The sequence below is a fragment of the Schistosoma mansoni genome, chromosome 2 (assembly GCF_000237925.1).
Source record: "Schistosoma mansoni strain Puerto Rico chromosome 2, complete genome".
Taxonomy (NCBI): Eukaryota; Metazoa; Platyhelminthes; class Trematoda; order Strigeidida; family Schistosomatidae; genus Schistosoma; species Schistosoma mansoni.
Window position 1 is genome coordinate 10537978 of NC_031496.1, and position 72089 is coordinate 10610066.

Consider the following 72089-nt stretch of genomic DNA (forward strand, 5'->3'; position numbering starts at 1 on the left):
TAAATAGTCCTCAAAGTTACGATTCATAAGTCTCCACGTGTTACAACATACAGACGTAATAAAAAATTGTCATACTATTCATGAGACGGTACGATCACAATCAGAACAAACTGTTTCTGGATGTGTAAAGGTTTCTAACTTTTATTAATAGATAGGATTTCATACGTCTTTTATAGTTGTAACAATCATATCTCATTGTAGCTCTAATCTTCACATTAAACGTTTAATCAGAACACCAGAAAACCAGATCAATGCTCTTAATCATTTTTACTTTATAGTTATAAATTCTGTGATATCAAATGTGAAGTTGTATTACCAAAACTCACCACAATTTATAAATCATAATAGATACATCAGTTAAACATTTCCAATACTAATATGACGAGATGTAAAATGCAAAATTATGTTCTTTTACTAATTGTGACTCCCTATTCAACATTAATTCCCCTTTTATTTCTATACGATGATTATTCAGTGAAGTGTTTGTTTTTGTTTTCCAGTGTGATATTTTATTTAGTATAAAATTAATTTATTTGGGTGTGATGTTATTTCAAGATACGATATTCTTGCATTATATTAACGTGAACTATGCACAACATGACACGCAGCAAATGGTTTGTTATAACTCTTGGTATTTTTCATAGACGTGATTTTATTTCAATTAATAGTCAAAACGAGTGTACAATCAATGCATAAATGAATGTATTGTCTACTAGAATCTTCGTCGTGTTTTTAGGGGTAAATAAATCTCTATTTGTACCAGTATTCCATGTTCTTACTTCGCGTCGAGGGAATTGTAGTGGTTCCTCGTTTCAAGTATAAGGAATAAGCAACACGGATAAAAACAGAAAAAAACTTGTATAATAAATTTATGATTGACTGTAATTTACGGATTGTAAAAGATATGACAAGAATTATTGAATCGAAGGATAGCTTTTAATAAAGACTATATGGAGATTACAAAAACAAGTATTTAATTAAAAAAATTTCTGAAAATATACGGGTTAATGTACTAAAGAATTCCTACCCAAATTTTACATTTCTCAAACCTGATCTTTTCCTGATAACCATTAAATTTATCAAATGATGGATAATACTACATTTGGCTTGTGGCTAACATTAGAATTCAAGATAAGCGTTTTGGCTTATTTCAAGCTCTTCAGCTGGGTATAAACTTATCACACTGTTCACGTTGAGACTCTAATTGAGTGCTTTTTGCTTCAAATGTCAAATGGGTTATCCACTGAACACAAATAGCTACTAACTTGATCAACAAGTGTGAAGGCTTGTATTCTCCCCTTGTCGATATTTAGGACTGTCTCCGTTCTCAGATCTGGATCATCAGTGGAATACCTTGATACAGCGTCACACGACATGTTTTTTTTGTTTCGTATCCCCCTAACAATGTAATTTAGGATAACAGTTTTTTCAGTTGGTGAAATGGCGTTTTGTTGTTATGTTGTAATTTAAAGTGTGAATCTATTTGTATAATTCTATTACATTTGTTATTATTATCATCAATCAGGCAACAGTTGACCAACAACTTGCTAATTCAAATAAAACAGTAGAATTTTCAACCAATTTACATAAAGAAAGTGAAATACAAAAGTCTAAACTGGAAGAACATATTAGTCAACTTCAACAAGAATTGTTAGAAGTTCAAAAAATGAATCGACAGTTACAATTAGATATTCGGGATTTAGAACGTAAGGTAGGTGAAGATTATCCAATTTTTTTTCATTTCATGTATTTAAACAATAAAACTTAAATATTTTCTTGTCCAGTCAGATTCCATAATTGATATATAATCTATTGATGGATTATACATGATAAGGTGTTTGCCAGATTTCCCCAAGTATAGGCTTCCATTAGACGGCAGAAAAAGAGGTTAGATTTTGATCACATCCCAATTTTAACTGCGATGATGTCTAACAATATAAATCCTACACATAGTCAACTGAAAAGAAAAGCTGTGACAAACGGTATTCACCTCACATATTACTCAATATATCATTCATAACTTTCAGTTATATTCTTGATTACTAATTTGCTTTTTCTTCTTGTTACTATTTCGTTTATTCAAATATATGATAAATTTTACGAATTTTGTCATGGAATACTCGAATTCGATGTTAAATAATGTTGATCAACTACTTGATATCGTTTCGCCAATTTCTTTATGGGTTTCATTGGGTAGAACTTTAATTGTGATCCTAGATTTAGAACAAACTACTTTCTAATAACAATGAACAAATGATTGTGTTATTTATTGGTATGAATTAACTGATGTAATACAATAATAAAAAATAGGTTTGTCACGATAACACAAGCTTCGACAACCAATATGATTGGTAACCGATAACCTTATATCTCGTTGAGTCATGGAATTGTGAAAAAAAAAACTAACTTGAAAGAAATCACACTTTTCATATACATTTTCAAGACACTTAGAACTGTAACAAATAAGTGATTAATTTCTTTAAAGTGTCTGGTTCAACAACACTGCAGGACTGTCCAATAAGTTTTTTCGGCCATTTAGCAGCTAAAATCAATTTCCAAAGTAAAATGATTTCTACTTCAGTGACCTAAAATAGTGGTTCCAAACTCGGAGTTCATGAAATCAGCTTTCACGTTACTTTTTTAAAGACTTTTCGCTAATTAACCTGCTTTAAGATGATAGATTTTTCCTTAAAGCTTAATAAAACATCAGTTAGTATGTATTTCAGAAGTTTTGACATTGTATAGACTGATTAAATTTGGAATTATTGCTTCAAATTTGTGGTTGTTTACGTTTGATTATATTGGTTTGTAGTTATTGGAACAAAATCATGATCATACGAATCAAATATCTGCGTATAATGAAATCAAATACCAATTAAAAGTGCTAACCGAGAAGCATAATACACAAACAAAACAGTTGGATGATACAAAATTAAATGTTGAAACATTAACTAAAGAGAATCAGTTACTTCTTGAACAAATTGAACAGGATAAACAAAAACGTAGACAAGTATGTTTGTAGGTAATATGTATTTCACCTCATGGAAGATTAAAAAAAGAATTGTATTTTTGTTGGTCATGCGTTCCTCACAAGAGCTAACGGTCTTGATTTGGACCCCCTGTTAAAGTTGTAGTAATTATGTAGTAATCACAAATCACTACATTGACCTCATCATATCAGTAGTTACTAGTAAAATATTATCCACCTGCTTTTAAAAATAAGGTTGTAGTATTCTTTACGGCAAACTTGATAGAAAACTTAGGAAACCCAGTAAGTTTATACGCTGTCTTTGTATCCTTGCATGTTTTCAAATGAGGAAGGTGACCTATTTTTACATAGGACACACAAAACAAGCTCTTTCAGAAAGCATCTCTGGACACTACTCCGCCAGACTTCCTAAAGGATTAAGGAACTCAATCAAAAGCTGAAGCTTGAAGCAATTAGTTAATTGTGGTCACTCTGCTTCACCAGAAGCCCCTCTCAAAATCATACATACATTCAAAAGAGTCATCTCAAGAGGACTGGGAACGAAAAACTTATATGCAGCAGAGGCTATTGCTGTCCACTGGTCTAAGCTTAAGCTTCACGTACAAATACAGTTTATTCATTCCATCATTCTTCCATAATCTTAACCTTTCTTGATATCTTCCATAATCTATCGTTTTTAACTATTATTTCTACTACTTTCCAATTATTTCCACAATTATTAATTTAGCTATTATGACAACTTTTAATTATTCTGTTCTTGATAGTTATCGAGTCGACAATTATCTTCACATTAGCACTTTCCATCAGCCGGTTATTATACAACTACCTTTCAGTATCTGATTTTCTTAAACAATTCATTATAAAAAACCACTGCAAGTTTTTTTAATTATTCGACATCATTATGTTTTACTGTAGACTAACAAATAAAATTAACTATAAATACGATTGTACAGCTTGTGTAAATGAAACCATCGGCACATTCAGCCGACAAGTCCCAAACGCACTTTCTAGGTTCCACTACTAGCTACCTCCCAGATTCACCAAAAGCCTGTGACTAAATGACTGTATTGAGGCAGACTGTTTACAATGCTCATATATTAAAAGAGAATGGTCAATGTTAATCTTAGTTTCAAATAACTGGGGAATACAAACCCTCATAAATAAGATTTATATTCATTGCAAAACCTGTATGAACTCAGTAGCTCATTTTATAACACTTTGAACATCTTAAGCGAAGCTTACTGGAACACCCAACAGATCAGTCTCAAGCGGGACAAATTTTCAACCTATATTCCACTGCTGGCATTATCTAACTTCACTAAAGACTTATGATAATTTTCTTTATTTATTTTTGGTTTGTGTTCATAAAACCTGTAATATGTATCATATCATCTTAACCATAGTATTGTTATCATCTAAATTTTAGTTAGAGCAACGAATTCAGAATGAATCGAAATCACATGAAGAATCAAAAACTATTCTTACTAATCAAATTTCAGATTTGAATACGAAGTTATACAACACTGAAAAACGACTACATGAAACCGAGAATCAATTTTATTTAGCTGAACAAAAAGCGGAATTAGCTTGTCAAAAAGCTAAACAATTAACTATTGAAGCAGCAGCTGTTAAAAATCTTCCTCATTTGACAAATTATTCTGTACATGCTGATGAACATAATGGTATTGTTGTAGATTCCCACTTACATCATAATAATGGTTTACACGTAGTTGATAATCAGAAAAATAGATCCAAATCAATTTCACATCAACTTCCCAGTCGTAATCCTTCTACTGTAAAATTGATATTGGAAGACAACACATTTCCAAATTCAGGTCTAAGTAACTACAAATTATCGACCTCAAATCGATCTTCTATGAATTTTGCGCCATCCTCTCTCATCGATAATTTAGGGAACGTAAGACGATCTATGGAGAATTCATCAGATCCTGGTAAGTTGGTATCAGTTGACTGAGATAATAAACCACCTCGACTCAACCTTTGAGAACCAAGACACCACTGAAGAGTCCCGTACGAGAACTAAAATGTGGTGTCAAAGGCTTTATAGTTTTCAATGATTATCTAACTTAGGTCGGTTCGTGAACACACTAACATTCAGCAATCCCCACAAACCTCTATACTAGTAGATATTAAGTTTGATGTTTTTGTAACGATAATTTTTGTTGTCATTTTCTATAGTTGTTCTGATTTAGGAACATTATGAAAAATTATACCAATTTTTAAATATTCTAATATTAGTTGACTTTTACTTTAGAATGATACATATAAGTAAACAATGCTGTTCGAAATTTTACCTTTATGAAGCTTTAATAATGTCTATTTTCATGCTAATATGAAACAGAGTGATTCAATCGAAACAATTTTTAAATCAGTATTAACAGTGAAGCAGGTTCACTGGTAGTAATAAGCACAGAAAAAGTCTAAATAAACATGTCAATATGGGAGTTCGGTCAAGGCCTGTGAAAATAAATTCATTAAAATGACAATAATTAAATTTGGCACAATAAAAGGGTATATGAAGAATCATTTTAAATATACAAAGACTGAAAAAGAGACACCGAAAAAATGAAGGACTAAAAAAACAACAATAACTAATAAGTGACTGAAAGGAATAAGTGAAATCTTTTATTAAGTCTTAAACGGCTAAGGGGAAGAAAGTGATATGTGTTATTGTTCACTAAATAGTGGCATTTTACTTTTGTATATCACCGGATGGATTAATGTAACCAAAAGAAATGAATTTCATTGAACAAGGTGGATTTTTTTTTAGCAAAATGCGATTCATCTCATAAGTTTTCTTTTGTCTCATCAAACAGTAGAAAAATTAAGAAATAACACAAGTTGGGTATCAAAAGAAAGATACTTCTATAGTTATTAGGGTCCGATCTTAAACCTTTATTTTTGTATATACATATCACATCTTCATCTAGCCAGTGGTCTGGCATAGTGCATGAATTTCTCCATATCTTATTCATTATATTTAGTAGTATGTCAGTTAGTTTATATCTCCCATGCTTTATCATTTCAGTTGTTTTACCATTATTACCGGGAGTAGTTTGATTTTTCATGTTTTTTAAACCGAGTTTTGTTTCATGTAGAGTGAGTTCAGGATCCTGGGTAGCTCTTATAGTCAGTTGATTATTATTTTGGTTTAATTCGGCATTATATGGGTTTTGATAGTGATATTGAAGATCACTATCTTTAACTTGATTTGTTCTTTTAGCCCTATACGGGTGACTCCATACAGTAGCCAGTATATCACCTAGCATTTTATATGTTAAGTGTAAGTCAGGTCATCCACAATACAATCTAACCAAAACTGGAGCTAAAACTAAAATAAATAAAAATAACTCTCAAAATGGCCAAAATAAATGTCCATACCCTGGTCGCAGTATGACACTTTCAACTAAAAAAGGTATAATTAATCATTGCTATGTAGTACATAGGTGGTCAGCAATCACCGGACAGGAAGTTAAACCAAAGATAAAAAATAATGCAAAAACAACTATTAAGTCCCGGTAGTTGTACCGTGCTTCAATGTAGCCTCTTTTCCTGAAGGGTCTACTAGGCTTTACCAACTTGTTTGGCTGGAAGGGGCAGTAAAGAATAAGTATACAAGTCATTATAAAAAACTTTCAATCAAATTAAATTTATAATTGCAAGTATACTGATTTCTCCGATAATACAACAAAACAGTGTATTAAAAGTAAACAAACCTATATGGTAGCATGAATCAAGATATGTAATATGGGAGACTGTTACCTCATTGTTCTTCAGTGTGAAATATTGAAGTCCAATCAAGATACGTCTCATTGTTTCTTTCAGATTATAAACGATTCATACTTTTTTATTGATTTCTATCTTAGTCAATGTTCTTTATTGTTTTATTCTACATGAATTCATCTAATTCATAATGTTACGTCTTGCCGATTGTGAACACTATATTTAGATCCTAAGCTAGTTCCGTACCCCCGAGTTAGAACTATACACCGACTTGAAGACCAGAGAAAAGACACAAAGTGTGGGGGAAGCACTTTACTACAGGGTTCATTCATGTACAGAAAATATAGGGATTTTATAGTAATTTAAGAGTCCTTGAGTTTTACTGAAAGTTCTATAATACTGCTAAACATAGTAGTAGTGTATCAATCAGCTAATCAGGATCTCCACATGTGACTTTTCCATTTTCGTTATTTTAGTAACATAACTTCACATAACTTCTAATTAAGTGCTGATTGGTTGAAATGCTCCTTGATGACCCCTGAGCTTGTCATGTCGCTTGCGAGAAAAATGCAGGGTCATCCCAACATGTAATATATTTAATTACAATCATATTGTACAATAAATAATTTCATTTTGTTTACAGTTTGAAAATCAAATAAATGTACTTTTTTGTAGTGGAATAAACTAACAGAAAAATATATAAATTAAATGTTAAATAAATATGTTAACATTTTGATTTTCATAGTTGCAATCATTAGTTAATTGAAGCTAGGTCACCATTGAAAACCTGGAAGCACTGGATGGCCGTTTTGTCCTATTATGGGACTCCTCAGCAGTGCGCATCCACGATCCCGCATCGCGAGTCTCACAATAGGACGAAACGGCTGTTAATTGCTTCCTGGTTTTCCATGGTGGTCTTAGCTTCAATTGACTAATGATTTCAACTATGAAAATACTGAAATCTCCATAAAACCCCTTCTGATTTTGATTATATTTTTCAGTTTAAGTTTAGATGGAATTATTTCTTCTTCTTCTTCTTCTTCAATGAATTATCTTGATCATCATTATTCATAGTAAACCATTGGAAATAAGTTGTACAGGATTTTTTAAATCCGAAATAGTTGTATTTCAAAACATTTTAGTTTCTCTTCTTTTCGTAGATTTAAGATCAAAATATTTATTACATTTTCTCTCTTTTGTTGGCTTTCTAGCTTAAATTTAATGGTTAAATGAAAATTCCAGTCTTGAATTAACACATTGGTTCATCGTCTAAATTTAAGCTGAATTTAACAATAATCTATGGAAACTGTTTTTTCTTTATTTTGCATCTTCGTGAAATACATTTATGAATAACCTTTTTATCTGTAGCTCATGATTTTCTATTCCATTGAAGATGGACTGAATTGTTTCCCATATCACGAAACAGTTAGTCTAAGAACTCTTTAAAAGTAGTGCATTATCAAATCTGCACAGTCGCATATATATATATATATATATATATATATATATATATATATATATATATTACAGTACGATAAAACGTAAGCTATAGTATTTCATGAGAACTAAATTTATTGGTTTATCTTTTTTATGATGAACATTTCATTGGCTAATAATTAGTTTATTATTGTTTTCTCAATATAGGGGATCAGTTTATGTATGTTTTAAAAAAGTTTGTTCATCTTGGAGATAAGTTTCAATTATAATGTACTTCAGTGACAGTAGGATTTATCATGTATCACAAATCGAAATGAATCCCAGTCATTAATCTGATTTAATATGCTTGGTTGGTTGTTATTTTCCATTCTAAGTAACCGATTGACTTGATAAAGGACTGATTTGCATTAAAACGTAAAAATCTCAATGTCATAGTTAGTCACTACTAAGTATGCTTTTAATATTTCATTAGATTCTGTGTGGAGATGTGTGTATAAACTGTTGATAAGTTCCAAGTTTAGATGAAGTTTATTTACTGATGCTATATCCCGTGCAGATTTATGAATGATAACCTTGAGAACTATTTACGGACCAATGCGATATATATATTTCCTATTGTATAATTGCTAAGTAACTAAACTATTCATATTCATGTCCCTCTTATTATAAGCTTTATTTTGACCCACGAACTATTATTATACGATTTACCATTCTTGAGTTATCCCCAGTCCATTAATTACTGTTCCCCCTATTCACAGCCACATTTGGCCAAATCTTTTACAAATGTTATTTTCTATTTTATGGTATGATGTGGTCTGTTTGATTGGTATATAAATCCAGTATGTTTGAGAATAATGATTCATATTGCAGAGGCTGTTATTGGTGTTCTGGACTTAACTGGCTGGTCTAAGCAAAAAGCAGGACTGATAAGTACTCAAGACTGCTCACACGGCTTTTGTGTATCATTGCTGTGATCGATAATTCACTGTTCTCTAATAGGCGAGTCAATCGATATAAAAACTGACTCTTAATTCCCAATGCTTATTCAATGAGTACCATTTTCTAATGGAATTTACCACACAAGTTGTTTTTAAATTATAATTTTATTTCATTTTAATTGTATTTATATAAATTAGAATTGATCCATTGAAATTATTCTTTTCTCTTTTTTTTCCAAATTTTTCATTCTTTTAAAGCTGGTGATTTAGAAACTTTAATCCGTCAGGTTACAAACAAATTAGATCAACAAGAGAGAATTTGATTTACATCTTAGTTTTTTTTATAGTTTAACTATACTTTCATTGATATGATTAAGTGTTATAATGAGTATAATTACTTTATGATGCTATTAGTTTACAAAATGATTTTGTTACTTTTCATAACAAAAACTAAACATTGAACTACAATACTATACATATTTCTTATGAATTGAAACAACATAAGCCGTTAATAAAACAAGATTGTTCTCTTGAACACTATGTTTTACTGGGCTGCAAAAATATCAGATAACAAAAGTGTTGTGACTTTATAAGAAAATAATATAAAGGACGTATGCTAATTCGTTATTGATTTTTATGTCCGGCTTTTATCACGTGAATTATCCACCAATCAAAATACGACTCGTCTAATCTTAACACTGTGACAAATCAATCACGTTCGACCAGTATGAGTAGTCTAACGTCCTTATTGGTCCCTTGTCTGCCTAGCCCTTCCAATTGAGTCCAGAACACCAATTACAGCTTCAACTATGCGAATCATTTATTTCAAGCATACTTGGTTTATATACCAGACAGACAGACCACATCACACCATAAAATAGAAAATAATATTTGTACAAGATCGAGCCAAATGTAGCTGTGGACATGGGGGTAGAGTAATCAATAAACTGAATATAATTTAGGGACAGTAATTTGGATAGTAATAATCCATTGGTCAAAATGAAGCTTATAATAAAATGAATATATATATATATATATACAATCTAGTTACTCAATAGTTAGACAATAAGAATATATATAGAATAATCGTCCATTAATAGGTCCCGGAAGTTACACATACTTGTTTTCTTACTAGGATATAACAAAAAGTGATTGTAATTTCCGTGTTTGTATGAAACAATTATATATCTGAGTGTAAATGGCTATCGAAAAATATATTAATAATGGATTCTAGACAAGTATGTCTTTATTCTATTTTGTCCTAATAATAATAATGTTAATAATAAGGGTCCAAAATATATACAATGTTTTGTTTTGATAAATAAACAATATATAATTACTGTTTTATTGACAACATAATGGTGAAGGGGCAGAAAAATATCCTTAGATTTGTATATATATTCTTGACATTTACTAAAGATGAGATTTTTAGTTTAGTTAGTAAGAGCCAGTAAATCAGTTTAATTGTACAATTCGTAACCCAATAAAAACACTTTGAAAGTAAGTTTTCTCACAAAATAATGTTTAGTGGAAAATTATCGAAAATCATAAAGCATATTACGGTTGTTTTGTGTTTGTTTCTAGATCCTTAGCAGTATTAACTTTTGACAGTGTATGTTTAAATGCAAACTTATATATCTCACGTCTGATATTTTCTATTTAGATCAATGAGTTGAAATTTTTAACTTCAGTTTGTTTGGGTTATAATAAGGTTTTTCATTCAATGGTCGCATAACTGAAATCAGGGTCGCTTTCAATCCGTTATACAGTGTGTGTTTTGAAATCATCTATCGGCTAAGGGTGTGAATGAAACATAAAAAACATCTTAGGAGCTATGAGTACTACTACTACTACTTCGTTCAGAGTAAGATAATATAACCCTCCCAATTGTTCTATTCCAACAATGGAGTTAGGTAAGATTGCCCAATCAATTCAAATTCGTCACTGATGATATCCTTGTAGCAGCAGTGGTGGTGTAGATCTGTTACTTGGAGAACGGGATTCGATCTTAAGTATGTCGTTAATGTTATCTCACCATTTGATGATAAACGTTTTACGGAAATGAAGTGGAAATCAGTATCAGCAAGTACGCTACGCACTGAGCGAATTGAAACATCGACTTTGGTATTGAGGATGTGTTTTGCGAATTTCATGTCATTCGTTTTCATATCACTACATTTTTCGATGACTGGGTGGGATTAGAATAGCAAGAATGTGGCCTACGCACGATTTTGGACCTTGATGAGAATGTCTCGATATGACTGATACATCGGATCATCAAGACACCGTCTTTGAGATATTAGAAACGATATAGATTTTAGTGTTGTCGAACATTTTTGAGAAAAGGAATTGATGAGGATCCTCGTTTAGTTTTCTACTAAGTTAGTTACAAAAGGAAGATAAATTTTACTGAAGCGCAATAAATATTTTCAGGCTGTATTTTTGAACAAATTGTACTTATTTTATGCAGTTTTCCTCCTGGTCCTCTTTAGTTCTCCGAAACATAGCTTCACTTGCGTTTTACATGACTTTAAACTTATTGTGAGCCAGAGTGTATTTACTTTAAAAATGTTGTAGTGGACGCCATTAAAAAAACCTATTCAAAATGTGGCAATACGCGACTTTGCTAATTATATGCAAAAAGAAAATTAACACAAAGACCGATGTGACTGTCTGGAAACAAAAAAACTGACAAATAGCACAAAATGAAATAGTATACTAAAAAACAAAAACAGTAACGACTTATGAGGTGTATGCTACTTGTAAACTTTTAGGATAACAACCACGAACGGATTTCACTCGGTTAACAAAGGCTCCTCTGCGCAGTTTTCTCCAGCGGTATAACGCGAAACATAAGCCTGAAAGCGATGTTAATTAGTAATCTATGCCTAAAAGGATTTTATAACACCAATTTAAATTTTATTTACAGGCTGTGACCAGTTAAAGTGGAAGAATAGACGACGGAGATTGGATTTATTTGGATGTCAACCCTAGCATGTGTACTAATCAGCTAATTAATAATGTCCGTCTTACAGATAAATAGTAAATATTGGATATAAATGTGGTTATACAAAAATTGTCGCAAATAATGAGGAGATTCGATTTTTACTTTGTCATTGCGAACGTTTCTGAATATAAATGTCACTGTTTATTCAGAGGAAATCTACTGAAAATGTACTCGGAATAACCATACATTCTGTTGAGCTCTCATGAAATCGCTTAGCTTGCAATCTGTGTGGCACAGAAGTAGTGAAATTTTGATCGAGGTGCATCTTTTTGCTCATGACTCTCCATCTGAATAGATCATAGGTATGTCTCTATAGTCACAATTGAGAGAGCATGCACTAAAGACGGAACATACAGAATTTACAAAAAATCCGTGTGGAAATTTTTTTCAGTGAAGGAAGTAATGCCATATGATGGGTGTAAGAAGTGGTCCCACAAGGAGTGTACCCATTTACGTCTCACCGCATAAAAAAGCTCGAAACCTAACTTCAATTGGCATCGTGTTTAATGTTGTTTGTGTAAAAGTTGCTGATCTTGGAGGCGATCAGACTTCTGGCTTCGGTCACCAAGACAGTTATTGATAGCTGCACTGGTAACATGAGAACTGACAACGAAGAATATCCCATCGTAGTACTTGCTGTTACGGGATATACCAAACGCTGGACTTAGAATCATGAGAAGGGAAAACCTCTTTTAAAACAAACGAAGAGTAAAATAACACTGGATAACAGTGGTCACTATCTTAAAGTAGTACTTTAAGATTTGGATTAAACCATCACCGTCTCAAGTTGTCCAAACATGACTGACCTGTGTGGCAGCAAATGAACGACCGTGCGGAGAAAATGAATGGAAGTAAAAAGTCATAAATAATACCTTTAGTGTACTCGGATAAATACAATTAGATTTATGTAACAGTATACAAAGTGAAACCAGGTATTAGTATAAACGTTTGTTCGGTTGATATGTCCATCTTATATATCCTTTCTGCATCACAGAATATACCGAAAAATTCCCGAAATAGGACTCAAATTACCCTAGTGTGTCTGATAAAAACTTGATTTCACCAAGTATTATTGTAATTCGCTAGAAACAAACGACAATGATCCGGAAATTAGACACACGCGTGATTTGGTAAAGGTTGAAGCAATTATTCGTAGCATCTCACCAGATTACTCTGCAGGATTACAGTGCATAAAGTTGACAAGAATAGGTCGGGGCATCGACGAGCATGTTAAACCTCAAACATACATAGCCAGTAGTATAAACATCCTTCCCTTCATTTTAAGTCCAATGAAAGAAGGACTTGTGGAGTCATTATCTGTGAACTCACTGTTGAATATTATACTTTTACACTCGGCGTCATCTATCGTGGATCCTCCTGTTTAGCTGATTACTTTATTTTGGAGCACATTGAGCTGTGGTGCAAAAGTAACTAATGTACGATATTAGGAGATTTTATGCACCTGATATTAGTTGGATAAAGATAGTCACTGTGGAATGTGAAGACCTTTTCAATGGTAAGCTCCTGATAACAGTAATGGAGAATGCTTAGGCGCTCAGTGTATTCGAACGCTTTCGTTTTGGTTCAAACCAAGGGACTCTTTGTTAGACTTCGAAATCACTCATGCTATCGAAGACATTGTCTAAATATCTTCCCAACGTTGGCGAATAGTGGAGTTTTGTCATTATTGTAAAGTGCTTGTAACATAACACACGATCAGGTCAAGCCTCACCCAAATGTATGGAAATTAAAATTATTGGCGATTCAGGGGTGTACTGAGACTACGGACTGGGCAGAAAATGCGATAAATAAATCCCAAAAATCAATAGCTCTGTTAATTTTCGACATTATATGCTGACTGTAAGATCCATTTAGAAGGTTTTGTGTAGGAAAGTTCCTCCATACATACTTTTGCAACTTATTTCTGTTGGTCTTCTTGAGTGTACATTTTGTTAGTCTTTATGATGCCATTTGAAATGGCAATATTCTAATTTATTATAGTTTTTCTCATTTTTCCTTCGCCTTCTTTGAGTTTCTATGTTTCTTCTTGAGCTGTATTTATATCGTTTTAGTTGATACTTAATCTTGGTTGCAGCCATATTGATTGTTTCCCCCCTTTGATTGTGTTGCTTGAGTTGACTGGGATTGTGCATTTTGATTGTGAATTGAAGCACTTTTCCGGAATTGGAAACACTTTGTGTTATAAAGCAAAAAACTATTATCTTTTGAACAGATTTTTACTTGATAGAATAACACATCTTCTGGCGCGCTCGGTAATTTTCTTGCATTCCTTATCAATCTGTCTATTTATTGTAATTTAGATCGATTATTGAGGGAACAATTATTGGTTGAATAACTGGGCGGTAATATTTGTTTAAGTATTAATGTACATTTGTATTTATAATGAAAGTAAGAACCGTTATTTTCTCAATCCCCCTGTTTTGATTTCAACTAGATGATAACGTGTGTTTAAACTGCCCAGACAATTGTTCTTTAGCCAAAACTTAATTTAGAACTTACACTGACCACATAAAGTTTAATGGACGCACCTAGCTGAAAGAGCTGGGTCGTGCATCCACACCAAATCACGAGTGGTTACGCCGTCCTCAACTTCTCCTGCGATCACCAGCCAGTTTCGATTAGTCACTCCTCGATATATTGATAACCTATCAAATATATATTCGAACCACCTCGCTCCTGACTTTTGATTTCACTGGGTGGGTACGATTAAATTAATGGTGTTGCTGGTTAAAGCATTGTCAAATCACAAACTCCTGTGTCATCATCAAGCTCATAAATTCAAGAAGCAGGGTGTAAATTAAAGAAGAATAAATAAAGAAGAATAAACATTCCCCGTTATGATACGATAACTAACATAAAGACGAGAAATCCGTCCATTATGGACAAATAAACAGGTAAAAAATATCATAGATGTAGCATAATTCAAAAGTGTTAGTCTCTACAAGCACTCAAGAAACGGATCCGTTCATTGTAAGACTACGAATGCTTGCAATGCTTTGATAGGAAAATCTAGACATTCATGTGTAAAACAATTGGTTAGGGGTTATGAAAATAGTCCGAAAAGGTTATTTTCGTATATAAAAAGACGAATTCGGAAGTGATGGAATCCCGCCACTTTTCCTACAACAAATTTTTTGATATTAGCAGGAAATGATGTTGCGAAGGCTGAAGCCTTATCAAAATATCTTAGAAGTGTTTTCTGCCGACGAATGCGAAAGTCCACTTCACCAGGATTTCTGACAAGCACGAATCTTTGCACGTTAATCCCATGATCTAACATCAACTTTTTGCACTGATATTCTTGAAGATTTATAGAACGTTTCCAAATCTTGTTGACAAGGCTACAACGAGAAAACACATTTCCTAGTTTATTCATACTACGCACAAGTGATGACCTTTAGTGCTCAAGATTTGTTGATTATGTAAACTATGGAATTTTAGCACAACATTTTGGCGTCAACAAAGATTACGAACAAACTCAATGTTGTCTGATACGGTCAAAATCTGCTTTCAAAAGATTCCGCCTTCAGGCAATCGACGGAGATATGCGCGCTTTCTCTGTTCACTTAAAAAGGCTATGATGTTTCATCAAGTGTGTAACACACTTCGCTGTGGGCTGGATACAAAGTTCAGTTAACTCAGCTAAATGAATGGTGCTTGCAATGCGCGCTAAGCTTCCTGTTGTCCAGACACACAACGACCTGGAAGTTATCGTTAGCCAAGAATTAAAGACTACTGCACACCGCCTTGCGATATTTGCCAGAGGTTTTACAACCCTATGGTCAATATTTAAGTCCTTTGGCAGTACAGACTCCAAAAACATTTTATTTTGGCACACAGTATTCGTTCGTCCAAAACTTATGATTTTTACCGGAATAGCGAATCTGCCGCATGGTGCTCGACTGTCTGAAGTAAACCTATTTCCATTGTGATGTAGAAGAATCAGAGGCGACTTGATCACAATTTTTAAACTACTTAGTAATAAATTTGAATCTGTTATTTCCATATTTTTCATGTCTTCCGAAGCGCAGTATTTAAACGGACACTCAAAAGTGTTCCTAGGCTCAGGTTTAATCACTTGTCAGCAGACTATCGACTTTCCCATCGAATCATCGACGAATGGAATTCATTCCTTAACAATCTGTCGACGTTTTCAAAAGAAGGTTGGATCGAATAAGAGAACATCACTGCCACGACTAACACAAGCTACTTAGTCTCTTTTTCTAGCTGAACTGGAACGGAAACCTACTCTCACTTTGGATGAACTTTAGTTGTGTAGGAGTCATAGTTTCGATAGCTGTCAATAGTCTCCTTACTGCTCTGTTTGGTTCAACATCCCTTACATATCCTAGATGTTGCATGCTGTATGTCAATCTTCACAGTAAATATATTTTCCCCCCGAAAATTGTATCGTAAAAGCTCAACCAGCGCAGTAAAATCAGAATTTAGATGTGAAGGTGTTTGAAGATATACTCCGAAGGCTATCGATGTGTTGAAAAGAGTTTGGTCTAGGATGGCTGACAATTTGAAGGGATGCGTGGTATGGAGTACCGACTTGATACCTCTTTCAGATGCGTGACCGGGAGCATTCATCTAGATGTGTCCCATAAAACTAACGAGGTCAGCAGCAATGTCGAAGTCTGACAAAACTATTTATTTTGAAGATATATTTGCCGCTACAACCTCAGTACGTGGTCGAAGCTCCATCTGTTGATGCTCTCCAAAAGGCTGGATCATCTGAGAGACTAATACTGTTAAGAATAACATGGGCTACCCAACCTCCTGTCTTCTCAAAAGTGAAACTCAGACTAAAGGATTAAATTTTGCCGAGACTCGAGAAAGTCAGAGGAAACACAAGCAGGACGAATCAAGTCGATGACTGTCGCATATGAAGATTGCGAAAGTGATAGTTTCAGTTTTCTTCTACTTGATCTTCAAGTAGACTGACGAAGTTACGAAAATGAGTTGAGCTTATTTCAAATCTTGAGCACTGAAGGTCATCACTTGTGCGTAGTATGAATAAACTAGGAAATGTGTTTTCTCGTTGTAGCCTTGTCAACAAGATTTGGAAACGTTCTATAAATCTTCAAGAATATCAGTGCAAAAAGTTGATGTTAGATCATGGGATTAACGTGCAAAGATTCGTGCTTGTCAGAAATCCTGGTGAAGTGGATACGACAAAACACAATTTCAGAGTAGACTGTTATATGTTGTAAATGACAAACTTACAGGTCAAAGAGTATGTTATAAAAGCTCAGATACCGGCAGGTGGTAGAGGAATGGGCGTTTTTCGTGATGGGTTTAAAGGTGGCGTCCATCTTACGAAGGATCCAGATGAAATGGCACTCATAGTGTCGAAGATGCTTGGAAACCACCTTATCACCAAGCAAACGACATCCTCGGGTATCCTTGTCAGTCAAGTAAGCTTACGCATTGGGTTTTATTCCGGAGTTTTGGGTCAGCTGTAGTTTTTACGGACAAAAAGATTGTCTAATAGACTGGATGTAATACAGGTGGCATGAGAATTGCTTTTATTAGTTTCTTGATAGCATTGGAGTTTAGAAATTCCTATCTACTTGTTCTGGCTCCGTAGGCTCAGCGTGTGTTGTCAACGCAAAAGTGTTCCAGCTCAAGAACCTGTAGTACTTTTACCCATTAAAGTTATTTCCAGTCTCCAGTAGTAAGGTTAAGAGTTCGACCGATCTATATTAATTATTGAAATTTACAGTACTGTAAATGTCCGATCTCACTTCCAATGTATTAACAACAGGTTCTGATACCATATGTTCTGGTACAGAATTTCGGAGGAACGCGACTTCAGACGTGGACGATTTGATCTTGGTTTTCGGGCTTTCTTAGAATGTCCTCAGTCTTAGTGATCATCGTTCAGTGTATGATAAACCAGTATTAGATCACCACATAACCTGAGTTAAGATAACGGGAACATGTTGAGGCGTCTCCGTGTGATACCTTTTGAGATACCTTTTGCCATTTTGGCCCCTGAATTTCGAAGTTGTTCTAGCATATCCGTCTCATACTTAGAGCAATAACTCGCTGCTTGAATCCCATATTTCCAATTCGCTCTGAAAAACGTCAGGTAAAATACCCTAAACATTTCTTCGTCCAAGTAGTGAGATGACTTATGTCAAGCCCGTAAGACCCTGAAGCTTTTGGCAACGGCAACCTTGTAGTTATTAGTAGTTTCGCGATTTTTACTTATTGTGACTCCTAGATCCATGTTGTTCAATCGGCAGATTAATCATGCATTATCGGGTTTTCCTAGAACCAGGTTGTTCTCTGGATGTTAGGTAATGCCCTTTCATATAGTTTTATATAGCTCCCGGTATAATCTTTTCCATTAGCTTGCCAACTACATTGGCTAAACTATCATTTCGATTATTGCTGACTAATTCTTTATTTATCGCTTTATAAAATGGACTGATTATTGCGTCTTTCCAGTCCCTTATGAAATTGGACTGCCGTTACATCAAGTCCAACAGTGCTGCCAGAGGCTCGACAGTCACACCCCTAAGCCTTCATAATCCTTGGATGAATACTATCAGTACCACTCAACGTGTCTCTTACTTTTTCTATGTTAATGATTGTTTTGCACTTTCTTCAGAATACGCGTTAACATTTCTTCATAGAGTTACGAAACTTTTATCCATCATGGAAGTTTCCGTTGAATATTTTGAATGAATATGCTTAGAAGGCTTCACGTCATGATTTGTTTAACCATGTGTTAGTTCTTGCTTGTAATGATTATCCAGAGTAAAGTTGTTTTTGAACTCTTGCTTTTGCGTGACCTTTGATATTTTCTGTCTGGTTGCTACTAATAGTTTTCTCATCTTCCTGTCTCAACGTTATGCTTGTTTACTATACATAGAGTTGTTAAACTTTAATTTCTTTTAGTTGATTGTCAATTTTTCTTCCGCACTACTGCCTTCATTTTGAATCCTGTCGTTGAATTTTATTGTTGAAGATTTGTTTGTGGCAGTTGTTGCATTCTCGGGTTCTAAATTGATTTCATTGTATTGAAACAATCTTGATTGTTTGTAATTAGGAATTACCGTAAGGAGAAGCTAAACCTAGTCGTAATCGTTGATCATGATACAACAAATTTCAACTTCGAGCGCATCAGTTGAAGGTATAAGTATTTCCACCCTTCTAATGGAGCTGACATTTAACAACTGATTCTCATCTTTAGTTACACTCTTATGGATGAAAGTTTCAGTTATTTTATAAATTAGGCAGTTGTTGGTAGATGATGCACAATGATACTCCTTGGTTAGCAGATCATGCTTGTGTAACCTAATTATTGCGACAAGGCTCCATATGAACTGATATCGGTGTCTGACACGATTGAACGAAATAAATTTCATTTTTAGTAAATGACATGAAATTTTAGTACAGAAATGATCTTGGTCAAATATCGTTTGAAATTAAGCGAGTATATGATGAGTTTTCTAGCTGACCTATCTGTTGGTAAAATTAAATGAATATCAGGCTTTGTTCTTGCTCACCGTGAATTTTTCGCAGTAATTCACTGGTGTCATACGTTTCCTTACAACGTTGATAAAATCCAAAACCCTTTGTTGATTGATTATTTTTCATCCATTTCAGCAGTCAATTTTTATTTCGGTCAGTATAAAAATTCCAGGTAGTTTGCTAATATATATAAGAACCATAAAAACTTAATTTGACTACAATTAACATGTCTGCCATTAAGTTCTTTATCTAAACTTAGAATCGTCCTTCTAGTATTTTTATTTAATTCAAATAATTTTATAAGCCTCAAATCATCTACGAACCTTCATTAACCACAATCAGTTTTTGTCACTTCAAAACATAAATGTCAAATTTCTTGATATATACAGACTGATTATGAAGTTTATTATAAATATGAGAAGAATCAGCATATTCACTTATTATTATTAAATCCCTTCGTATTTATAAGTTATCGTAGCAGTTATTTTTTCTCAAGTATATTATTGTGAATTTCTTCAGGTCATGGTAGCAGAGGCACTTGATATTCACCGCGAAACATATTTTGCTATTTTAATGGATCGAACATCTAACTCCCCAATCATGGTAGCATGTAGCAAAGGTGGAATGGATATTGAAGAACTAGCCAAACGTTGTCCATCTGAAATTATCAAAGAACCTATTGATGTAACTGTCGGGGTAACTGGTTAGTATATGAAAATTACTTTCCTTTCTATATATTCACTAAAGTATTCAGCTTATACTTGTCGAATACTCTTAAGTGACATTCAAACATTTTCAACTCAATGGTATGAAACTGAAACTCACTGATGAGGCGATTAGCTTTTTTTAAATGCTAGTTTATTGAAATTACCACTAATATATATATATATATATATATATATATATATATATATATATATATATATAACACTTGATAACTCAATAATACACATCAATATTAGTAGAAATCTGTTCATTCGTTTGAAATAATGCTTCTGTGATAATATGAAATTTTACTGGAATAGTGAAGTAGACGAACTGTGAAGTTTGACTAGTAAACGAGCTAAAATTAGATGCTTTTTAATGTTATGAAGTGTGTGGTCAACATGTTTGCTGCAGGTAAGTACAGATATCGAGAAAATGTGTTTCCTATCAGTCACATGAGATGCCTATTTTGAGTACTGTAAGATGTACCCAGCAGAAATTTTAGGAAACACTATATATACTATCATTGTCCACTTTTTCACTGATCAAATAATTTTCCTATTTTGTAGAAGACCAGGCATCAAGGTTCGCCACAGCTCTGGGGTTCAATCCACATACTCAATTGTATGAACAAACCTGCAAACAAATTCAAAAACTGTACAAAATGTTCACAGCTTTAGATTGCGTTCAGGTTAGTCATATGGAGATAAACGCTTGATATACCGATAGACTGAAAACTGGCTAACCAATCTTTTAGTATACACTCAAACTAGATAATCCTATTCAGTCTTTTGACAACTAGCCAGAATTCCTGATAGGTGTTTGTAATTAGATTTGTTTTCTAAAAACCACTGATGCCTACTAATATATTGCTTATGGTTACATCATGAATTTTGTGTCACGATTTATAGTTCTAACTAAAATGAAAATGTTCAGCGATCACATTAGATGTTATTCTCGATATTCTATATCAGCTGAGATAATAGAATGTATATCTATTGACTAGAAAGTAGGTATGCTCATCATAAGACGTTAAGACCGTGGATCCAGTTCTCTGTTCATGCTCTAGGTGTTCATAACTAGGACAAGGTAACTCTTAATCTCACTCTTGTTTTTATTGGATAAAGACTCATTCAAAACAAAGTAAAATAAACCAAGCTACCTTTTATCATTACAATAATGATCTAATTATATAATCCTTATACTATAAACGTTTGTAAAAGCACCCATCAGTTTGAGAGTTAGATCATTTGTTTAATTTAGTTTTGAACGACTTGCGGTGCTATGACCTTGCATCCCAACTTTTCACCATACAATTTTGTTATTACATATTCTGAGAAGTATTTTTTAAGAAACTCGAATTTGCAGGCAATTTTAGTGGTGAGTGACAACTAACTTAATTCCTTAGTGATCTACACTGTTTACGTTTTATAAACCAAAGAATGCGATCTTAACAGCAATCCAGTTGACATTCAACTGTTCATCTTTAGTTGCTTTGAGCTAATGAGTAAGTTTTCAAACCGTTACTCATCGTTTCAACTGTTCTAGATTGTTTAAAATTCATTTCATGAAGAATTGTTTTCAAATTAGTTAGGAACTGTTAAACTAGTCAAAATGAAACTTTTTGTTTTACAAATTCTCTGTTTTTGACAGGTTGAAGTTAATCCTTTTGGTGAAACAAAGGATGGTCAGATTGTATGTTTTGATGCTAAATTAGCTTTCGATCAGAATGCAATATACCGCCAACCAGAAGTTCATAAAATGGCCTTGGAAGTTGAAGCTGTTGAAGTGGCTGCTTCTGGTCCGAAGAGTGCAGCAGCCTTAGAAGCAGATGCTACACACAATGGCTTAAACTATATCGGTCTAGATGATGGGAATATCGGTTGTATTGTAAATGGAGCTGGATTGGCTATGGCTACTATGGATTTGATTCATTATCATCATGGTAAACCTGCTAATTTTCTTGATCTGGGGGGAAGTGTCACTACGTCTCAAGTTGAAAAAGCATTCCACATACTTGCCAGTAAGTAAATTACAGGTACCTCACTCTGTTCTTTTTATTAAGCCCATTTATGGACTATTGTCACTCTGGTCCTCAAATTTTCAAGCAATTACTATCAATTAAGTAATGCAATTTAGATGCCTCAGTAAGAGTTCTGCGACTGTAATGGACCATAACACAAGTTTTATTTATTTGCTCTCTTCAATCTTATAGTTTAAACGTACTATCAACCTTTATTTTCGTGACGTATGCATACCAACCATTGATTTAGGACTTATTAAGCGTTTAGTTTCAAAACTTAGAAAGTATATCTCCCTCAGTCTAAATAAATTATCATGAAAATCCCTATAACAGATAGTAAACTGTTTTACAAGCTCATGACTTCCATTGGCATATCTTAGTTGGTGAGAATTTATGTTGGAATGTGGTTCGAACTTATTACTGTTAAAATCTCGTTGATGTCCTTTGTTTTTATTTTTGGAAATAGATGATAGGTTGTGCCAATCTGTAAGAAAGGACAAAAGTCCTTCTGTGACAATCACAGAGGGGTCAGTTTGACTAATATAGTGTCTAAAATATTAGCTTCAATTATACATCGACGCCTAACCAAAGCTCGTGAAAAGCAGACTAGATAAAACCAGACTGGTTTTCGACCTAGACGTGGTTGTATAGACCAGATATTCACTCCACGTCAGGTCTTAGAACATAGACACACATTCAGACGCCACACAATCATAGCATTTCTCGACCTTAAGGCGGCATTTGACTCCGTTGATCGTGAGGTCCTGTGGCGGTGTTTGTCACTGAAAGGAGTGCCAAAGAAGTACATTAACCTTATACAGGTTCTCTACTCGAACACAATTGGTCGAGTTAGAGCTTATGGCAAACTGTCATCAGAATTGCTTACCTCAAGTGGTATTCGTCAAGGCTGTCCACTCTCTCCATTCTTGTTTAACTTTATGGTAGACGTGCTTTTAGGAATAACACTTTCCTCATCCAGATTTAGAGGTGTTGAACTTCTGCCAGGAGACTCACTTGTTGACTTAAAATATGCCGGTGACAGTTCTATTTGGTGAAGAAGCTGACAAAATGCAGAGTCTTCTGACCACTATGAGCAACAATGCAGGCATGTTTGGGATGCTATTTTCCCCTTCAAAACACAAAATCTCACTTCAGGATTGGGATGCGTGGACACCCGAACTAATGATAGGGAGTGAAGTATTTGAGCGCGTTGACCTCTTCACTTATCTTGGGAGTGTCATCAGCCCTTGTGGTCTGGTGTGTGACGAAATCTCAGCACGGATGCAGAAGGTTCGTCTGGCTTTTGCCAACTAGTGTAATTTATGGCGTAGGCGATATATCCGTCTAGCCGCCAAGTGATGGGTTTACTGCGCAGCAGTTTGTTCCATCCTACTATGGGATTTGCATCGACAACTGTATCTTTGTGCTAATGTGGTATGGCGACTCGAACTGATGTACGTATGTATGAAGTTCTACGTTGTGACTGACTGACTGTGTGATAGTTGATATATAGGTCATAAAAATATTTCGTCTCGTACAAGTATTTTAGGACAAGAAAAAAATCTAAATTATGTGAGTGAAAATTATACTCTCAAATACTTTGAAGAATAACTGATTTCTGTTTTAAATGGAAAGATCATTGATTTGTTATTCTTCTAAGATATACACCTTTAATTTTTTTGTAAAGTTTTCATTATCCCCCTGAAAAAGTCCAGACAAGTTTGCTAAACGAAACGTCTGGATTATTTAAATTTCAATCTCTGAGATTATTTCAAATATAATTTTCACATATAATGAATTCTTTATACTCGGCGCCCAGATTTTATCAGACTATTCGTTCTAATATTAACGAATATTCGTATAAAGTTATAATACTTACTATTCGTGAGTAGTATCATTTTATATTTCTTCGATTTATACTATGCAACAAATTTTACCGATATGTTGTAACCATTATCTTATCTTTTTATTTTAACATTCTATTTCATTATCTGACTTCCTTCTCTTCTGTTGATGATTGTGCTTTCTCACTACTTGTTTAGTTTTACACGTTATTTAGTAAACACCAACTATCGGTGCTAGCCACATTTTTTGCTTGCATTATTTATGACACTTCATTCATATAAATTCTTCAGATCACACCGTTTACTTATGTTTTCCTTTATATGCATAATCACTATCTGGATACTTTGCAACTCGAAGCACATAGATTTCTTTGAGTTTCTTGTATCTAGTGCTGCCTTATATTTATACAAATGTTCCTCTTTGAATTATATTTAAATCCTTCATTCTAAATTTACATGCGTAATATTTGGCCAATAAAATTCTGTTATTTACTTAACATCATCATCAAGTTTAGGGTTTGTTCAGTATATCTAATGTACTTCTCAAAAAACATGTCGAGTTTAAATTTTATGTCAAGTTGTTTTCTACTCTACTGAATTTTTTATCCGATTTCCTCCTCTGTAGGAGACTCACGAATTGATTGCATTCTGGTGAATATATTTGGTGGGATTGTTAACTGCAAAACAATTGCTGAAGGTCTTATATCAGCCTTAAAGAATGGCATCGTTAATATACCGGTTGTTGTTAGACTTCAGGGTAATAATGCTATCGAAGCCCAGTCCCTTATTTCTGACAGCGGTTTAGAGTTAATCGCCGTCAACAGCTTGGAAGAAGCAGCGTCACTTGCTGTCTGGAAAGCAGCATGTATACGTCATGACTCCTTGGCCTGTGATTCAGTTGCTTAATTTTATGTATATATGTATGTCTAATATGCAACTCAGTTTCCTCTGTGCTTCTATCTAATCATTCAAAGTTGTATCTATTTGGCGACGTCGTTGAGTGCTTTTCATTCTAACATTACTTGTTACTTTAGGAAGGAAATCAATCCAATGTATTTGCATAGACAACCAAAAGTTTCAAATTGATATACCATCTTCCAACGCTTTTACTTTTTTCACTATGAATCTTATCTCCAAAATAAAGGCTTAGCCATATGTCGTGAAGTTAACGTTTTCAATATGATTGCAAACGATTTTTCTTTTCATGTTTTTGTCACGCGACATAGTTGAGTTCGTTTTACTTTTCCGTTTATCATGCTTTCTGCATGTCAACAGTTTGGAAAACATTTTTTCAATATGACTGACTGGATTGTTTGATAAGAACTAATCTTTTAACCTCATGCATAATTTAACCTTTTCGAAATTCCCCCCTTTTTAATTAGTTGAGCGAATGTTATTAGGTATTACGAAACATCACAACAAGAAGTATTTTAAAATGTACTGTGAAACAAAGTTTTAGGACTGCTTGATGCTTTATTATAGAAATGTGACTACGTACTACTCAAGGTCTTTACGTTGAAGGCTTTTCCAAACCACCTGGGGAATTCTTAGTTTTTCCACTTAGAATATAGGGTTTTGTTCTAACGAGATAATTTTCACGCTTGTGGTTAAGTTATCAGTTATGTTTGGCAGGGCTACACCTTTTCAATCGGTAAAACTCGGTTTCGTGAACGACTTTCGATACGATGAGCGGTGTGAAGGTTCTTCAGTCAAACACTGTCAATTAAGTCCATTTATGGCTAACTACTATCAGTACAGTCCTTTCTCGATTTCTATGATCGCACGTGTCCTGGAAAGGTCTTACTGATTCGTCATCCTGGAAACTCACCCCACTATCTGATGGGAAATCCTGTTGGAAGCACATTCTCTTGGACGCATTCATTAATGATGGAAAATGTCTTTGGTCCGACTCTCTTTTTTTGAATCCAAAATGTTGCCTCGTAACTTTTCTATGTAGAAGTCTAAAGTGGTCATAAGAAATGATGCCATTGCGGGCGGTGGTCGCTTATACTAGCTTATAACATCCGTCAGGCCTGAAGAGACCTCGATACCGATGAAAAAGTCTTCTTTGGGTTCTCCCAGTTTTACCCTGGACAGGATATCAACACACTGAAAGCCGAATTCGCAAAGCGGCAATCGGCTCTTCGCTACTCCATAGTTGTATAATAAGGTCTGCATAAGTAGGGGCGTGGGTAGACTGCATGCTTTTGATCACAAGCATTGTGAGGTAAGAAAGAATACAGATTGCCACGTGAAGCGTTCAGTCAATTTTGAAACTTCACAACTAAAGTAGTCAGAAGGAGGTTAGGGGCAGTCATACCGAGGAATGTTATCCGTCCATGAAATCAGCTACCGAAATCGATATTATAGGTGGCACTGTTTACCTTCATCTTTGTCAGCGTGATTGACAGTATGGTTTAGAACGCTAAATATACCGGCCTAACGTCAGTCTGAGATAAATTCACTGCATTTGCTCCTGAACATTGATCTCTAAAATCATTTCACTACTTACGGTACGGATTCTCTCTCCAAAATTCATATTTTCCATCTACACTATTCTACTATCACTGATTCCATCCTACGTAACTCAACATTAATCTGCATGGTTCTATATCATTACCCGGTCGGACGTCGATGAACATCTGTTCATGGTGTTTGAGTTGTTTGTTACTATCTGACAACTAACTAGAAATCTATGGTGTTTATATCTTGTCACGTTATCCGCAGTCCATGAGGATTATAATGAATTTCAGATGTGATGGTCTCATTGTACTTCAGTTTTCCAATGACATTTTATCATAAGCCTTTCATTTTTTGAGGAAATTGATCCAAACTGTCAGATAGATCAGAATGTTCAAGTCAAGTCGTATCAGCGTGATAATTAAATTCTCAAAACTGGTAGTCCTCTATGACTTTAACAACGACCCTACACTCAGTAGTTTTACTGGACACACCTCAGCTGGAGGCTCTCGGTCAAAAATCTACAGTGGGTCACCAATAGGTTTGCTGTTCTAGCCATACTTACGTCTATAACCCGTCATGAAGGAGCATAGACCGCTCACCAACATTCTCCATCCAGCTGTGTCCTGGGCAATCCGTTCCAGTTGCTACTCATCCTTTTCATGTCTGCCTGCAATTATCGATGCAGTGTGTTCTTCGGTTATCCGCTTTTCCATCTCCTTTTAATACTCCAAGTTAGCACTTGGCTCGTGATGCAGTCTGACGATTTCCTCAATGTGAGTCCAGTCCACCCCTAACGTCTTTTCCTAATTTTCACTTCAGCTGGAAGCCGATTTGTTCTCTTCCACGGTAGGCCGATGCTGATGGTATCGGGTCAACGGACATTGAGTATCGTGCTCAAACAACCGTTTTTTAATATTGATGCCCTTACGATGATGGTTGTCATAGTACAGCTCCGTACAGTTGGACTTTCTTGACGTTCTTGTTGAAGATTTTGACCTTTATGTCAGTTGATAGTTGTCTGGAGTTCCATATGTTCTTCAACTGTAGAAAGGCTGTTTTTTCCTTTGTCTATCCCCGTATTTGCGTCTGCATCAGATCCTCAACGTTCACCGATGATGCCGCTCATGTATGTAAAAGATTCCACCTCTTTTAGAGCTTCTCCATTAAGTGTAATTGGGTTGGTGTTCTCTGTGTTGTGTCTGAGGATCCTACTTTTTCCTTTGTATGTGTTGAGGCCTATTGTTGCAGAGGCTGCTGCTACACTGGTCATCTTTATAGGTACTTGTGCGTATGTATGAGATAGAAGTTCAAGGTTATCTACGAAGTCCAGGCTGTCTAATCGATTCTGAGATGTCCGTTGTATTCTGTGCTCCTCATCAGTTGTCGAGGGAGAGTGGCAGCCTTGTTTGACTCCCATCCTCCATCAACCACTCTGTAGTGTAGTATGTCGCATGAATTCCGGATGATGTTGAAGATTTTCTCAGGTAAACGAAGATGGTTATATGATCTGTCCATTTTATCAAACGCGTTCTCTTAATCAAGGAATTTGATGTATAAAGATGAGTTTCATTCAACTGATTATTCAACGATGATCCATAGTGTTGAAATTTGGTCGGGGCGCGACTGATCCTTACAGAATCCGACCCGCTGATCTCGAAGCTGGGCGTCTACTGAAGCTTTCATCATGTTCCGGGGATATTGGGAACAAAAGCATTGTCAAGCTGTGAATAGTCACTGAGTCTTAGTATATGAACTTGTTGCTTGCAGAAGAGATTCGTTTCTAAAAAATTGTCACATTCGATAAAAGTCTTCCACAAGATTCGAACATCGGTTATTGTAGCTTTCAGAGAAACACTGTATTTAGCCCGACTACATCCTAACCTCTTACTGTGAGGTACCAAGTTAATTATCTCTTTAACGTGAAATCACATAACTGTGAGATGAACTAATCCGAAGAGAGTTTATGCGTCAAGAGTGCCGGACTAGTGTATAAACGCTTAATATCGAATATTCCTCAAAACGTCTTTACTGCCAGTGCACATACTCAACATAAAACATAGTAGGAAGTTAGTGACTGATCATTTTAATTTATCTAACTCCAAAATACTGGTATTCATGATTCCTCGTTCATTGCTTACAGACTAAGACACTGTCGGTCTAATATTCATCGGAAAGTGGAAACTCATGAGTTCATTACGAAGATTTCTAGGACAGAACATGTGAAGTCTGTGACTGATAAGATTGATGTGGTTGGTGACGAAAGGTTGAGAATGTACATTGTAATTGCTTACTCAGGAAAATTCGAAGTAGATCCGAGTGGATTTCTACGTCAATCAAAATGTATTAGTCTAAAAATACAACCTGATTGCATGAAATATACCAAAGTCTTTCTAATTAGCACTATTGAACATTTAAAGTCCACAAAAATTCTGTACAGAAGTTTCAGATTAAGTTTAAAATATGTTTTTGAGGTGATATGGTTATTCAGGCTTGACAACGCTTTTGTCCTAACCAACTTTATATTCGAAAGATCCCAAACACAGTCAAATCAGAAGTCAGGAATGAAAGTGTTGAAGTGTGTCTAATAAAATAATGAGGTCCGCATCGATGTCAAAGACTCAAGAAAATAAATGACTTTCCCATATACAAACAGTGACTGCTGTAAGAGTAGAACTAGATAAAATCAGACATAAGATCTTCAGCAGCATAATTGCGGAGCGAAACTAGAAAACACAACTCTTAGGACTTCGGAAACAAACATGACCAATCAACAGGTGGAAAGTCTAAAACGTTTCAAACAGATTAGCGCTTGAAGAAACACACTCCATAAGATTTTCAAGGTACGTTTCTCAGAGTGTCTAATCTTCTCTTTAGTCATTCACATGACGGCATAAATTTCCCAGTAGCTGAATGAAACCATACGACTCTGTCCTGCGGGATGTATAAAGGATTCAGAATTATTTCTAAAATAATTTTTCTTGTGGTTTATGGTAATGGCCTTTGTATTGTCAGTTCCACGGAAACTTTGTTATTGTGTCATAATTAATTTACTAAAATAATGTTATATATGTTGATGACGAAACTCATGATCTTTTCAAGAAACCTAAATAACACCATTTGTTTGGATAATTACGTCTCACAAGACATTGTGTTATTTCGCATAAAATAATACATCAGCTTTCACTATCAAGTCTACAGTAATGTAATTGTCCAAGCTGGCTGACTGTAAAATACCATGTCCTGAGCTGACCTCATGTTGATAGCTGAAAAGATGAAGTACTTCAGTCGCAAAGTTACTACACGTAAAAATAATTAAACACGGCATTCATATGGCTTCGTAGCACGAGGCGGATTCAGAACATTTTTGAAGTGACCAATATGTGATTTACAGTTATTTGTTCATTTATTATTCAATCGCTTCAACCGTTGGATGATTTTGTTGACTCGTCTCCTGATTATTTCCAAGCCTTAAGACTACCAAATGAACGACGTTGTGTATAAGCTGCATAACACGACACTATAGCATCTTGATTGTTTAACTACTTAACCTTATTTCACTTTGTGCGCAGTAAGTCGCCTAATGCTGTATGGAGCGGTTTTCAAAGTTGGTACTCCTGAATAGTCAGCCTTCCAGTTTGTTTCAAGACAATAACTTACTTGATCTACTGCACGATGTGCAAATTTCGGAAAATTTAGAATACTTTGAAGCAAGGGATGTAATTATATGTGTGGGAAATGCAATCAGCAGCTGTCCGGATAATGCACTTCAGCAAAAAGATTTATTACTTTCTATTTCCGGTATGTTGGTCCCGATTTGTTCATTGTACCAGAACTTCTCTTTAAAAGATCATGTGATTTTAAAGAAAGTTCGTCAGAAACTCTTCTAAAGAGGGTTTTGGATGGAATCTTTGTGGTATTTTTCTTATACTTAAAATATTTAATCATCGTACTTTTCTAGCCACTTGCCAAACTGTCTAATTCAAGTAGGCTTTCGTATTATTTTCAAATTGTGTAGCCGCTTGCGACGTTTTGCAAAAGTTTTTGGTTCGTATGCTGGGAATAGTTCTGAATAATAGTTCTGATTTGGTTGGACGTTTCGATGTAAGTTTCGTAACAAGTGATGAAACTAAGTAATGGTGTTCAGTGAACACGTGATTCCTAGCATGTACGTGTTACTTATCGTTTTAGGATCTTGAACCTGACGCTTCAGTCATCGTCGTCCATTGTTACTTCTGATTATTGTGATCATAAATACACCTACATTAATGTTACTATAATTGATTTAGTCTTTCAATATTTTGTGGATTGTATTAAGCAACATTTTTATTTACGAATTCCCGTCACTGGGTGAAACTATAACAAACCAGTTCTATTGTCTTTTTGCTTACCATAGCCATTTTTTAGCTTGAAAACTACTGTCTTAATAAATATGTTAAAAGTTTATGTATATTCTGCCTAAATAAACTTACTGGGTAATTATAGGTGTGAAGATGCTAAAAGTATTTGTAATTTGACAATGCTTTATTCAGAAACACCTTTAATTGAATCGTACCCACCCAGTGAAATCAAAAGTCAGAAGCGAGGAGGTTCGAATATATATTTGATAGGTTATCAATATATCGAGGGGTGACTGATCTAAACTGGCTAGTGATCACAGGAGAAGTTGAGGACGGCGTTTTCACTCGTGATTCGGTGTGAATGTATGACCGAGCACCTTAGGCTAGGTGAGTCCATTAAAACTAATGTGGTCAGCATCCAATATCGAAGACTTACAGAGCTATTGCTTCTGCAGATTTATTTACCTCTACAGGTGCGTTACTTCTGATAATATGGGTTGTAACCACTAAAGGTATTGACTTATCACTGAGCCCATGTTTCCTAGTTGAAATCTTTTAAATTTCAAACACTTAATTCGTAACTTATATAGACATATAATATTTTGCGTAGGATCACATTCTATCTCACCATCTGTGATCTACTTCTGGTTTTCTTGAATGGTATGAGAATGAGTTCTCATCAACATTTTGTTGATATACGAAGTCAATAATATTTCATAAGGTATCTAAATAAATAACCGTAGTTTTGATATTTTTCTTTGTAAGACGTTTGTATTCAGTTATCTGTTGACGGATTATTCATTCATGAAATCTATTCATCTCAATTATCGCTCAAAAATATGTTAGTTTGTATGACCCGAAATCAATGTTTGTCTGTCTAAATATGTGATTTGTGAATTATAATAAATGGTGCTTATTGGTGTGAGTATGAGTTCATGTATTCGGTTGAAATCTATCAATTATTGTGCCGTTATAGTGAATACTGAGTCATCAAACCCTACATAAGCATAACTTCTGCCCATTACTGTGAAGTTTTCTTTAGAAAGTGACATTTTAAAAACTATTTTCAGGTCCTTACTTCATTGAATTCTATGCTTTCGGGTATTCCAAGTACTAAAAGGAACTGCCTTTGGAACGATCGCAGTCTAAGAACAGCTATGTAAGTTTCGTCTCTTTTGTTCAGTGAATCAAAATAAACTTTACATCAATTATTCGTACTAATAGCTCCAATTTCGGAGCTGGTTTGCGCGATTTAGGTGATTTCGATCTCCAGGCCCATTCTTCAGCTCTCCTGCTCAGACTTGTTCCTCGAGAAATCCAGAGACAATTCGCATCGACTTATATCATTCGAGAGTTTCCAACAATTGCACAAGAGTTCTCAAATATTGGAGGCGTAAATTTTGAATTTGTAAGTGTAAACGCATGTGATTGCTTAGTTACTATTGGTTTACAAGCTAAAGGTTTTTCGAATATTTTTCGTCCCAATTTTTAGTGATTAGTTGTAGTGTTTGAAAAAACTATAGATGTCAGCTAAGTTACGTAGTCATTTAGAGAATTGAGACATTTCAAGGACTGGTTTTCATGATTCTAAATAACTTCCAAATGCTAAATTGAGAAGCGGTTTTTTAAAATTTGTTTTTAAAATGTTGCTACCAGAGTGCTATTATGGCGCTATTATTTATCATACAACCGCTCTCTCGCTCTTAAACGTGTATCACGTTTGCTTCCTTAAGAGTTATATGTGGCTTGGTAACAATCACACTGAATTTCCAGTTGTTTTTGTAACTTTTATGCCCATATAATGAACCTGATTACTTGGTTGCTTGGATTTTGGTACCGATTAAACGCCTTGAGAAATAAAACGAATCATGTCTGTATATATGTATATGGTTGAGAAACTTTCTAGGTTAAGATTTACGAAAGTGACTACTTTCTTAGTGCAAAGTTTTCTTTGAGTCAGTCACGACGTGGAACTTTGTACATACGTACATCAGTTCGAGTTGCCATACCACATTAGCACAGAGATGCAGTTGTCAATTCAAATCCCATAGTGATAGAAGTGGTAAGAGTATAAGCAGTATTCGGAAAGATTAGAATTTGAAGATGTTGTTTAAGGAATATAATCCAGTGAAATAAATTTGGAAAGAGAAAAACGATAGGAACATGAAGAATTCAGAAGATTAGAATTTGGGGGAACAAAAAGAGTGGATGCACCTTAAAGTTTTCTTTAATGATGATCAGCTTAAAATAAATTGACCTGAATCCTTGTTTCCTAAGGTCTCATAGCGTCGCAAAATGTTGATTGAATTGCAGTAAGTAGCCTTAGTCTCTGGTGTAATTCAATAAGTCACAATAGCTTTTTATTTAAAGTATGAGGCCGTTATATTGACTGCATAGGTGTCTAGGAATAGTAATATGCTTGTATACTGAAATATTCGTACTGCGAACTGTTACTACCGTACTACATGTCAACTATCCAGACGTACAAAACAATAAGCTTTGGCTTTCTAAGCTTTTTCTTTAGCTTACTTTTGAAGTTTTTAATCATTTGGGGATAAGAAGCAATTATAATCAACCGAAGATCCGTGGTCTTAAGTTTTGAATGTACGTTATATTTTTGAACAGTCTGAGAAATTCAGAGGTTTGATTTTTCATCCGACTACTCTTTTTCATATTTCAGGACTTTAGGATTCAGATTGTACGAAGGAATCGATTTCTTTTTTTCTGTGAAATTTTAGCTATGGTACGAGTGTAAATTATGAACGGCCATTAGCAGTTGGGAACACTGTGTTTTATTAGATAGCTTGATAAAAATCAAAAGATGGCAATATATATTTGTAGCCCCTAGTGCATATCAGTCGAATGTATTTTATAAAAGTAAAACACGAACTATGAAAGTCTATTTTGTCTCTCTCTAAAGATGGAACATGCAGGTCGTGTTGTAGATATTCGTGAATATTTGTACGCATTTATTTAAATCATTGATAACTGTTAACAAGTTAAATTAAGTGACATTATAAAGTTATTCATGATTGTTATTTGTGCCGTTTTACAAGCTTGTGAATAAGTTTCTGTCCTAACTTACATACTTTTTATCTTTCAAGGAAGTTCGGTCGTTCCTAAACACAGTAAATGGTGTAAAAAATGTTGATCCAAAGTTTGAATGTTTCCTATTTGATTATAATCTCCAACACTTCTAGAATCGTCTCTTTGCCGTGTGAGGCTTTGAAGCTATGTGATTTATCGGTAAGTTCTTAATCACTGACATTATAGTAATGTTACGAGGAAAAAATTATGGGATTTCACCTGGTATTTATAACATATACACCTACTAAGAAAAATGTCCTATTTACAAGAGCACAAATTCTTCACATGGTTGTAGACAAGAAGTGAATGAATTCACCGATCTCGTTATTGTACATCGGAACTGAGGAAAGATTAACATCCTCATTTTATCTTTTAAGTTTGTTTCATTGTACAAACTATATTGCCGATCCCAACCATTCCAATCTTCATAAAATTTACTGTTGTTAACTATATGTCATGTATGTCCGGAAACCTTAAATACGGTGATGTGTTAGTGATCTCAGTGGAACTTATGTATTCATTATATTCGTCTAGATGTTGGGTTTTGTTATTTTCTCATACCAGTACCTCGTTTCCTATTTCCAAATTATATTTCTTAATCTCAGTTTTCTTAAATTTTTGTTGTGGTGATGTGGAGCATGACAATATAGCTCAATGGACGCTTATATCAGGTTCCGCGCTGTATAAGACTGCGTGTTTGTATTTGACTCTCCACTCGATATTTTCTCCACAATATTGATTAATTGACCGCTACTTTCAGAAAAGGATTGAAGTAGTTTTGTAGATTTTGTCTTATGCTTGTTGACCTTACAGCGTCAAGTGGGACAAGAGGAGCTTTTGAAAACTGTACTTAACCTAGAGACCTGAACGATATTCTAGTTTGTTTACTTGTATGTTTTTTTTACTGTTAGTATGATAAATATTAGTCCAAATAAAATTTGTTAATGATTCCGGTCATATACAGACGTCTTTTTCTCCTAAGGTAACTAAATACTCAATTATAGCTAACAGTCTCGTCTAATTCAAGTAAATCTCCAATTTTTTTATTATTACGATTTGCAAATATTTATGCAGTTTTACAGCTAAAATAACTAATCTGCTAGTCGTCTGTCGTACTTTGTTTATTTTAAGCTGAGGTATCCCGAAACCCCTAATGTCAAAGGGGATGTTTTCTGGTTAGACTTCAATTTGGGTACCAACCGAATCACATCATATTGTTTGGCGCCTCTTAACCAAGCTTCACAAATTTCGGTATGTTTTGCCCTTAGCTTTATTGCTCCCACGAAATGTGTACTCTTTTTATACTGCACCTGTTAATACTAGTCAGTTTTCTATGTGTTTCTGGAAAGTCTAATTTTCATATAGTTGATTTATTAAATATAGTTTTCATTAATATCATTGTTCTATGTTGTGTTATAGTATAGTTGAAGGTGAATAGTCTCTTCTGTTTTCATTTCTTTTTTCAACCAATGATGGTGCTATGTATTATTTATACCAATATGGAAGAGAAATAACTATTCAAAACCCAATTTATTTTATCTTTTGTTAATTGGATAGTGTAATTTTCAGTAAAATCTCCATCAATAAGTATATTGTTCCCTCTTCTTTCATTTCTAATGAATTGTTAGTGATTTATGCATACTAATGTTATATACAAAGATTTGCTTTATTGTTCTGTTTGGTGTATATCATTTTGCAGGACTGCACATCTCAAAGTTCATATACATGGGAAATCTTGACAATCTATCCAGAACTACTTGATTGTTTGGATATTAAGCGTAAGTTAATGGATAGTCACTTTTGCTGTTATAATTTCTAAGAGTTACTTTCTCACTGATCTGTTTGTATTTTTTCAAACATGAGTGAGGAAATAAGTCTATTTGTGTATTTGGATTATTTCTTGACATTTATCGAAATTGCATCCTTTTTGTACTCGGTTTATTTGCAAAACCTTTAGATTCTTCATTATTCTACACTTAACTCCACATAATATTTAGTCGAATTTTTCCTATAGAGATACTTGATTGCGAATAGCGACAAATAAACTAATGGAAAGGTGTCTGTTGAAAAAAATATCTAACAGTTAGTGTGTTAAAAATAAGTGAACGAATTAGTCACTGTATTTTTGGGACTTGAAAGCATATTTGCATCTATGTATACTTTTTTAATCTTAACAGTACATATTTTGCATACGTTGTAAATACCTCGCAAATGCAGTGTCTACGATTTGATACATTGTGTGTAAATAAAAGACCTTTTGTTTAAGTTTACAAATAAAAAGGCAACCTCTTAGTGGAAATCAGAAAGTTACGCTTTATGAATATTTCTATGACTTTTAGAAGAATAAATCTAATATGGAAGTGTATCAACTCAAATGACCTGTATACATTAGTCTACTTCACTGCAAAAATCTAGAGTTCTTTAAATGATTCAAGTTTTACTCATATGAGTACGTATATTTTCTAACCGCTCTCAATATTTATTTGCTGTTCTAGCCAGCGCTTTTTCCAGATGCAAATTACTAACCTGATTACCTACCTGTATTGAAATATACCTATTGATAAAAACTATATTTCCTATAACAGTTTAAACAGTTGTTTACACTTGTAAGATTTCATAAATAGGTAATTGACAACAACATAATAGCATACGGTGTTTCTGCTTATAATTTTATTTTCTCAATGAAGCAACCACACTAGAACTTAGTTTTTCTAGCTAGAACCTGGCAATTTAATAAAATAGAACTTTTACAAATTTAGGTCCTTGGTCATAACTAGGTGTCTGTTAAATTCTGACTTACATTTCCCAGATGTGTCGATGGTGATGCATAAATAGGCGATATGGACAGGTTAAACAGATAACCAACATTCCTACAAAATCTGCTCAGACGGCTTAGATGCACAAAAATAAGTTTGAGAAGGGGAAAATTTTACCATATAAACTAATCTTATGAAGCGTAAATTACTACCTTGAACACATTCCACTAATTACTTTGAAACACAATTATTTCCTCACTTTTACTGTCATAATACTCCCATTTGTTGTTAGCAGGTTTAACTGTTTGCATGTATTTTGATTTCAATCATTCACAATATTTTGCATGGTTAATTTGAAAATTCCATGGAGTTATATTTATTAGTGTGGTACAATACCTCTAAAGTCTTGAATTTTCTTAATGGAACTGAGATTATAGCAGTGAAAATAAACAACATTGTTGTTAGTTTCCTTTATTATTTGAAATTAGGTATAAAGAGACATAAAAAATAGTGTGTTCTGCACAACTAGTATTCGTATACGAGCCTGTTTTTACCCGTGGGTACAAATTGAAGCATATTGTTTTCAAAAGGGACCGCTCCCTCAACTTTCGAAGTATGGGTTTGATCTATAAGGCAGTAGTGAGATGTTAGGAGGTCGTATCTCGTTTTAGCCTGCGGCCATAATAAGTTTATACGTTCTTCAATCGCTTAGGATCCTGAGGCCTTTGCATACCATTGATTTGGGGTCAGGGTTTTCCAAATACACTAGGTGGTATCCTCTTCACACACTAACACTTCGGATATTCTCTTTTCTTACTCTCATTTTCGTAAGCAATACTACTAGTGCATGAAAGCAGTAAATGAGATATCCCTGTGATAGGCTCCTAAATCGCTGCCCTATGAGAACATTCTGAGAGAGCGAGCAGATTCTCCCAGCTTGCTGGCTTACCAGTGGATTCAATGGCGGAATACATGGTCGATCAGATTGTCAAACATAAATGCATCAAATTTTTGGCTATATGCTTCTATTCTTGAGACTGATGCCGCGTTTTTAGTTTGCTTGAGAGAGCGTCTTTCTTTTAATAAAGTTGGTTTGTTGATTAAGACTTGATATCGGTTGACCAGAAAGTGAATCTGCCAACTGTAGCAGTCCCAAGTCACTTAAATATTACTATTTGAAAGTTGTGACCTTTATTTATATGCAAATCCAGTGATAGCTTTCTAAACAACTTCCGTTCAAATTAGGAACTGATCATAATACGTTCAATGTGCTGCAGTGATTGATCAAACTATTAATTCCAGGTACTTTTATTCTTATTGATAGTGTAACAAAAAGTACAAGCTTACTGTACTAAACGTGCACAGATTCACGGTAATGCTTAATTACATATTTAATTAAATTCGATAGGACAAATAGGTCTGTCGTCAGGTGGCTTTATATGCATAATCTTTTAGGGCGATATTTTTACTAAATATTTTCTCTTCTATAAATGTTTTTTGGCTGAGTTTTATTCTTACTTTTGCGGTCAAGTAACGTTTTTGGATATTCTTCATAAAGTGTATATGTTTCATCTTCATTAAAACTACTTAAAACCGATTCCTAGTTGAAACGGGCGTTATTGTTGTACGTTTCACAATGACTGAGCCGATCAAAGATGTATGTGAGTGGGCAAAATCAATTTCTGGATATGTCATTGAAGCAAGAATCATAGTGAGTGCTTTGAGTAAGGATTTCTTCCAGCTAAAGTTCACATCATCAACTGTTGTTGACGACAGTGAAGAGGCCAATTTAGTTTGTATTTTGAGGCGTTTACAGTCTTTGTGTCAGGTACGTTAACATTTTTGTGTTAGTATTACCTCGTTTGATGACGCTTCAGTATCATTATTCATTTTGGAAAGTATTTTTAAGGCCTACGGTGTTAGAGTCAATTTGATAGTTTTTCGAGGTTGCAGAATTTTATGTTTTTGTTAAGACACTATGTCTAGTATTTGTAGTTATTTGTTATACCTGAAGATGTGCATTATTAAAAGAAGATTTATATCGAAATACTTTGCAAGAAATTTCTGTTCATATTTAGTTTTGAAGACTGTAACTCAGTGTTTATTGTTTAGCTTAATATGGCCTTCTCCGAATTCGAAGACTTATAGGAACATAATTAAACTTTGACGGGTTGCATATATTATATTATGTAGTATATGCTGTTTTGTAGTACATGCGCTGTACTATGTACGGGAGGTCACAAAATAAGGTCAACTGGAGCAGACATTGATTTTATGTATGGAAGTTTGATTATGGTTGATTCTCAGGTCTTCTATGTCTGGCAAACAAATTCTTCATATATGTGTACTCTTTTCTGTTTCACTATTGGGAATAAGTACATAATTTTCTAATAAATCCTACTTAAGCATGTGCTTGATAAAGCTATTTTAATAATTTTTGTTTAGAAAATAAGTGCAGTAGAGAAACGTTGATGATATCAATGACCAATCGATTTTGCCAGTAACTGTAGTAGAGGACAGTAGACCGATGGTGTTTGTTAGGATATAAATGCATAATTGCATTAATACCATACTTGATCACAAAAAGAACAATATTTGGTAGAAACTGTACAAAAATCGCTTCTGGTTAGGTTCACTCAGGGATTTATTGTAAACATTCGATTTTCAACAACCTTGAGCTAACTCTAACTTCGCTTTATGAGATTTATCAACATTGGGTCAGTGTTGTTTGATAAAAGATATATGAAATAAATTAACTACCTTATTTGATCGTGTCTTTCATTTGAAAGCTGTGTAGCGAGTATATGTGAATCAACTAATTTTTTTTAAGCATTCATGTTAGGGGTTACGTTTATTGATCTCTCAAAGTCATCAAAAGTTGAAGTATGAATTTATTTAGAAGTTACGGGTAGTGTAAAACTAATTAGAATACTGTATTTGTAACGAAGGCATGTCGGAATCCGTTTCCATTTAACTAGTTATTATTAGTAGTATTTCCTAGTGTCCTTCAATATAGTTATTTATAAGGTACCTTTTATTTTATTGTTGAGTATTCGCAAATTTTACATAAAAAACCATAGTCCATAATTACCATACTAGTTCAATGATAAAAACGTAACATGCTCCTGATGTTTTAATTCTAAATAACGTTGTTTAACAATTCACCAGAGTTACAAGGTTTTTCGTGTTAAGTAAATAAGTCAGAGAGAGCTCAATTACCCTTCAGTTTGAAGTTAAAATAAGTTCAATTCTTAATAATGGTATCCAACATGAATAACTGATCGCTAATCTTAATGAAAGATGCCTGAAAAAAAGTCAAGCAAGGAGTTATTTTTTCCTTTGAGATTCGCCTTTATAGCTTTATGCTAATATGTAGACAATAAAATCAATACGGTTCAAAAGTTAATGATATTTATAAGTTTACAGTTTTACATGAAAATGGTAATGAATAATTGACTACAAAGTTCAAAGGTTTGTTGATTTAAAAATAAAAAGTTGTCAAAAGATTACGTAATAGCCAATAAAAGAGAGTTTTAATGTTTAGTAATCAAAGAAATTAATTAAGTATATACAACTTAATTACGAACTATGGAATATATTTCCAAAATTTTTGATTTGTTTCCTTAATGTATTATTGCCGTTTGATTAGTATTGATTTTATCATCAGTTGTGAAACGTTAATGCATTATTATAATGTTATAATAAGGAGCAAATTGAGAAGAAATTTCGACAAGTTTAATTTTTTTAATGTCGAAATTGGAGTATAAAATACATTTGTGAGTTATATTATTCTATTCGTGGATTGGTTGAAGTTAGACATTAACACCGTTGGATGCCGGATCAATGGTCTAGGAGTTAAGCGTTCACGAGCGAGACCGATAGGTCCTGGTTTCGAATCTCTAAGGGCGGGATCGTGGATGCGCACTGCTGAGGAGTCCCACACTAGGACGAAACGGCCGTCCAGTGCTTCCAGGTTTTCCATGGTGGTTTAGCTTCAATTGATTCATGAATTCAACTACAAAATTACTAAAATCTCCACAAAATCCCTTCTGATTACATTATTCTCTTCATTCAAAAGTTTCAGAAATATAGACAATACTTCTCTCATTCCATCATTCTGTTCCGTGGTCATTCCCATGCTCATTATTAAAAAGGCCTTACCTATTTTTTATTGACATATATCTTAAATGCACCTTGTGTTTAAAATATTTTTTGTTAATATATCACATAGATCATGCAAAATCATGATCAAGTTATTAGTTACCTTTCAACTAGAACTTGAATTCACCACTTTTTTCAGTCAGTCAAATTTAAAGTAAGATCTATTACAAATATTGAAGTTGCCTAAAAACTAACAGTATGAAGTACTTCAATACTGCAACATTTGTCTGAGTTGAATTTATGGTCACTAAGACAACCTTCTTTTGACCAGATAAAATTGTGCTTCAAAGTTGTTTGTAGTGTATTTTAAGTGTTTGTTTATTTCTCGTTCGCTTTTTAAACATATTTCTTTCGTTCACTGCCAAAACATCTCTTTTTGTTACGAACTAGAAGAAATCTTTACCTTCACTACTTATTGATGTTTAATCAGCAAAATTCATAAAAAACTTTCTTCGGGGGGATTCTTGTGAGTTTATGTGGAATTCAGTCTATAAAATTAGTTTTATTATCCTTTAAACGATAGACTTTAAATGATTGCTTTTATATGAATTTATATTACAGTTCCTAAAATATATCTGTAATTATGCATTGTGTATTTCCAGTTTTTTGATTTTGAAACTTCTGAGACAACCACTCATTTGAAATCTCAACCACTTGTTAGCAATCAGTCTTTTGGTTCAATTGCTAACTCACCTGTAAATGTCGATTTCATTAAACGAGAAAGTTTGACTCGAAGTAAACCGTTGCCGATACTGATGGAGGTAATTTTTGAAAATATTTATATTATGAGGTAAATGCTTATCTTGTGCTGTAGATGCGAACACCAAAACTGCTAAACAAATCAAGTACATCATACCAGTCATCTATTGCGTGTTCTCCTATTGTATACAATAGTAAATTTTACCCTGTGGTTACAAATGATGGAGATTCACAAACACGTTTGTGTAATAAAAAAGACAAAGCAATACCAGGAGTTGGTGTTTCTTGTGATCCTATGGAAGGTACTCTCACAGCAGTTACTTCAGTGCACAAATCTGACATTTCAACTGAAAATTCTGAGACAGGTGAACCTTATTTCCAAAATGTTTCGGATGAGGAAATTCACGAAAAATCATTTCATGCTAACTTTACTGTTAATAATAGGGCATTAGATGTTGATCTGGATAAATCTACACCAGAAATACCTCGTAAAGTGTAAGTTCTTACCTAATTTATTTCACTAATTTCAGTCTTTTGTAAGCTAAGATAATCGTCCTTTTTCATTCTATATGCTAGAGTACTTTATATTAATTGTTTAATTCTTTTACTTCGTCATAGTTACTGGAATTTATTAAGCTTGATGTTTAGTGATTTTTAATCCTTATGGATTATTATCAAGTTTTACATAAGGCCACTTGTCAATTCAATTTTCATTCATAACATTAAAAATAGTTTTCTCTAATTTAAATTTCAGATTTTCGGAAACTTCACCAGTAGTTTGTTTAAACGTGTTAGAACCTCAAATCAAAACCGATCTTAATGAGTTTGATGTAAAAACACCTGAGGATATCAGATTAAATTATGTTGAAGGTAAATGATAACTTTTTTGTTTGGAATGAATTATATTCTAGTTGTTGTATAAGTTATACTACCTACCATATCCAGTACTTTTGATAAACCAGGAAAGAAGCTCGCTTGAAATAATTCATCTATTGGTTTTTGAATTTTCCCGTTGTTGATATTAAGGGTTAGAACTAACCAGCCTTTTTTGGTATACGTATATCCTGAGCTGATCGTCTCGATATATCCAATAAGTCACAATCATTTTGAGCAAAGTTTGTTTGTGGCTTGGAGTGGAATTGAAGATGCTCGTTTTGTCCTATGCGCGACTCGTCAGCTGGATGTTCGTGCACCCGCGTCATTGTTCACACTGGGACTCCACTCCAGTACTTTTCGCTTATAGCGTCAAATGCGCACATATGCCATAAGAGACCAGTCAATCACAGTTCCTAAAATCAACAAAGAGAATATTGAAGTTCTTAATAAGTTAAAATTCGTCGCTGTTGCGCACACCGGTAACTATCTTAATTCAGTAGCTAACGCGTTAGGCGTTCAAAAAAAAAGAACTGGGTTCGAGTTTCAGTATAAACATTAACACTGGAGCTTAAGTTTAGTTGACGAGCCCCAAATAAAATGGAATTCATTTCCTGAATTTAAATTCTACCTGCTGCTAAACTTTTGTTAAAATAAGTTAGTATCACACTGTTGGGTACCAGAAATGATAAAGTTTGAACTTCTTGTTACAAACTATTTCTAATTTACAGGACACAGCAATTTAATGTCTACCGCTTCAGTTTCTTCTTTTTAAAAGGCACCAATATATTGCTGTTCATAATAATTCATATACTCTATAATTTCACCCATATCTTGTCTGTTTCTCTTGTCTTTCCGAACTGAATATAATTGTTTCTACGTCCATTGTCAATAATATATTAACCCGCAAATTGCTACTTTCTACCTTTCTCATTTTATTCGCTGTAAAATTATATCACATTCTTTTTGTGCATAACCGCCACAAGATCAACCTTTAGTCGCTTTTTAAGAATAACTCCAAATGTAAAACATCTCATTTAAAGGTTGTTCATTACATCATGAACCTGCGAACAAATTGCATTTGTTTAGTCCTTTCTGTAAACTGAAAACACCTTGAAGCATAGGTCTGCCACTGGTATAGGAATCGAAGTAAAATCTGCTTAATTTGCTAGGGTTTATTTAAAGTTAAGCTGTGTAAAGTAACTGAAAAGTTACTCTTTGCGTAGCTCACTTGGTGTGAGTTAGCAGACAAGTTGTTTCCTTATTTTTGGTAAGACGGTGTAACCTTTGTCTGTATTAACCAAATATAGTATCACTAAGACCTTATTTTCGTCATAAAACTTTAGGTTTACAGCAGTGTGGTGTGAATCGTTTTACTTCATGCGGGTGAACACTGGTTCCTTCAATTCGATTATGTTTGGCGTCTCTCTGTATTCACTCGTAGTGTTAATAATGCTGAGGTGCTGCAGCGTTTGCTTGGGCATAATAAAGTCCTTAGCTTGATGTCTGTTTCTTCTTTGAAATACTGACTTCACAAACTTGGACACGTCTTATGGCCACCGTTTCTCTGGTTTACATACGTTCATTGTTCACTAACATTAGTATTAATTAGTGAGTGGATAAACTTTCATTTTCGAACTTGATATCTTAGATATCATACTACTCTCATTGGTTTCGTTGTATAATCTTGATGTTCTGAATAAATCACATAAGACAACAAATTCTTACCTCTTGCCTGTCTAAATATTTATCTTTTACTTTAGAAAATCAAATACCGATCCAAATATATATAACTTTAATTATTCTAGACTTGCTTTTGTTTTATGAATAAAATATAAAATAACGTTCATCATAGTATCAGTAATCTGATGTACGCTTTATTCTTCAATTTTTGTAGCTAATGTTAGCACAAATGTTCGCGAAGAATTTGTGGACAACTTGTCGTCAGTGTCATCTTCTAAAGTTGTATACAAATTAACAGAAGTTGACAAGAGTGTGAAACAGCTTGCTAAGATTACTAAAGAACCACAAGTTCTTAAAGAAAACTTTGACTCCAATATTTTGAAAATTCCTAGCTTAGCTAAATCACCTAAATCTAATTCTGATCCAATAATAGTAGTAAGTGTTATTTTATTCAGATCGTTGACCACTTTGTGTATTTTTTTGTAATTATCCAGTGTTTTTCAATAACCCAAACGGACATTATTTTGGTTTCTTTCACTTCATCTATTTTATTTATAATCGCCGTATATGCATTTTAATTTCACGTCAATGAGTTGATCTTTGTTAATATGGGGTTGTGGGGATTGTTGAATTTCATTAAAATCATAAACTGATCAACGTCAGACAAACACTGAAAACCTTGAAGCACTGGACGGCCATTTCTTCCTAGTATAAGACTCTTCGGCAGTGCGCATCCACTAACCCACGACCTTCAGTCTCGCTCCCAAAACCCTATATTAAAGACCACTGAGCCAGCCTTCAACACCGTTAATGACTAACTTCAATCAATCCATGACATTTGGCGACCATCTTTCATTTCCTTTGACGGATAAATGCCTCACACCTGACATCCATTACATCCACTAGTCACGGTTTCTCAATGGAAGTACGAAAACTTTCTCTCGAAGCTAGTCACTATTATCCACATGATGGCTTTTTTCATGATAATTAAAATATTTATCACTTATACAGTTACTGAATATCTTCAGCCGTTAAATATCATTCGCTATCATATTTAAGCAAATGAGCTGTTCAAATTTACTCCTGCTAAATGATCGCAATAGTATTATTGTTCGAATTTCTCATAGGGACGTAATGAGTACTACACTCATATAGAAAACAACAACTTAGCATAGAAATATGTCAAGTGTTATGCGTTATGTGGTAGAAACACCATCTTAAGTTATGAAAGCGTGTTTTTTAATCTTTTTAAATGGAATACAATGGGATGCCAACAATAAATAAGTAGACTGAAGTCAGAATCCTAATATACATTGAATGTGGTCGCTACCTCCTGATTTCAAAAACTACTCATGCTTTTCTCCATCTGTTGCTACTTTTACAATACAAATATGAGAAAGCTTTCTAAAAAATAGGTCTGTACAGAAGGTTTTTCAATAAGCACAATGGAGAGTTTCATTTAGGTGTAACGTAAGGTTGTATTTGGTAAAGACTGTTTTTTCACTTTTGGGACCAATCAAGAAAAAATTTTTTCAGCTAGATGGTCGCGTTCCCATTATAACACAAATCTGGAACATTCAATATAAACATGTAATCATTGTCTGCTGGGTTTTTTGTGACTTCGATGATAATCTCCTGTTCAAGTTGTACCCAACTTTTTGGGTATTATAGTTCACTTTGTTGTTTAGGTAGATTTTATAGTTGGTTTCTGTTTTATGCTGTTATCTCTTCCAGTATGTTTAGCTACAAAGAAGCTGAAGAATTTAATATTTTTTTCTTATTGAGTATGATTTAATCAACATATTTTTTAAGCTGGATTCTTAACAAAAGTCAACAAATTGTAAAAACATTTCTAAAACATTTTCTTTTTTAACAGATTTCTGGAAAACAAGATGATTCAAACTTATGCACTCGAGAGCCTGAGGTCCCAGAACCTGATACCTCTCTATCACTATCATCATTGGTGGGAGATGACTCTCCAATTCATAATGTTCTTCCTACCTCTTCCTACTTAAAACATATCACCTCTAAAACCAAATGCAAAGGTTCACTATCAACTGGTGGAAGCTTCTGTGCACCTGCAAACCAGTCTTTATCCATTTCGACGAAAAAGCTTTGTAACATATCAGCTTCTTATCTTCTGGATATTTCACCTGAGGGAGTTCGTTGTCCACTTACTCCTGAGGAATATACAGGTAATATTAATGGCATTTTATTGTTCTAAAATCTTTGAAAAATAGAAATGTTCTGTCAGTCAGTCTTTTATTCACTGTACAGGATACTTTGATCCCATTACTCTGTGGCTTCAGACTGTAGCTAATAACTATAAGTGAAGTTATTAGAGTAAGACAGTTTACTTTATTATGTAGCTCAGGTTATATGTTCATCTTTTCAAGCTACGTGTTCTAGTAATATGTAGCGACCAATCATTTTTGAAGTGATATAATGCTTGACTTAATAAAGTGGCATGCTTGCTTAGATTGTTAATTGTCATTGAAATGGATTATTTCTGATTAACAGAACTTGGAGTTAGTTTTTAATTTGCCTCCTACTCCTTGAAGTAGACTCTGATGATATCGAGAAGTTTAAAGAAGGCTTTATTAATAAAATGACTAGCTCTGAGAACACAACGCTATAAAATGCGTTCACCTAGGCTACAAATTCCAGTAAATTCGGAAGTATTTTATGTATTTATACCGTACTATTTATTTAGACAATAATTAGGCTAGTGTTCTTTGGAACCATTAACTAAACTTTTCATACCATTTATCTGATCATATTCTAAAATGGTGGTTTTAGAAATGCTTCGAGTCTTGAAAAATAAGTACAACATACTCACCTCTGTCTGAGCCTATCTGATTTAGTTATAAGTTTCATAAATTATTATTCTTAGAAACTCTGTGCAGCTTCTGCCTATGTCCTATATTTACTTTATTTTAGTTAATAAGATTTTGTTTAGAATAATAAAGCTATTTTCTTCAGTTTTAGACAAAAAAATCGCTTTTTTATCTCATAAAAACATAATTTTGTCAATTTTGAAGACTGATTTACTACATTGATTGCTTTCGATTATTCTTATAGTTGTATCATTACCCAAACTATCTACACAAGTTACATTGAAAGGAAAAACACGAAGAGGTTCCAAACAATTAACTACTAAGCGGAAGATCGGTAAGCCTTAGTCAGTTATACCTAACTGTGTAAGCTATTGTATATAGATTTACATAATCATGAATTATGTTCATAATCAGTGTTTTTTAAATTTAATTAACTCTCATGCTTTATTTGGTACGTTATTTAACTGCAAATATTTGTGCAAAAAATAAGTAAAAAGTGAGTAATCTATAAAAAAATGAAATTAGTGTATATATTTGACAAATACGTTTTTGCTCATTTATTTCTCAACTGTATGAGTTCCCCGTCTTCTACTTCTTCACAATATGATTATTATTCTTCCAGTTTTAATACTACAAAGATAAGTATAAATTTTCAATGAAATACTACTGAAATCTGATGCCCAATCCCTGGCAGAAACCAAGAGGATAAGATACAGTTTTATGAGCTGTTTAGAGTCTACAAATATCCTTCGAAAAAGTTTCTAAAAAACTAGAAAGGGATGAAAATGTTTTATTTAATCAGCATTGAATAAAGGCTTCTCAGAAACATCTAGAAAATGAAGGATTATGTGTCACTTCAGACGTTATCATTATTATGTCTCTAGAAGTTTCTAGGACATCAAAATCATCCGAAAACTTATTAATAGATTAACCATGAAGTAAAATTGCTACTTTTATTTTACACTTTGCCTCTGTTGTTCGAGTTCACGTTTGGAAGTGGTCTGGAGATGTAAAAAATGGATAGAAAGTCAGAATATTTATGACATATATGCTAAATAGTTGCTGAACTAAAATCTAATTCTTTTTCATTTCCGAATCATTAGTGACAATTGTATTACATTTAAAATGTAACTTATGTAACATTTAATGTATTTTTCTGAGATTTTCATGATATATCAATGAATGTTATTGTCTATAACTTCAAATCATTTAATTATATTCAGTCTTCGTTTGTAATTGCTTATCACTAATTGCTTTGATTTTTAATTAAAATTTATTAAACGTATATTGTCTCCAGGTAAGTAAAATCTTTTCATAATAATTCATTCTAATGACCAGTTTAGTAGTTACCTGTGAATGTTACAAACTTAAAAAATTCTGTTTATTTTTTTTTACAGATAATCAAATAAAAAAGCAGGTATTGCATGAACTTGATAAATCTTCATCATCGACAAAAACTATACTCACATCCTCCTTGGAATCAAATAATTCTTCAGATGTAGATTATCAACCACTTCGCGTTCGACTTAATTCATTTAATTCAACTGAAAGAAGAAGAAGTGCACGGTTGTTGAATAAAAGTCAAAATAATTTGGAAACTATTACTCAATTGGATATAAACTCTTCACAATTAAAAAGTGATATCGTATCCCCGAATCTTTCACAAACACGATTATCATCTATATCTGATACATTGACAGTAACACCTATAAATATTCATAAAATAATAAAACCAGTGTCTACATTTAAAAAGAAAAAATTCTTTTCTACTACTCGTTCAGAAAGATTTGATAAAGAAACACAACGATTTCAAAAAGCATGTGAAATTTCGAATGTGAACAAAAAAACATTGAAATCAAAGAAAAAGTCTTCAAAAGATGAAAATCAGAAAAAGTTGAAAGTAACAGATAATCATCAAAGAAATCAACAATGTTGGTTTTCTCAAACATACATTTTTATGTGTCATTTACACTTTTTATGCTGTTTATGATCATGTGAATTGTGTTTTTGATTTTGAAAACTTGATAGTTACATAGATATTAATGCTTTTAATCAATAAATGCATTAATCTTCAATAATATCCGTGCCCGGTACACTTCCATAGGTAGCATTTATAAATATTAGAAGATTATCGTGAAGATTATCATGAATTAACTGGAGCGGAAAATAAGGACCGATAATACTGACTTTAAATGATGCATTAACAAAGAGTCTCAAACTGAAATAAAGTAACTGTATGGTTTTCAAAAGTTCAACCAACTTTAAATTAAAAAATCTCCACAAAGTTTCTATCGAATAACTTTAATGTTTAGATTTTGTTTATTTGGAAAGTTATTTAAATTTAATAATTAGTTTTAAAATCTTGCCATTAATTTTAGTGTATCATAGAACTGGTTAAAGCTAACATTTGCTTCTAGAATTTTTCTTTCATCTTGGTTGATCTCCATGTGTGAAAATGTCCTGTAATTTAAATACGACTTACTAATCGAAAACCTTTATTTTAATGTTCAGCAATCTAGAGAACTAATGTTTTAAGTTGGGATGTGAATCTGTATTTTTTATGACACGTTAATCCCATAAGTCCGTCAATCAACCGCAACGTGGAATCTGGCATGTGCGTATATCGGTTCAAGTTGCCAAACCTCATTGGCACAGCGGATTCGATCCCTTGTCACTCGGTTTCATGATTTTAGATGTTTCCATTACGTTTTTTGGGCAGCGACTGACTTTCTGTAGGACTGATGTATATTATCAGCTGGTTAACCATGGAGTAATGACCAATGCCATGTTTGTCTAGTCATCATAGTGCAAAATTCTTGATAACGTTCTATCAACACTAAAAGAACCAGCCAAACTTCATATCGATCACTAGTCGGTATTTAATCAGTTGTGAGGTAAATTGCGTGTGATGTAGATAACGATGATTTAATAATGGTCTTGATGTGTTAAATAAGATATAATTGTTTATTAAGTGAAGTTAGACATCCAGGTATGCTAAATGTGTCAAATACTATATGATATTGTAAACGCTTTGCCTCTGGTGACTAATTGGAGATTTTTACTAACACAAAACTATGCTTGACGTCTTGTACTTTAAATGAATAGACTATTCTGTACCTTTATTTCTCAATTGTAAGTCGAATATTGTGTGTGCCGTGTGATGTAGTGTGTACAGTCATGATTTTGAATATTATCGTATTATCCAGGATTTCATTTTAAAGGGCCAATCTTTATATTTACCATAATAATAAGTCTTTTGCTAATAGTTTGCAAACATGTATTCCTTTTGTGCTACTGCTTTCATGCTCAATATAGTGTTATATATTTGTATATCGGTTAAACCTTATTCCTTTATTCGTCAGTGTTTTGAAACTCAATAATTTCTGTCTTTTAAACAGTAAACATATTTCTTCTGATGTTTGTGCGTGGAGAAAATTAACAAGAACATTTTAAATTTTTTCAGGCAATTGTTTTCTCCAATACCCTTTTATTTGAAATTCAATGATTTTTCAACTTTTCATTTTAGCAAACAAGTCTACATCTAATCATTTTCCAACGATGAAAGAGGCCGTTCAAACAGCAATTTTGCCTCATTCAATGCCAGTTGATAGGTATGTAATAAATATTTTTGTACCATAATTTACAACATGGTGGCAATAAAATTCATGACATTATTTGTAGGTTGCCATTACTAATCTATGCAAATCGTGTTTCGTGACCTTTATACCAGTATGGTTCATACATTACTCTAAGAAACAGTTTTTTACTACTTAATAAATATGCTTTATTCTATTTTAAAAATTTTCCATTTATTATGAACCAAGAGATTCATCTAAATTTATACTTAACGAGACATCAGCAGTTGTAGTATTTTTTAATGATCTATTCTTTTGTACTATGTCAGGCTGTTAATTCATTTAAATCATTCAATGGAAGGATAAAGATCATCAGAATGATGTGATATATTTGTGCAAAGCGTTACGAACAATCTAATCATCAGTCGGACATTTGTACCTGAAATATTGAAGAAAAATATCTAAACAAATTTTTACAAAAAGGTGTTTTTCTCCTCATGACTTGACTTCAAAAAACGTTCCATAAATTGATCATCTCTTAGATCTTATCGAGATTTTATTTCGAAAATTAGGCGTATGTTCTATCCTTTCTTTTTCAAATATCTAATTTAATACCCTTGATAGTATAAAATCATTTACCATCTTTAATATTGTATTGAAAGCTGTCAATAGGTTTATCTAACGACAATATTTACTGCATTTTAAAAATCATACCTTGTATTTTTTCGATCGATGTTAATTGACGGGAGTTGGAGCATGAACATTAAATATAAACTAATAAATCCATTTCTTCTCTTAACTTGTTGATTAGAAAACAATTGTTACGTAATTTATACGGTATAGAACACTAGGAAATAGTAAGATTTTTATAAAATAGATAAACTTTACTATATTATTAGTGATTAGCAGTTAACTGATACAATGTCTTGCCATTCGCGTCACTGCACGATAAAATAACATATGTGAGTCTATAAACCTATATCAATAAAATGTAGAGTAAGTGGATAATTAAATCTTGATATTTGCACTTACCAACTACATGAATACATATATATATATATATATATATATATATATATATATATATATATATTAGGAGTCTGATCTTGCACCCAGTAAAACCCACAAAACTGTACCTTCGTCGATCATGTTAACGATTCAGTCAATAGAAACGGACGTTCACGTTTGTCAGACTAGTAGTTTTGTAAGATGATTTTCTAACATTAGAATCATATTATCTAAGGTATTTTGTCCTTTTTTTATAAGTACTAGACAGTATGACGTAAATTTCTACCATGTAACTACTTAGTGTAAACATCTATATCTTATGAAAGATTAACCATGACTTGAGTAAATTAAAATTAGCGTCTCTGAACTCTGCACTAATGAGCTAGGTTTTGGATGTCTTGTGAGAATATAATTTGCCTTGTAATCTTACATACACCGTACCAATTATTGCCAACTGGCACGTAACATAAATCTAATATTTAGTACTGAATACTTCTCAACATTTAACACAGAAAGCTTTAATAGAAGTTCCATTTATCGAGGAGCAATCACCAAACATTTTTACAGTGCCTTTATATAGCCGGAAAATAATTTAGTTGACATAAAATTTATGGTGCTCAGGTGGCGTAGGAACTCTGGAAATATTTCAAATTTGCAATTTCATTCCAAATAAAAATTTATTTTGGATAATTATGCTTGTAGTGATCAGGATTTCAATGTGGAGATTGTGGATCCAGATGATGAAATCGTCGACTCAAACGATGATGATATTATGTCTCGTTCATGGAAACCAACTAAATTGTCTGATAAACTTAGGCGATTATGTGACAAAAAGTCTTCACTAGTTTTGCTTAGTCCATATACTGAATTAGAGAAAAAGGATTCAAATGCCTATTCATCTCAATTCAGCGATACTTCAAGTGCTGCAAGTTTGTTTGCGATGACTCCTCCAAAACATTTTTCCAAATATTTTGAAACGGGAAAACGAACTAAAGTTATTCCACTTACTATCTTCACATCAATTAATCAGACCAATGAAGAGAACTTTAAATCAACTAACGAAAAACATGTAAGCTAAGTTATTATATTAATTGCGCATGATATAACCTGCTATCTTCATAACATTGTCCTCTTTCAAATATCTTGTAATTGCCGTTAATTACTGTTAGGGATATTTACTGCTGTTTTTATGATTTGTGAATTCTGTGCTCTTGGTCACGTTTTAGAAAATAGTTAGTGTAATTATAAATAAACAATTTCTCTTAATACTTAACATTTATCAAACTACTCGGTTGTTTGTGTCATGTGGGGATTGTTATAGTATTTATTACTTTTGTCTTATCGAAGAGTTTACTAAGAAGAGCTAAATTATTGCCCACGCATTTACAAAATAACGTAGTCATGATATGCACTTTACTACAATCTGGAAAGCATATGACAATAGTGCTTTGCCAAATCCTTGTCTAATTTATTTGTAAGTTCACTTCCACTTTTATTTGATTCATTTCGGTAATAAGCGATTGTGCATGATTTATTTATTTATACCGTTGAATTGATATGAACTATATTTAAGTTAAATAATTCTTACATCAATCTATTAAGTCGAAATCTATATGCGAAAGTTTTGGATAAAACATCAGTGTAATTCCTGGTCTTTCTAAACACTAACAGAACCATTCGAACAGACTAGTTGATTAGCGGTCATTACGTGGAACTCAGTGAAGAATTACGGTTAGTGCTTTCGTAATTATTACTGAATGTTGTCTTGTAATTAGTTTGAAACTGGCTATCGAATACATCCAATGAATTAAGTTGTGCAATCCAAAAAATGGTTGTGTAACTACTTATTTGTTAATCCATGGAACATTGGTTGATACGTTTATTTATAAAATTTAACTAGAACTCATTTTTCAGGTTTGGTCTGAAGGCTGTTAAATATGTCATTTATAAAAATTAGATTTATGATATAACAGTTTTCACTCTTTAGATTACTTTCACAAACAACTTGTATATTGTTGCAAAAAGTTTGAGTTAGTTTGGGTGTTTGGAACAGTTTGATGCAAACACTGAGAAATAATTTAAAGGTGTTTGTGTGATTGAAACTGGACTCGTCTATTAATAGAAATATCAGGGTATCCTGTGGTCATTATTTTAGATATTTTCAAAAATACTCAAGCAATGTGAAATATCATTGGTTAATAAGTCAAAAATATTTCCTGTCAATCCCTTAAATAGCTTAAGCGGATTCATATGAAATAGACTTTCAGCCAATTATTGAGAAATTTAACGAAAATACGTGTCTTCAGGCTTGTTTATGTTTTTGAAATAGTTATATCCATTTTTCTATCGAACATTACTATATCCAAAGGCCAAATCTACCCGGGCGAAAACAAGAGAATTATCTTTCAGTAGACCAATTATTGAAAATATTATCAACTCTGAAAAGTTTTGAAGCAACGCGCTACACTGCTTTTGATTTCCGCCACATATAAATTTACCACAAGTTTCTTAAACTACTTTTGATCTTGCTGCTTACCAATCGTCTTTCTTGGTTTTGACGAAACATCCAAATAAACTCTGTTTAATTAGTACACATCATAGATTATCTCACTAGAAGTAAGCTTTTTTTACCAAGTGTTTGTTGTGGCTGCGTACACCAAGGTCGATGATCACTTGAGTTCAAAAGTACTAAATTAAGTGAACTTAACCCTTTTTGCAAGTTTATTCAAAAGTGATGAGTTCATCCAATAACGAAAGTCAAAATTTTCCAAGTTTCATTTTCAGTTTGTGTTCTCTTTCCGGACATAAATTTATCTCGGCATTTTTTAAATTCCACCTCGCTTATGTGGAATATTTTTTCATAAGCTAAGGGCTACAAACCATTGTATAAGTTTAATGGTCTTATTCCTTCTTCTTTATCCTTACTTATTACCCTCAAGGTTATAGGTGAAATTGATATTTTCTAACATAGCTTACATTGTTTACCTGAGAGTTATCATTAGCGGACACTTGTCTACGTATTTCATCATTATTCTGAGACCATTGGTTTATTCACTCATCTTCCAGAAACATATTAGCACCAAATTATTTATTAATTTCATTTACTGTCATATTTTATTACTAATCTCATAAATAAAGTTTGATTTGTTATGCAAGTTCCATTGAATGCTTTTCATAATATTAACTTCGAAAAAAATATATTAATTACCTTAAATATTTATTAACTAATGAGTTATGCATTGGCACTGTCATCAAATAGATTCTAGACGAAAATTCATGTGATAAGAATTTGTCCGTTTTCAACATCATTGAATTACAATCGGATAAACCAAATTCTCTAAACGATGAATTGAATGGAACTATAGGACAGTTCAATCGAAATTCATTTGATCGATCTCCTCTACCTGACGATTTGTATGATGTAAGTAATAGTATTTAAGGTTTACAATTTCAGCATTATTCAAAATCTTCTGAAGATATATTTTCGTCGACTTTTTCGATTTGAATATTTAACAGAGTTAATTGTATTTTGTAATTTTTTTATTTTAGGGTAGCTTGAAAGAATTGGAAGTATGTTCACCTATGAAGTAAGTTAGTGATTTTTCTCTCATTTCATTTATTGAGATAATTAAAGTTCAAGTTAATTGGATTTGAATACATTTGGTAGTATATTTACTGATCTCAGTGAAATTTTTAAAATGACTTATATCGATCATGATATTTCATTTAGCCGTTACATTTGTATGAAAGTTAACATGACATAGAGAAGTAGGGTGATAAATTACTTAATATTTAAACGTACAGAATGACCGTCTTTACGTCACTGTCTTTGTTTTTACGCTGTTATACTGATGCGATACTTTGGGTCACTTATCGTAAAAACTTTTGTTTATCAGGTTCACAGTGGAGAAAGCATTTCATTTGGATAGAGTTGAGACCAAAACTTTCCAAGTTTTCATATGTGTTCTGTATTAGCATCAGCACACACGTGCTACATTGCTCATAACTGTCAAATTTGTTGTGTTTTAAAAGTTGAGAGAGAATTCTCATATAGATAAGCTACATTCATGAGAATATGATGGTAGTTTTTATTACTTTACTTTCGAGTCGTCGTTTTACTAGCTATTGTTATTCAGTAATCAGTCAAAAGTGATAATTCTAATTTAGTCAAATGTTTAAATTTTTATAGTTAGATATCTATTTTGTTACATAGTTTTCTTCTATCATGTACCTCGAAGTAAAGTGAAATGAACAACCAATATGAGAAGTTTGTACATCTTGAAAATTACGTCATTCTGTATAGTTATTTAATGGTAACATCTTAAAATGATCATAGAAAATTCTTATACAATTCACCAAATTATGAGAGTGTTGATAAATTTTACAATATCACTCGTATATCTAGCAATTGTTACTTATTACTCATTTTCATCAATTTTCCCATAAACACATTGTTCTAATCTGTTGGAATATCTTTTAAATAAAAGCTATGCCTAGTTTCATTCATGATTACCAGTGATCAACTTTCAATGTTTAACTTACTTAGATTCTTAATCTTATTTATTAAATTTAATAAATTCATTTTATCTTTATGATTCATTAGCGAGACTATAATTTCTAGACGAATCCATCAAATTTAGGATGGCAAGTCTTGAAATTCATTCATTCATTTATATACACTATGTTGAATATGAACATACCCATGTAAAATAATAACTATTCCACAGTTTGCATGAATAAATAATTTGGCAGTAGTTTTCATCAGAAGTCTTTTGTGCATTGAATTATTATTATAAATCATAAAGTACTTACTGGATAAACTTTTCTTTTCTTGATTTGCAAAATGTTTTACAATTCTGTCATGTGAAAATCATTTATAAACACAGAAGTAAAACTCTAAAACCTTCTAGTTTGTTAGGAAGCAATCTTAACTTTGAAAGCGTGAATGTATTCTGAAAAAATAACACTTTTAGATATATTGAAACAATGATAGTTTGACATATAGTCTAGTGTCTTACTTATTATAATCATTCAAATTTACTCAAAGAATTCAGTTAGTTGTGATTCAAATGATAAATATGATATTTGTTTCATTATATTTCACTCTTCACAGTTAATGAATCATTGATTTTTTTTGTCATATCTCTAACCGATAAAAATCAGGATGAATTGTTACCATCCCTTTGAATAGCTGTTTTTTCCATCCATAAGTTTAATTGTAAAAATACAATCAACACAATCGTATTATCCATTTGCATCTGTCGTAATCTTGATTCTCTCATGAGGTGTACTATTCAGAGGCATATTTTTTCATGTTCATTTCCTATTGAAGTTGGTTAAAATTAGATTCACCTGCATTAACTTATACAATTATTTTATTTATACATGTTAATCTATTCAGAGAAAGAATAAATTTTCCAGCCTATAAAAATGGTTATTATTGAATACTATCAGTGTATTTTATTTGCATTCACTGATTCATAATATTAGATCAAGTAATCAATTTTGAATTAAACTAATTCAATAATATTTTTATTCTTCTGATTTAAACAACTGAAACCAAATACTTATTTAGTTTACTTATTTATATTTTAAATTTCAGTTTTGAAACCTTTTTACGACATATAACATTAATCTGTACAAAAGTTAATGAAAATATCCTAGCTGTAAGTTCATTATTATTGTCATAACATCATTCGATTATTTTCAATCATAATCAATGACCATTAACTTTTTTTCTTTAACGAATATTTTAACGTTAATTAATTGTATAAAGGAATAAATATTTCTCTTGAATAATCAATTTAATTTTCACTATTGATCATTCATAAAAATAATGATACGATTACTACCTTAATCATACACATATGTATGATGTAATGTTTACCCTAATTTAAAGAACTCAAAGATTTCATTCCAAACAATTAGTTTAAACAATAATTACAGGGAAACAAAAAAAAGAGAAGGTAGATTTAATTCTTTCTAATTTGACACGATAGCTTACTAATTAAGGAATCTAATTTTCTGCTATTAGGTTATAGATTCGAATCATGTCCCAATGAATTCAGTTTATACAGTCAGTTAGTAGTATCATTAACCCATATACTTGAAAAATGACCCAGACACGAGCATCACCATCAGATTTTATCTTTCCAGTTCAGTATATTCATTAAGAAATTCAACTAAAGTGATAAAGAAATGAGAGCAAAATGATATACAATCATAAAATTCATTTATTTGAATGACTTATATCATTATGTTACTCTTACTTATGATTTTCAATTCTAATTGTTCACACTAAAATCATAATAATTGTTATTAATGATGTTATTCTACTTATTTGTTTATGATGACAGCATCAAGAACTTGAACAAAGGTAATGATAATTTTTTCATCGTTATATATATATATATTATGGGGATTGTATTTTGATGAAGTTTCCTTTTTTTTTATCTAGATGGTTAAACTTGTCTGATCCACCTAGCTCAGGAAAAGTGACTCCACAAAAAATAATCCACCTGAGCTATAAATCTTCTTCATGGCACTTTTGTGTCTGTATTGTGTATACTTTTACTGCAATTATTATTTTTAATAATTAAATGAATACACTGGCTTAATCGTTGTTTAAAAACTGTTGTGTAAATGTGTGTTTACCATTTGTAAATGAAGAGTAGGGATGATGAACAATATTATCCTATTTGTATGATCTTCACTATACATATATAGTACATGATAATAAGTAATAGAATTTTGTTTCCAGTAACAATACAAATGTTATAAATTACTTTGAAGCATATAAATTATTTAATAGAAATGATAGTTACTACAGTAACTGTGAATAACTCTTCTAAGAAGTCCTAAGCGGCTTCATCTAATTTGTAACTTTAGTCTAGCAAATGTGATTCTTTTGAAAGTTTAATATTTTCACCAAACAATAATAATTCATATCAATTACAATCATTAATTTTAAGCTTTGTAACTGTAGTACAAATTAAGTGATATATAACTATTAAGTGTTATATTATCACCTACTTAATTTTCACTTTTGAAATTCATACAAACGATTACAAATAACTTTTAGTGTTATAGTTTCTGTCTATGCCTTTCATTTCGACAATATTCAACACGGAGAAGCCAAAGGACTTAAGTCTACATCTTCGAATCATTTCAGTTTATTATTGGTAAAAAAGTTCAATATATTAGATATAAGGTACTGAAAATTGCCTTCACTAGTGTTCTACATTGAACGACACCTAACATTGATATCTTATCCATTTTGTTTTTTTTTTAAATATTTATCTATATCAACTTGTTCAGTGATATTATTATTATCTTCTTAGTCCAGCTGATGGTTTTTAATATAATATCACTTTTCTTTTAGATGGATCTCACTTCAAAAAGAACTTTCAGATCTAAAATTAAACATTCAAGAAACAGTCAATAAGGATTCATAACAGAATTATATCAGTTTTACAAATCTAGATTGTTTGTCTTTTATATGAACAAGTTATACAGTTCTGTTATTTTTTTTCAGTAGTTCAGTTTCAGTCTTTCAGTTGAATTATTATTTTTGTGGTGAATTATTAATATTGACAGTTTAGATTACTATCGATAATATTATTAACTTTGTTTGAAATTTTAAGAAAAAACTTATCATGTTTCTTACAGATTGAATGTAATACCGTTTTCTTCAGTTGAACTTAACTTTTGAAGTATTATATTCAGTGTTATTTATTTTTTGAATAACAAGTCGTTGAAACTGAGTTAGTTTGTATTTATTCTTCTATCCAATAGTAATGTTATTATTTTGGATTTGACTAAATAAATTTTTAGAGAGGTTTATTTAATTGGAACCTGACTTGTTACGCTAAAAATAATTTCCTCTAATGGAAAGTTGACCAAAGAAATAAATTGCTAATAGCAAAAAATTAGGATTGCATATGAATAAAAAAATGCAAAGAAATGTATACTGTATTCAAGATTTCTCAAAAGAGTTGTAAATATATTTGTACCAGTGCTAGTTCTGTTTGACATTTTCATCCAATTATTAGCATCCAAGCTGGGAGATACCCTCTTACAAAGGATAACTAGACTTTGGTTTCATAAATGCATTCCATTTTCTTTTTCTCAGGTATCGCTTGTAGGTTAAAGCAATGGATCTTAAAACACCGAGTCACAGGTCCGAACGTTAATTATTCTACTATGGTTCGAATAGCCAGGTCGTATCATTAACCCTCACACAAATTTGTGACTTGGTACATTAACCTATACTTGACACATAAGTTAAATTTAATTTAAGACTCTTCTTGTTGATTTACTTTATGTACTTATCCTTGCTGGAATGCCCATTAACGAGAGCTACCTCATGTGTTATTAAGGAACTTTATTGAGATCTTCAGAGATACTGAAACAGAAATATATGTTATTGCCCTGAAAGACACTGTGGTCTGAGATCTTGCTTGTGGTTTTCAGTGAATTCTAATGCCTTCGGTATTTAGACGAATTATAACAAGTGGGTGGTTTTGGAGAGTATCATAAAATGAAGAGTAGTTTGCCACCGTGACATAAATTAGTGAATCAAGACCTATGTAGAGATTCACTAATTTATGCTAACTAGCATTTCACATACCTCCATTCATAATCGGAAATCAATAATATTGATAGTCACTCCACAGTTTTCTTTTAGTCAAAAGTAGTTTAGAAGCAGTAAAATTTACTGCCTGTTACCCTTCATTGAAGCATAGGCCACCCACAACGACTCTCCAATCTACTCTGTCCTGAGCTATCCTTACCACTTCTTTCCAAGTTTTATTCATTCCTTTGATGTTTGCTTCCCATTCCCAACACACTGTCTTCTTCCACTCTTCCTTTCCACATTCCAAGTTGGGACTTGTCTCGTGATGAGGCTTAAAGATTCCCAGCATACTTTACTGATTTACACTTCATCTGAAAGCTGGTTTATATTCTATCACAGTAAGTTTTTGCTGATCGTATCCTGCCAACTTATCTGGGGCATATTGAGTAGACAACTGTTTATAAATACCTGTACCATTTCGCTGATGGTTGTAGTAGTTCTCTGAGTTTCAGCTCATTACAGTGGAACTATCCTAGTGTTTGTATTGAAAACTGTGACTGTGGTGTTGGGTGATGATTGTTTTGAATTGGAGGTGTTCTTTGGTTGTAGGAATGTGGTGGTCGCTTTATCAACCCGTCCCATCACACCTGGGTTTTACCGTATCTTTCATCCTGTTCAACAACACTGTCGAAAATTTGCTGGTACTGACAGTGTGGTGAACGAGAACTTAGATTTTTAGGACTAATTTATTGTTTAATGCAAAACTACGGAATATCTTCGTAAAATATGAAGCCATAGATTAGATAGATCATTTGCACATCTATCAATTATTCTCTACATACTTCATGATTCTTCCAATTCTGTTGTTACTACGATTGCTCTCTGTTTCCCTTCCTTTTCAATCCAATCATCCATTGGAGGGCATTCAATATCCGACTTCTGCTACATACTACTTATATCTGTCAACATTCACCACAATAGTAATGTGATGTCTCAGTAGTTCTCACATTTGCTAAGATCTCCTTTCTCCGGTTTCTTGATTAAATATCCTTTCTTCCAGTCTTTTGGAACTTATTCTTCTTCCTAAATCTTTTTGAAAAGAATGAAACATTTCTGTTGTTAATTCTCTGTATGACTTTAGTGCATCAGTTGGCATGAAGTATTGTTTTGCTGCTTCCCACTTGATTTGTCTGATGGTCATGCTAATTTTGTCGATTGTTGGTGCGGTGAAAGTCTATGCCTGGTGCTTCTATATAAGTTGAGTTAATTGTGGCTTGTCTGCTCCAGAGTTATTGAGATTATCAACTAAGCTTATCCAGTAAACTTTAATTTTACTTTCATTATATTATTGCAATTACAAGTTAGTGCACCAAACACTTTCGGATGCTTTTATTTTCTCAATAGTAAAACTACGCTTTCCAGGAAGCTCCGTCGGATTCTCAATCGAATTATTTGCTGTCGAAGAATCCAAGGAAGAATTTGATGATGGAATCGAGTCGCGATTGACTATGATATATATATATACATATATATATATATATATTCATAACTGATAATTGATATATTATAACATTTAAATTTGAACATAACTCCATTGTTATTTCTGAGTGACTATATTTTGGGGTCCGCCACAGCTTTTCCCGCTCTTCTTTGTCTGTTGTCAATTTATGTCTTATTCTTCCTTTTCTTAACCCCATACAGGGTTTCGACGGAAATCCACTCCTTACGATGATGCTTTGGTAGACCAGCACTTCCTGGTGTGCTGAAAACTATTCATCTCATCCAGTTGTTTTCTATATTAGGTTCCCCTTCTTTCAAAAAAAATTTCCTAAGGTTAGGAACCTGTCGCTGAAAGCTAACTTGAATTCATTGAGTTTATCAGTTTTGCGAAGAGAGGCTGAACTAAGATTCGCAATGTTTTTCCTCAAGTTTCCAATGCTTCCAAGCTTTACTTTGATCTTGGCCATTGTAATGGACCAAAAATTATATGAATTCAAAAATGAAAATAAAGTTATTACATCCGAAATTAATGTTAGAATATATCAATTATAATTTATAAACACAAAGAAGAGTTATGTGACGTCACTTAAGTCGGTAGGCTTTGGCGTGTTCGAGCTGCGTTTGGTACCATAATCCACAAATATAGGTAATTAATAATTCCAATGGGGTTGTTGTAATTCCAGAGGTATAGCCAGATGTATTATATAATGGAAATATGGTTGTAGTCTATAAATATAGGTAATAGCTATTTTATAGTTCAATTATCATAACAACAGGCAGTTGAGAACAAGAGACGTATATGTAAAAGTGTATATACGAGCGGTTAACAACGTGTATCATGTCATGCGCGATTCAAAAAAGTAGACAGGGACAGTTCAAGGTCATACAGTTAAACAACATTGACATTCATTTGTGGTGAATGTACAAACTATGAAGTTTAACAAAAAACAATGCAAATAACATCAAAAATTATTTACAAAATAAGTTTGTCGTGCCTATCTCCACATCATCACTAAGTGTGATCTTCAGCTTAACCAGCTCCTCACTTTGTTAACACATCTCTACGGATATCTTGGGCATCTTTCACCTATAACCATTTTTCTGAAAGATCATAGATTTGCAAATCTCACGGCTTGCGCTGCTTTCTCTCAGTTCATGTCGTCCCATGATAACTGTATGCACTGTTACCGATTTCAACCTTGGTGTTGAGGTCTGCAGTCCCGCCTGTAAGCTTTGGCACGTCTCTGTATTATTTCGATACCACTAGATCGCCAACAAATATATCTTATTACAACTTTTAAGTGCCTTCTAGTTTTTGGCCTACCGAGGGATCCACGTCGATACCTGGCATGGAATCTTCCTGTCGTGGTGATCATAATCAATTGCGACTCGACACCATCTACCATCTGTTTCATAATGGAGATAAAATTGGCAATAGAAATTCAGAAAATATGTTGTATTGAAATATATCTAGAACTGTACTAGGCTAGTTTTTTCATGATAATCAAACGAATAGAAACTATCTTGCGTGTCAATTACAAAGCATGTCTCAAATGATAATGCATCAATTAAAAACAGAATACGATCAACGAATAGACAGATAGGCTATTTGACATCATAATTCCTTTGAATAGAAACCTTTTTACTCTTTGGGGAGGGTTTAAATTATTTACATTATATTTTCTGGTTAACGCTCTATAGCAGGTTTGTTATTGAAGGGATGGGACCGATGCTTAACGGCCTAAGCTGAGGACCTATAGCAATACTACAAAGTTGCAGGATGAGTTGTCTTCTGATATAGATTACGCTTTTTTGTCCACAACGATTCAGGTTTGATGTTTCAGTTCAATCTTCTTTTGAAGCTCGTTTTAGATCTGATTTCCGAGGATCCTTTAACTTAAGATTTAGATACTACATTTTTAACGTTGGAAGTTTCACACAGTCTTGGTTTAATAACATATGGGAAACAGTGTAAGATTTCTTACGTCTGAAGTTAGACTGACTTACTTAACCCTCTTGCTAACCATATTCATTCTCTGATCCATTCTTAGTTATTAGAGCAAACTCAAAACGAGAAGACAGACCGCTGTTTTGCGAAGTCCAATCACGTCTTATAGTCATCCCAATATGAAGAATTTCGGAAGCTTTTTAAACAGTATATAATTCGATTTAGCTGTGCAATGATGACGATAAAAATAAGAATAAATACGTGTGTGCTGCTGGAAGAAATGGGAACATTCTTTGTCCTTCAATGAGTAGTGTTTATTTGTTTATTCAAGCTTCAACAGGGATTCAGTCGCAAACTATATGCTGCAGAATCTTAACAACTTTCTATTTCCTCAATAGCTTTATTCGGTTTTAGAGAACATTGACTGAATTGTGAATCTGATGTCAAGCCTGTTTAGTTTTTGAACTAACTCAAGCCTAGGGACATACAGTTCAAGTAGTGCATTCAAGCTCTTCATCGATTCTAGAGTGGAAAGCTCTCTTATGCCTCGAAGTGATCTAAATATTTTTCACCTTTAAATATTTTGCTAATCAATTCAGAGTACGGTTTTACTGCTGCATCAAGTTGCTTGATTCAGTCATTGTACTAAAAACAATTGACAGAAAGCTGTTTTTCGTAATATCTGAACCATACACGTAACATGTAGTCGATGTCTGGAATAGTATTTTACTATCCGAAGTTTTTCTACTACTTTAGATCTGTGCTTTATTATCAGAACCAGATATAACAGTGTAGGGTCGGTGAAATGTCACTGAATATCGAACAGATCATCGATCCCTGTCAAGGTCAAGGATAGTCAACGCGCACCAGTAAAATATACGCCATGGACTGGCCCACGCGGCAGTGGTTGTACTTTCGCTTCTGTACTTTCGTGGTTGTACCTTAACTAATATATTCTTGTAATAACGTCCTTTGTGTTGTACAGTCTCCATAGCATCCATGGCCCCTTGTTACGTCGGTGGGGGCAATCCACGTAAGGTGCTGGTCGCGAGGTGTGACTTCAGCGTTAGTTGGTTCGTCACCATTCTCATCTAACTCTGGTAGGCCCCCAATCATTTCAACATAGACCATCAATGTTGATTTTACAACAGAAACATTTAAATTGTTGCTCACTGAACTTTTAACAACTAGAGTACAGGCATCTTAGAGGTGATTTTCTAGTGAATTAAACTATCCTGAACACTTCTTTATATCTCTTTAAATATCTACTTGAGTTTAGTCGCAACACAAAGCTTAGAGGTAACATCCAGAAACTAGAGACACAACACGGAAGAATGAAAGAAAGTTACACCACCTGCTCCTTGGAATTATCAAAATGCTAGATATTCCTTACGACTGAGCCAGTCCGAGCGACTTTACAGCAGTCCTTTGAGAGGGAACTTGACATTTTTTAGGGGCGTTGAAAATGCCACAGGTATTTGTAATTTGACAACGCTTTACCCAGTAACACCTATTATGAATCGTATCTACTCAGTGAAATGAAAAGTCAGAAGCGAGGACGTTAGAAGAGATATTTGATCGGTCATCAATATATCGTGGGTCGACTGATCTAATCTGGCAAGCGATTGCAGGGGATGTTGGGGACGGCGTTTCCAATCATGATCTGGTGTGGACGCATGACCGAGCACCTTCAGCTAGGCGAGTCTTTTAAAACTACCAGGTCAACATGAAATATCGAAGACTTACAGAGATATATTTTGGGGGGATTTATTTACCGCTACTGCGGTTACTCGATATAATTTACTAACTTTATTCCCTATCTTATCGTTAAACATGATAAGATTTGTATCAGGAGACATCGCTGATCCATTGCTACTGAATACGGAAGCCCGCTAAGTAAAACTGTCCATTCCTTACAGATCTGTTTGAAACACTACAACGTGAATGCTAAGAAATCGACATCAGTTTCAGTTTCAGTTTGGAAAGGACAGGAGGCTTGATGGCCTGTGTTAGTCCTGGCAATGATGGTCTCTCAGCTGATCCAACTTTCTTTTGAAGGAGTCGACGGATGGAGCCTCAACCACGTGCTGAGGTAATGAATTCCACTCGTTGATTATTCGATGGGAAAGTCGGTAGTCAGCTGACAAGTAATTCGTTCGGGGCTTGTGAACTTTTTTGGAGTGTCCTCGTAGATTTTCTGTTTTGGAAGACAAGAAAAATGAGGGCATATCAGGTGCAAATTTGTCATTAAGCAATTTGAAAACTGTAATCAAATCGCCTCTGATTCTTCTATATGACAGCGGGAATAGGTTTAGCTTGGTCAGTCTAGTACCATACGGGAGCTTCGCTATTCCGGGAATCAGCCTAGTTGCTGTTCTCTGAACCCTTTCCAAGAGTTCACTGTCTTTTTTTAGGCAGGGGCTAGCTGCTTGTATGCAGTACTCAAGTTTAGGGCGCACGAACACTGTATACAAAGTCAGAAACGTTTTAGCGTCAAGATACCTAAAAGCCCTACGTATGGACCATAAAGTCCTAAAACCTTTGGCGGCTATTGCACGGCAGTGTGCAGTAGTCTTTAAGTCTTGACTAACGATGACGCCTAAGTCATTGTGTGCCTGAACAATAGGTAACTCAGTGTTATTCATCGTGTATGTATCTGTACCCTGGTGGCCAATATGCATCACAATACACTTGGAAGTGTTTATCGGCAATTGCCAGGTTTGGGACCATTCAGATAATCTCTCCAGGTCATTTTGAAGTTCTAAGCTATCGCCCTTGCTTTGTATCGCTCTCCATATCTTGACATCATCAGCATAGAGTAAGACCGATGACGATAGTAGGCGAGGGAGGTCATTTACGTACAGGAGGAATAACACTGGCCCCAAGACTGTACCCTGGGGGACTCCACTAAGCACAGTTTCCCAGTTAGACAACTTGGAGTTCACCCTTACTCTTTGTTGACGCCCAACTAGGAAGTCTTTTATCCACATCAATAGATTGCCTCCAATCCCGACATTCCTTAGCTTATATAGCAGTCGGTTATGCGGAACTTTGTCAAAAGCTTTGCTGAAATCGATGTAAACTACGTCTATAGGTAACTTTTGGTCCTTAAGAGCGCACCAGCTTTCACGAGCGACCAATAAGTTTGTGAGACAAGAGTAACCTGTTCTAAAACCATGCTGCTTTTCGGAGAGGATCCGGTTTTCATCGAGATACTTTAACAGTTCCTTCCGAATAATCTTTTCTAAGATTTTAACAACCACACTAGTTAGGCTAATTGGTCGGTAATTCTCAGGCTTATGTTTTGTACCTGTTTTGAAGACTGGACTTACTATGGCGTTCTTCCAGTCTTTTGGTAGACGACCCTGGGTTACGGATAGATTAAAACATACACTTAAAGGGTTCGCAACAAAGTTAGCTAATTCCTTTAGTAACCTAGGATGCAGTTCATCGGGTCCAGTGGATTTACCTATGTCAAGCTTAACTAGCAGACCAAAGACATCGAGTTCTTTAATGGTCACGCTGTCCAGTGCTTGTGTGAGGGGATTTTCATGGACTGGTGAGAAGGGTGTTTCTATGGTGTATACATCGCTAAAGTATTTAGAGAATACTTGAGCTTTGCCAAAGTCGTCCTCCACTAGTGATGTGGCAGTACTGTCTCCCCATAGTGAAGGAACATTTCTTCCTCTTTCGGCCCTTTGGTTTATACACGAATACAAGAGTTTAGGGCATTCTATGAATTCCTTAACGATTTTCTCTTCGTACAGCTTTCTGGACTTACGGAGGGTCGAAGCAAAGTATTCCGAGATTTTGATAGTGATATTTTGACTCATCAGACCCCAGTAACCTAAATCTATCCCACATTTTCCTTTTTTTACGGAGAAGGATGCGAACCTCCCTACTGAACCACGGTGGGGAGTTTCTCGGTCTCTTAGGTGTAGTCCAAGGGATGTGGGGGGCGGTAACTTTTAAGTATAAATTCTGGAATACGTCCCAAGCCGTTTCGATTGATGACTCTGGGTCTATTTTCCAATCTACTGATGATGCTGAGTGCATGATGTCTTGTATGTTTGCTTTCCAGACGTTAGGTCTGGATTGAGCTGAAGCGTACTCGTGATCGACAGTTATATGGAAGTCAAAGCTTAAAACTGCATGATCACTTTTGCCTAGGGGTGGCATGTAATCCAGGTTTGCAACATCATCCTCATAATGAGTCAATATAAGATCTAGTAAGGATGATGCAGAACCCGGGTCGTACCTAGTTGCTTCCTTCATGTGTTGCACTAGGGCACATGTGAGTACCGCATCAACTAGTTCCTGTTCGAAGGAATTTGCTGACGATTCAGTCCGCAGATTTCCCCAGTCCACCATGGGTGCATTGAAGTCCCCTAGGATTAGACATCGATCACTTCGTGATAAAGTGTTGAGACTGCTTAGCAGGACCTCGTTTGCCTCACAGCTTGGACTGCGATAGATCAAACTAAGTAGCAACTCTTGTCCCCTGCATTTCAGGCGGCAGCTAACTAATTCATACGTCCCACTCTCATGGGATACACTGTCGATAATGGTGAATGGAATAGCATTCCTAATAAATAGAGCTACTCCCCCTCCTTTACGCGTTTGTGTTCTATCGGCACTTACTAATGTAAAACCCTCGAAATCAAGTTCCCTACTATCTATAGACGGTGTCAGCCATGTTTCTGTGACTGCGATTATGTCTGGCCTAGTTGAGTCAATCTGTACACCTAGTTCCGGTAGCTTATTTAGTAAGCTCCGGGCGTTGGTATAACAGATCCGAAGCCTATTTAGGTGGCCTCGTGCTTCACCCAGAGTGGCTTCGGCATCATCCTCTGTCGAAGCCTCACAACCCGAAAATTTACAATTTTCGGGTCTTTTTCGCCAGCGTCTAATCTGAGCTGTAGTTCCTTTTCGGCTTCCCGTCTTTTAACACGGTCCGCCAACGGTAAGTCCTTACGGAGAAAAACTCCTGAACCCTTTAATTTGTGTCCATTTTCTAAGATTAAGTCGCGTTCGTTTGGGGATTTGAAAACGACTTTGAGTAGTCTAGACTGATTTGGTTTCAGATGCGCTAGATTTCCTAGTCTATACACCTTTAGCAAGGTGACCCCGGGGATGTTTTTGGGCATAACTTGGTTGAATAGTTGTTTTATCAACACAATGTCATGCTCAAAACGAGCTTTCGGTTCTAAGCTGTCACTCTCCTTGACTCTGTGAAGAATGACTGATCTGTCGCTGTGATCAGACCTCGGCTTGTCGACCCTTTTGGTGGGGGTATGATTTCCTTTTACATCATTTTGGCGTTTTTTTCTTACGACCCGTACCCAATCACCAACGTTCTTTGGAGTGGTAACCACAGTCGCGTCAGGCGTACTGTGGGATTCCGAAAGGTTCAGGACGAGTTGGGAGATTGGGTCATTTTTCGCGCTGGAAACCGATCGAACCTTGCGGTTTCGGCTTCCTGAAGTTCCCTTCTGGGTACCATTTTTGATACGAGGGACAGAAGAGACTTTTTTGCGCGAGTTTCTGGTTGTGACAGACCTCTTCGGAGGATGTTCTTCCTCCTTTGTAGAGTGTGGGTCGGCATTTTTTGGACTCACTTGGGCCTGCCTTGTGTCAATCTGCGTGTCGACAGATTGAGTTCTGACTGATGTATCCCGACCGCGCTTGCCGAGACACTTTTTTGCGGCATTTACTATTGAGATGGCCTCGGTTAACAGGCTATTTGCATCCAAACAGCACTGTTGACATAGCCATACACACCCATTTTTACTGAACCGCTTGAAAGCTGCAGGTGTTAGATTCGTGCAAACTTCGTGGTACCAACCTTTGCACTCATCGCACTGCATGCCGCTATCAACAGGATATCGACATCCTGGGCGGTGGCAAATGCTTTTGTTGCATCTTCCAGTCATTTTAGGATGCGAAAGTGAGTGTTGACTACAAGTAGAAAAAAAACTATAAATAGTTAGGACCAAAGTACTAACAGACACAATAGAAAAAACAAAGGTACTCTGGAGTACCGACGACAAAACTATTTTGGATACCAAAAATGATACTCTAATAGAATACTTTAACCGGAAAAAAAATTCAATCAAAGTATAAAAACAGTAGTCTTGATACGTTAGTAACGATCAAAACAATAGAATTTACTCAACGAGGAAAAATACCACTGTCCTTTTTAACTAGCTTATTATAAAGATGTTGTGTCCCATACACCCAGTGTAATATATTGCTCCAAGGGTTACAGAGGTTATACGACCCTATCCTTCAAAAGTCAGCACTTTTTGAACTGTTCTTGTTTTAACCCGTCACTAAAACTTATCAAGGTCATCTTCAAACGACTTCATAGGTTCCAGGTGTTTGACAAATGATAGCTCGTTCCAATCGGCTGCATTTTTGAATATCATTTAATCTAACATCTTAGATGGTTTTCGGCGGCGATCTTGAGGAAGCTCTTTCGGCATTTGAAGAATTACGAAGAGGCCCCAAAGCTGAATACTATTTTAAATGGTCCGTTCTCAGCTTCGGTTGCTGTTTAACAATCCATCACATTATCAGCCCCTGGATATTCACGCGATATAATAAGTTGTATCGCAATCTACCTCGGTCCCATAGGATGGAATGGGATTCACGGTAAGTCATCGTAACTAATATACGTTAGGTCTACTGACCTAGTCATGTGTCACGCACAAATATATTCGTCGATACTAATGTAACTACACAATTAAAAGTGGCGAATATGTTTGTGTACATTTAATGTTAACCATCCAATACGGCTTGGTAAAATCGTGTGCTGTTCTTTAATTTTAACACTAAACATCCAAAAATATATGCTTTGTATGTTACGGAGTCCCGAGTTATTTACAATCACCTAGATTAGGCTTCAGGGTAGGACTAAACTATACTGCCGACCTTTGAACGAATCTTAAATGACCTTGAGAAATATTAGCCAATCAGAAGGCAGTGTACAGTAAAAATTTATACAAAACCTAAGAATTAAAGTGGAAACACTTCTTTTACATGAGTCAAAAACTTCTCAAGGTCAGATATAGGTTCAGAAGTTCTAAAATCATAGTGCATACGGTACAGGAACACATCCATATGGCTCCATAGTAGTCGACCTCTGAAACCATGATAAGGTCTCAAAAATTCTTTTAGCCTAGACCACATAGCTTCAATAATGTTAGTATATTGGTATGGTTTACGGTTTAAGGTTAGAGTTAAGGTTTAGGGTTATGGGTGAGACTATAAGTTATGAACAACCTTTGAGCGACGCTAGAGTGACTCTGAGAGTGTCAACATAATAACTAAGACCAAATAAGGGTATAAACCTGTGTGAAGAATTCAAATTATGATTTAAAGTTCACGGCTAAGGCTAGGAATTAAAGTTTTCACCACGAACTGACATCAGCTATAATGCCAAAACTCTATTTATCCAAATGGATAATTGAATTTCGCGCCAAAATCTTATGATCACTTCTCTTGTAGACGCTGAATTTTCACGTCTTTCCTAAAATCCGCTCTAAACCGATCGTACGTAAGCATCAGGTACCGAACTTAGCGCCGTGACCTTGAAAACCCGCGAAAGCTGATTGGTTCGGCAGTATAGTTTAGTCCTACCGGCTTCAGAACTGTTATGAAACTCATGATTCCTTAAGACCACCCACCTCTTGCAATATTAGTGCAGGTTATAGATCTATTCCCATCCCTGTTGGCGAATACAAAGTAAGTTAAATAGAGAAATTACTTTATGTTAGGACCGAACAACTAATCTAAACCTGTTGTTTTTGTGAAACGTGATTCTCCCATTATTCCTAGTGAAATATAAGAAACCGTTAGTTGGTTACCAGTCGTGTTTCTACAGTATTTAAAAGTGCTTCTTTCATTTGGAAACCTTAGTAACAGTATACGGAGGTTCGTCACGGCTGCCTATATATTTGTCATCAGTGTCCTAGAAAAAGCATTTGCGTAACAATTCTTCAGGGATCAGTCTCTTTCCCTAAACAGCGGTAATCGGTAGTACAGGATTAGGTTGAAAAAAATGACAAGTACTCTCAAATTCAAATGCAACGTCAGTCGATAAAGCTATTGCCTGTTGGTCTTAAGCAAGTAGGTAGGTGCAGACTACCTGGTTAAAGTCTGAGTGATAACTGTCATCAGTAGTTGGAGACGTTCAATGACGTGGCTCGAAATTTTCCATTTTCTTGAAATCTTATAGATCTTGGCTTCTATTATCCCTCCATACATACCTTCCAATTATCTATTCAAACCATATTCCTAAGGTCTTACCACTTTTTTACTACATCTAGTACGTTATTTCTGTCTCAGAATAGTGCTGAACATTAGTTTGTTCTGTTTATTTTTCCTTTG

At 34.0% G+C, this 72089-nt stretch overlaps 4 protein-coding genes across 4 annotated transcripts; all 4 read left to right on the plus strand.

Moving 5' to 3' along the window:
- Positions 1-1666: 1666 nt before the first annotated feature.
- On the plus strand, positions 1667-11310 carry Smp_154820 (hypothetical protein; the record flags this gene model as incomplete). Its single annotated transcript, XM_018795640.1, has 4 exons — positions 1667-1711; positions 2813-3010; positions 4416-4949; positions 11122-11310. 4 exons carry the CDS (start codon positions 1667-1669, stop codon positions 11308-11310), a joined length of 966 nt encoding a protein of 321 aa, XP_018649933.1.
- Positions 11311-17151: 5841 nt separating this feature from the next.
- Smp_060820 (putative succinyl-CoA synthetase beta chain) lies at positions 17152-25556 on the plus strand (the record flags this gene model as incomplete). Its single annotated transcript, XM_018795641.1, has 6 exons — positions 17152-17331; positions 17368-17556; positions 20144-20327; positions 20899-21020; positions 21983-22352; positions 24822-25556. 6 exons carry the CDS (start codon positions 17152-17154, stop codon positions 25100-25102), a joined length of 1326 nt encoding a protein of 441 aa, XP_018649934.1. The 3' UTR covers positions 25103-25556.
- A 3117-nt stretch (positions 25557-28673) lies between these two features.
- Smp_060830 (hypothetical protein) lies at positions 28674-29253 on the plus strand. The gene has a single exon (XM_018795643.1). The coding sequence runs from the start codon at positions 28930-28932 to the stop codon at positions 29242-29244; it is 315 nt and encodes a 104-aa protein (XP_018649935.1). The 5' UTR covers positions 28674-28929; the 3' UTR covers positions 29245-29253.
- A 993-nt stretch (positions 29254-30246) lies between these two features.
- Positions 30247-59129, plus strand: Smp_154830 (hypothetical protein; the record flags this gene model as incomplete). The annotated part of the gene is made up of 18 exons (XM_018795644.1): positions 30247-30525; positions 30618-30642; positions 30675-30760; positions 32067-32155; positions 32221-32456; positions 38444-38667; positions 41603-41761; positions 41815-42194; positions 42454-42569; positions 44470-44690; positions 46132-46450; positions 47337-47426; positions 48490-48729; positions 50619-50703; positions 52378-52744; positions 54935-55096; positions 55225-55262; positions 59057-59129. 18 exons carry the CDS (start codon positions 30247-30249, stop codon positions 59127-59129), a joined length of 3189 nt encoding a protein of 1062 aa, XP_018649936.1.
- Positions 59130-72089: the final 12960 nt, after the last annotated feature.

What these genes read in the sequence shown, in the direction of transcription:
- Smp_060830 (XM_018795643.1), top strand. Translation starts at nt 28,930, where the DNA reads ATGTACATTGTAATTGCTTACTCAGGAAAATTCGAAGTAGATCCGAGT.